Source organism: Balaenoptera ricei, chromosome 15, assembly GCF_028023285.1.
Source record: "Balaenoptera ricei isolate mBalRic1 chromosome 15, mBalRic1.hap2, whole genome shotgun sequence".
In the NCBI taxonomy this organism is placed as follows: domain Eukaryota; kingdom Metazoa; phylum Chordata; class Mammalia; order Artiodactyla; family Balaenopteridae; genus Balaenoptera; species Balaenoptera ricei.
In genome coordinates, this window is record NC_082653.1 from 1,409,237 (window position 1) to 1,477,077 (window position 67,841).

Sequence of the window (67,841 nt, forward strand, 5' to 3'; positions counted from 1 at the left end):
CCTCCCCGGCCCTTGCCCATCCCGTGACCACAGATTGGGATAGTCCCGTGCTCTCCTGGTCTCGCCCACGAGAAGCAGCTTCCCTGAGCGCAAGGGCCTCATCCAGCCCGTTGCCCCGTGTCCGGCGATGAGCCCAGTGCCCGGCCGACACTCAGTGATGGAGGACTGAATGCACGTGTGGACCATGTGCCTGACCCCTGCTGACTCGTAGGGGTGGGCTGACAAGTCACGGCCCCCCACAAAGCCCATCCATCCACCCTGTGGGTGGCGGGCTTCTGACTGTCTCTGTCACCCTTCGGGGCTCTCAGTCCTGCTGAGGATGCCAGGGACAGGGAGAGAGGGGGTGAGGTGGGGTCCCCAGGGGGCCTGGGGGAGGGGGTCCCCAGAAGCACGTCCCCAGAGGAGGATTTGTTGGGGCCAGATCCATGAAGGCCGTGTTCCCAGGCCCGGACAGCCGTGTGCAGGGACCGGGAAAGGAAGGGGCCACTCAGGGTGCCACACGGCCGGCAGGCCTCGCCCCAGAAGGCCTGTGGACACTGGCCAGGCTGCATCAGGCTGGCTTCTGGTTCCCAGAAACTTGGAATTGACTCCAGGCGGGGGAGGTGCAGGAGGCCCCAACGTGCTCCGAGAGCTTCACATCTGACCTCTGAACTAATTACTTCTGAGTTGTGTCTCCTGTGTGTAAAATGGGCCAAGCGGCTCAAGGTTACACAATTTTCAAGTTCAGTTCTGGCATTTCTTTGTTTTTAATATGCAGAGGACCTCAGAACACGGCCATGGACAGGGACCCTTGATCCTGACCTCTGGGAGACCCTGGTGGCAGGAACACCCACCGCAGGCCGCGTGCACAGAGGGGGGCGAGGCTGCCCACCTTTCCGGGGAGAGAAGAATGAGACAGTGAGGGGCAGAATGGAGACAGACACAGAGAGACAGAAGACAAAGTGCGACGTTGACCCCTGACCCCAAGCGCCCTCGGGTCTGGCAGCCACAGCCCCCCTCTCCTGGTGGCCTGTCCTGGGGCATGTGCCCTGGGGCGACACTGGGGGCAGGGAGGCCCAAGGAACACCTGAGCCCTTTTGGCCTGCAGAGGGAGTGGCGGGGAGTGACAGAGCCCCTGCTGCAGGGAAAGAAGGTGAGTTTTCCCAAAGCTTTTGAAGGACATACCCCAAAACCCTTCATGCGGGTCGGCCAGGACTGCTGACCCTGGGCCAGGACCCAGCTGCGTCCCTCACATAGGAGTCCTTCCAGCAAGTCCAAAATGGGCCGGAGGTGGGGGGCTGGTAGCCAAAAGAGTGTGGGAGGGGCCCACAGTGCTGGGCCCGCCAGCCAGGAACCCTCCCACCTCCCCACTGGGGAGCTTCTCTGTTGGGGCACCACCTGACCGCCCCCCACCCCAGGCAAAACTCAGAGGTCACCCAAGGGCACGGGCCAACTTGAGGCCAGCAAAACGTGTCCCACGGGCCCCTGGGGCTGGGCACTGGGCTGGCGTCCCCATGGAGGACGGGCAACGGTCCTCAGCTTGATTGTGGCCCCCACTGGCCCATCTCTCACCCTTGGGGGCACAGGCTCGGGGAAAAGGGACAGAAGAGAGCCTGGGGGTTGGGTGGGCAGGCTGACCCTTGGCTCTGGTCACAGTGGGTGGCATGATTTCCTTAGCCAAGTCCAGAAGTCCGTCCCTGACACGTGGGAACAAAATTAGCTGAGACGAATGGCTTTGGGTGCCTCCCCTCCGTGACCCCCTGCTGGGCTCCAGAAGGATGGGGTGGGGACAGTCGCCCCCCGAGAGCTCCTCTGAGTCCCTCAGTACAGAGTCCAGAGCCCTGAAATCACGGCCCGGTGGTTAGGGAGAGGGTAATGTGTCTCTCTGAAGCTTTTAAACTAAACACAGAAAACCCTTAATACGGCAGCCTCCTTAAATCAACAGCTCTGAGCCAGCGCGTGCCGCCTGCTGACGACCGGGAGGTTCTCCTCGAAGCCGTGCCAGGATTTTCTGGAGAAAGATTTAAGGCCCGCCAGCCCAGCCCCGTGAACCTTCCTAACTAAAATACTGGGCCCATCCGCTTCCGGCCTGCACGTCATTTAGAAGCAGCCACTCCCCAGGTCACGTTCCGAGCGGTTTCCTGCGCTGTGGCCCCGGGACTCTGCGGAGAGCCTGTGAGAGTCCCAGCCACGTGAAGATAAATCTCCCTTGTTTACCTTATGAACGAGAGGGGACATTAAATACTCAAACGAAGTACATCTCTGCACTCCAAGGCCAAGAGACACTTAGAGCGCCAGCCCTTCGCGGGGGCCCTTAGAGCATTCAGAGCCAGGTCCGGAGGGGCGGGGCGGCCCCACAGGGTCTCCGGGCGGCAACAGACCCACCCCTCAGGCCCACAGGGTGGTCTGCAGCTCCCAGGACCGGACAGGCAACCAGACCAGCACTAAGCAGGCTGGCGGAGGGCAGGCCCCGGCTAGGGAATCAGTGGCTGACATGGGCCCCAGCTGTCTGTGAGCAGGGGTGGGGACGGGCTACGGTGCGGGTGGTGTAAGCACTGCTCGGGGCCCAGCTCCCACCCCTGACCCCCACCCCGTCTACAGGGTGACAGCGCGGGGGCCCATCCTCCACACCCTCTCCACACCGTCCAGGGGGTTGCAGGGACCACGCAGCATTACTGCCACCAGACAAAACACAGGCCAAGCCTCACAGCCTTCTCTCCATCTCCCTCACCCACCGCAGGGCTGGTGCTGGCCTGGGTCTGGGGCGGAGAAGGAGCCCCTTCCTGGGTCCTCCCTGTGGGCCCCCAAAGGGAGATGCAGCCCCTAGGGACCCAGGAAGAGAGAGGCTGTTCTCAGACCCTTGGGACACCCCTGGCCTGCTCCATCACCCCCTCACATCCCTCTACACCACTCCCACCCCCTCCCTGACTGTGGGACCCCCCTGCACCCCAGCCTCAGCCCTGCCCAGCCCCTCCCTGAGACTCAGCTACCCCACCAACCCGCCTTCCCCAGAGCCCTCACACAAGTGGTTGCTCCCCTGACAGCGCAGTGGGCTCCCAGCCTCTCGCCCCCTCCCGACTCCCCCAGGTCCCAGCTCCGGGCTGGGCATGCAACAAGTATTCCTTAAAGACCAGTCCTGGGGGCTTCCCGGGTGGCTCAGTGGTTAAGAATCCACCTGCCAATGCAGGGGACTCGGGTTCGAGCCCTGGTCCGGGAAGATCCCACATGCCGTGGAACAACTAAGCCCGTGCACCACAACTACTGAGCCCGTGTGCCACAACCACTGAGCTCATGCACCTAGAGCCCGTGCTCCACAGCAAGAGAAGCCACCGCAACGAGAAGCCCGCGCACCGCAACGAAGAGTAGCCCCCGCTCGCCGCAACTGGAGAAAGCCCGTGTGCAGCAACGAAGACCCAATGCAGCCAAAAAAACACCAGTCCTGGGCAGTGGGCAGGCAAGGGATCAAAGGGGCCCAGGCCCGCCAGTCCTGTGGAGAGGGGGCTGGGCGCCCCTGCCTCCCCCAAGACCCTGACGAATCTCACGCTCCCCCCCCAACCGAGACACATCTAGAAGAACCCTGTCAGGGCTGACAATAGGCTCTAAAAATACCCGATGGCAGACAGGATTTCCCAGGAACATCGTAAGTTCTGTCCAGCGGAAGTTATAAATACTAAATAATGTTAATTCGGAGTCATTAGTCATCCAGGGACAGCCTTGTGCTTTGTGGCGACAAAGGATGTTTTTCCAGATTCATAATTTATTACTCTTTACAGTTAAATCCAGCTACAGGCAAAACAAGGGAAAATGAAAAAAGCAGGGTCTCCCCTGGAGCCACTGGGAGCCGGGGCCAGGCGGTGCCTGGACCACCTCTGTCCTGGCCCCCAGCCTGTGGGCAGCCCCTGCCTTTGCCCTCATCTGCCCCAACCCGTCAGCAGCCCTGACTCGGGCTCCCCCAGGTCTGAGCTGTGCTTGACCTCCCCAAAAGGCCAGTCCTGGTCTGCCTCCTAAGTGAGGCTCTACTTCCTGCACGTGGCTCTGCCCCCCTGGCCGCAGGTGACCTGAAGCCTCCTCCTGCCTTCCTGACCCCCCGACGTCTGTCCCCCCCACACCCAGTCCTCCACGTAAAAGCCCTACGGCTCCCCAGGGCCCAGCAGGATTCACACTCTCCCGCCCTCTAGCCTCTGCCCGGCGCCCCGTCTCCCACCTCCCCGCTCTTATGCTCCCGGCCGGGGCTCTGGGCTGTCCCCTCCTCACACTGTCCCCACTGGGGTCCTATAGCCCCCTGCCGTGGCCACCCCTGCATCCGGGGCCCAGCGCACAATTGGACACCCTCGGTCCCCCAGGGACACGACGGCTAGTGCAGCAGCCCCTCCAGGGGAATTCAGAGGCTGCCTGCCACCACCTGGGGAGACATGGGGGGTGCTGCAGGATCCAGACCACACAGGCCCAGCCCCCCTCCAACACTGGGACAGGCATGGGTCAGTTAAGAGCAGCCAGGTGGGGCTTCCCTGGTGGCGCCGTGGTTGGGAGTCTGCCTGCCAATGCAGGGGACACGGGTTCGAGCCCTGGTCTGGGAAGATCCCACATGCTGCGGAGCAACTGGGCCCGTGAGCCACAATTACTGAGCCTGCGCGTCTGGAGCCTGTGCTCCGCAACAAGAGAGGCCGCGATAGTGAGAGGCCCGCGCACCGCGATGAAGAGCGGCCCCCACTTGCCGCAACTAGAGAAAGCCCTCGCACAGAAACTAAGACCCAACACAGCCAAAAATAAAATAAATAAATAAATAAATAAATAAAATTTTTAAAAAAGAGGAGTGTTTGCAACTTCCTATACATTTAAAGAGCAGCCAGGTGGTCAAGAAAGGGTGGCCCACATCCCAGCGCCCTGGGCGGGGCAGTGGGGGCTAATGGCCCTGGGGACGTGTGCCACATGCGGGGTGCATGGAGATACCAGTGCAAAGGTCCCAGAAAAAGAAAAACAGCCATAAACCAAAGGGCAGCGTTCCACCGAGCAGAGGGTTCAGGCGGCGGCCGGTGCCCAGGGTGGCAGGAGACTGTAGGTGCTGGGACCTCCCAAGGTCACCGGGCTCGGGCAGGCGAGTGCCAGGTGGGGACACCGGGCCAGAGGAGGCAGCAATAACGAAGCAAGGGGGTAACCCAGCCTCTGCGGGGATGCTCACGCCTGTGGTGGCCAGGCAGGACTTCGGGTCAGGGTGATGGCCGTGAGGGGACAAGCCCGGGGCCAGGCAGGGCCGCACATGCACCACTCACGCCAGGGGCTCCCAGGAGAAGCCCACTCAGGTTCGAGGGGAGCAGCAGAGACCCCCTGCTCGTGGGAGGAGGATCCCTGCCCCTGTGCCCAGGGAACGAATTCTGAGTTTCTGCTTCCTCTCTGGGCCCCTTCACAGGGTAGCCCAGGCGCAAGCGATGGGCGTGGGATAAAGGGATGACCCTCCATTTCCCACGAGGGGCCAGAGCCTGTGCGCCGGGAGCAGGTGCAAAAGGCGGACGGGCAGGCACGGCAGGGGGCCGCCCATCTGCCCACCGCTCGGAGCGGTGGCGCCATCAGCTCACAGCCGCACCCCCTCCAGAAAACGGCCCTGGGCAGGGGGAGCCAGGACCTGCCTCACGACGATGCCCATCACGCGGGGGCAGCCATGGCCAGGGACAGATGGACAGGGGCAGGGGGACCACCCCTCATCGGTGGTGGGACTGCCTCTGGGCTTTTCCTGCTCCGGAGGGCCCGCGACCCCCAGGGGATCAGGCTGAGGCTGGTCTCCAAGACCAGCCAGGACCGCCTCCTTGCTTGGCGTCCCCTGCCTCATCCTGCGTCCCGCTGGCCCTTCTCCTGAGAGCCCTCCCAGAGGGTCACCACACAGGGGTCTCATCTCAGGCTCTGCTTCCAGGAAACCCGACCTACCGGGTCCCAGGAGTTGGAATAAAGCCTGTGGGAACCAGGGCTGCGTCCAGGACCAGGTGTCCCGGCACAGGCTCTTCCTGACCCTGGGGATCCCAGCCCCGTTCTCTGCCAGCCACATACACAGGTCATATTCGAGGCCCCCTGCACACAGGGTCCAGAGCTGAGGGCTGCTGAGTCCTCCCACCGCCCCAGGTCATGAGCCGAACTGTCGCCACAAAATTTACATTGAAATCCTAAGCCCTGTATCTCAGAATGTGACCTTATTTGGAAACAGGGTTTGGCCAGGTGGCCAGACGGCATCCTCCCCATCCCACAGGTGAGGAGACTGAGGCCCAGAGCCCAGAGGGCAGGGGTCCCTCACCCAGGCCCGGGTGGGTTGGCAACAGATCCCAGGGCCCCGCCCGCTCTGGTCGAGGGGGCCCAGGCTCCGCTCTGCGGCTGAAACAGCAGCTCCCTGACCCCGGCTCTCAGGGGTCGCCCGTGCGTTTCCGTCAGGCCGGTGCTGCGAGCTGAGACATCCCCGTCTCAAGTCCACTGGCTGCGTGTCTGCCCGCCGTCCAGGCTGGCGCTGTCCAGTGCGACTGCCACTAGAGCCACACGTGTGGTTTCGGTGTGCTAGTGGCCATGTCAGAAAGGAAAGAGAAGGGGCACGATTCATTTCCGTAACACGTTGTAGCCCCGCGATGACACGGTCACACAGAAAGCGCAAATACAATCTTCCGCATCCTTGGGCTCCAGCCGGGCCTCTGTGATCCGTGTGTATCTCACACCGACCACGCAACAGCCACGTGCGGCTCTGGGCCACCGTGCTGGGCCGTGAGGCAGACACAGCTCCAGGGGGCTGGGCCCCTCGCTCCTGTTTCCACCCCCAAACCCAGGACAGAGCGAGCGCACACCATGGACGCTTGGGCGTATTAGCTGAACAAGTGAGTGGCCCGTGGCTGAATGTGCAGCCGCCCAAGCTGGTCTCAAGGCCGGGGTCTGCGCCTGCGTGGGAGGGGGGGGGCAGCCTGGCAGGGTGTGGCTCGGGGAGGGGGGCGCTGCACCAAGCTGCAGACGGGACACGACCTGGGCACAGGGAGCCAGGTGTGGGGGAGGGAGCTGGCCCTGCCCCCCTTTGCTGGAGGTGTGGGAGAGGCAGAGGGGAGGGGGGAGTCGGGGCCCCTGGGTCCCCTCCATGACACTGGGCGTGGCGCGGCTCCATCCCAAACCCCGGCCAGCCGACTGCGTGGTTACTTTCCTCCCCAAAGAGGAAGGCTGAGACAGGGTTTGCAGACAAGCCCTCTGAGGACAGAACCCCCCGGCGCAGCCCCGCCAAAGTGCCCTTGTCAGTGACAGATGGGGTGGATTTTCCACGCAGCCTCCTGGCGGACACCCCAGAGCGGTCCAGCCACCTGGGTGGGGTGGGGGTCGTGCCAGCTCTGCTGCCAGGCCGAGGTGTCTGCTGATGCCCCCAGGGAAGGAAGGGCCTGACGGGGAGCCAGAGGCCAGGCGAGGGGAGACTCACATTTTCCGATGAGAGCTCTACAAGCAGGGCTGCCGGAGGCCCGGCTGATAAGGGGAAGGGGCCCCTTAATCCCCTCCTGCTCTGCCTCTTTGCACGGTGGTCAGTCACAGCCACGGGATGGGGACTCAGGGCCTGCCCAGGGAGGTCCAGGCCAGGAGCCAATGTCACATGTGCCCCCCCAAGGGGGTGGCAGCCTCCCCAGGGCCCTGGTCAGCTCCAGGCTCCAGAAACAGGCCATGGGTTCCTCACCCATTTCTCACCACCCACACGGGGCTGAGCAAGCCGGGTTGCAGAGAGGATGAGGATGAGGGCTGCTTGAAGGGAGGAATGAACGGATGGAGACGCTCGGGGCCCCAGGGGAGCACCTGCTCTGTCCCATGGAGCCAACAGGTCCTGCCGTCCAGGCCCAGCGTGTGCCTCACCAACGGGGCCAGCAGCCACCAGCCCTGGTCCCACGCATCCTCCAAACAACCAGCAGCAAGCCCAGATGCACGATCCCCACCCCTACACGTAACATGTCATCAGGGAGGGGCAGGTGCCGGCTGGTCAGGAGCGAGGACCCAGGCCACAGCATACGGGTCCCTCCCAGCTCTGCACACCCTGGCTGTGCGGCCTTGGGCGAGTCACTTAACCTCTCTGTGCCTCCGAGCAACCCTTCTTGTTACTGCAGAGATCAGAAGCCCTCCCAGGCTTTCAGCGGGGGCTGGACAGAGCACAGGCGGGGGCTGGCCACGTGGGGACATCTCCTGGACACTCCACTTCGTGCAGAACACCAAGCTTCCAAATGAGGTGCTCGTCCAACCGCCTCTTCTCGGGTCCGCGTTCCCGGGGCTGACGCATGGGCGACGTGCTGGAGGGGTGAGGTGAGGGAGGGCTGGTGGCGAGGGCCGATGAGTCCACGTGGTGGCCACGTCACCCACACTGCCCTTTCACCTTCCCAGCAGCCCCATTCCATGCACGAGGGCACGGAGGCCCAAGGCTCGGGCTGACATGCCCGAGGCCCCCAGCACCGGGTGTGGCCCCCCCCTCACTGTCCCCTGGGCTCCAGGTAACGTGTGTGCACACGGCAGGCACATTTGGGAGGCCTGTGGGCGGTCTCACCCCTGGCAGACTCTGGGGCACCGTGGACAGGAGGGGAGCCTTGGGGAGGCCGGGCCCCTCCTAGCAGCCCAGCGCCGCCCTCCTGGCCCCTTCCAGCCAGGCTCTCAGACACATGGGGCCCCCAGCCAGCCAGCAGAGCTGGACACATGGGGCCAGTGATGAGCAGCAGGGCTCCTCCCCACAGTCACAGGAACAGCGGCTGCCAGAAGGCCGAAGAAAGGTCTATTGACTGGAACATTCTCTCTGAAACTCCCGAGCCAGGCCGGGGTTTGTCACTGTCCTGAGGAATCACGAACCCCAGGTGGGAGGGTCCTGGACCCTGGAAATGGGCTGTGCTGGCCCCTCCCCTCCACCCTCACCCCACCTGCCCCTTGGTTCACGTGCCTCAAGTTCAAGGGGAGCAGCAGAGACCCCCGGGGGAGGAGGGCTCAGGTGCTGGGCCGTGTGTCTCGGGAAGGCCTGGCTGCCCCGGGTTAGGGTGGCCCGAGGATTCTGGGGCCCGAGGGAGGCAGTGGGGGTGAGACCTGGCCAGGCCGATGGGGGCAGACAGTCTGTGCCCGAGGTAGCGAGACCCGGGAAGCCCCGGGCCGAGTGGTCAGCTTGGACCCTTGCTGGTAGAGGCTGACATTTCCTCAGTTACTAGTTCAGCCAGAAATATTTACAAGTGCCCGTCACGTGCTGTGTTAGTGTCCTGGGCAGCTGAGGCAAAGGACCACCAACTGGGCAGCTGACAGCTACAAAAATTCACTCTCTCACAGCCTGGAGACCAGAAGTATGAAATCAGGGCCTCGGCAGGACTGCGCCCCCTTCCAGGAGCTGCAGGGGAGGGTCCTCACCCCCTCCCAGCTCCTGGTGCTGCGGGCCGTCCCTGCGTCCCTGGGCTTGTGGCCGCATCACTCCGATCTCCACTCGGTTGGCCCGTGGCTTCTCCCTGTGTCTCTCGTGGATGTCTTCTTTTGAGGACACCGGTCATTGGATCAGGGCCACCCTTGTGACCTCATCTTGACTCCATCACATCTGCAAAGACCCTATTTCCAAAGGAGGTCACGTGCACAGGTTCTGGGGGTCAGGACCCCAACATACCTCCTGGGGACACAGTTCACCCTCAACAGCTGCCAGCCCTGCTGGGTTCTGAGGGGGAGGCCGTGAGGGAGGTGGAACCCCTCCCCTCCTGGAGCCAATACTTGAGTGGGGGCAAGACCGACAAGGTGGGGAACAGCCGCTTGGCAGGTGCAAAGGCCCTGAGGCAGGCACCCGGCTGGCGGGGGGAGAGAGAGGGGAGGGGGCAGGAGAGGAAAACAGAGGGTGAGGGGCCAGTGCCAGCCTCCCGGCTTCTCCTCCAAGTGAAGTGGGAGCTGAGGGGGCGGAGGCGAGGGTCTCAACCTTCCATTACGGGGCCTCTGCTGCGGGGCTGGGCAAAGGCTGCAGCGAGGTGATCTGTGCACAGAGCAGGAGGCGGGGCGGCCCGCGAACCCCGCCCCCTGACCACGGGAACCGGACAGAGAAGGGATTTAAGCGCCACCCGTGGGAGGACTCAGCACAGTTCTCGCCACACACACAGCCATGGGCTAGCGAAGCGTCTCAAGGGCCACCGCAGGTGTGACTGGGACGCCCCACAGACCCACAAGTCACTGGGCCTTGGGGAGAGGGGTCCCCAAAGCTGAGGAGTGGTCAGGGCAGTGGCCTCCCTCATTCGTGCGTTCAGCCCAGCCCTGGGCTACTGGGGCCTGGAGGGTGAGAGGGGTCCGTCCGCGTCTCCCCAGGGCTCACGGGAAAGCAGGTGATACAATGTTGTGTTGCCCCGTAAGGATGGGGGACCCCCACGCACCTGTTCCCCCACACCCCACACGGTCCCCTCAGGCTCCTGGGCTCCAAGCGGCAGGACGCGGCTGCTTCTGCAGGGGCCTCGCTCTGGCCCAGGTCGCCTGGACCTCACCGACAGCTCCCAGCCCCAGGGTGGTGCCAGTGGCGAATGACACCCAGGTGCCACGTAGGAAGACCCAGAGCAGGGTCCGGACGTCCGGAGCCCCACACGGACACAGCACGTCTTCCGAAGGACGTGGTGTACACGCTGGGGCAGCGGGTTGGCCTCCGCCAGTCAGCTCCCTGGCGCCAGCCATGGACCCCGGGGCCGGGCAGCTGGCAAGGCGCCCAGCAGCTCGCTGGCACTCGCTGACCAGCACAGACCCCACCCCGACGGCCCTCCCTAGAAGGAACGGATGGCAGCGGCGAGTCCTAAGAAGCACCTCCAAGCCAAGAACCCGAGGGGGCCTGCGCAACGGGAAGGGGCCCTGCACCCGCGACCGCCCGGCTCCCGCGCTCGCTCGGAAGGCTCTGCCTTCAGCAGCACCGGGATGGGTTCCTCCAAGTCCTCTTTTCCTCTAAAGAGGTCTTTGCTCCTGCCTTTGATCTTCCATAAAGCCCTGCGGCTTCTGCCTCGTGTCGGCCGTGACATTGACAATTGTTTATTAGTTCTAAAATAGCTGAAATTCATGTCAAACATTCCGCATGTTAGAAAAATGTTTATGAAGTGTTATCATGGTTTATGTAACTGTGCGTGTTTGGGAAAGCAACATAGGATGTAAGGACCACACAGGCCTCGGGCCTCAGTCCCAGGCCAGGCCTGCCTGGGCAAGGCAGGGTCCCACTCCCCTCCGGAGGCTCTCACTGCCTCTCAGGGTCAGGGAACTGTCCCCCGGTCCCCCGGCCACCCACCAGTGTCGGGGTCAAGGGAGGGCGGTGTCCACCACCTCCACCTCTAGGGCATTACTTAAGCCTCCAGGGGTCTCTCCCACCTGACGGACCCCCGGCCCCAGTCTAGGGGTGAGGACGCTGACCTGTTTGTCTCCCCAGATTCTGAAGTGTCCACTTCTTAGCCACTGGATGGACCTTTCTTTGGTGGCCGCTCCTGTCTGTTCTGGGACACAGGTGCCAGCACAGGCCACCTGGTCTGGCACTAGACGTCTGGGCTTAGTCACGGGCAAGCTCTGAGTCTGCCGACCACTCAGCCCACAACCCTGGACAGTTCACTTCACATCTCTGAGCTTCAGCTGTCTTACCTTCAAATTGGGATCAATACCCACAAGAATGGCTAAAATTAAAAGGACTGACAGGGACTTCCCTGGCGGTCCAGTGGTTGAGACTCCATGCTCCCAACGCAGGGGGCACGGGCTCGATCCCTGGTCGGGGAACTAAGATTCCGCAGGCCACACCGAGCGGCCAAAAAAAAGGACTGAGTGACAACACTGTGTGGGAAAGATTGGAGCAGCTGGGCTCTCATACCTGCTGGCAGGACCGCCGAACGGGGCAACCGCTGCTGACACAGTGCGGCTGTTTCTTACAGTTAACTACGTGCCATGTGACCCGATGCGTCATCCCTCCACTCCTGGGTGTTTGCCCATAGAAAGGAGAACCTACACTCACGCAAAGCCTGCACAAACAGCAGCTCCATTCACCAAATGTGCATCCACGGGGAGCAGACAAACAAGTGTGGCCCGTCCACTCGAGGGAATTCTGCTCAGCAAGAAGAGTGACCGCTGCGAAGGGGACGGGTCGGGTACATCTCAAACGCGAGACTCCAACCAGAAGAGACTACCCGCGGTGTGGCTGCATTCACCTCCAGTGGCAGAATGTGGCCTGGCAACTTCGTCGGGGGGCAGGAGGGGGTGAGATTCCCCAGAAAGAGGCCAGAGGCAGCCTGCCAGGCTGGGGAAAGCCCTGAGCTGCGATCTGGGGGTCACATGGTTGGACGTGTTCATCAAAACTCATCGAACTGAATGTTTCAGGCTGTGGGATGCCTTCAAAAAAATGCCTGCCAGGAGTTAATGCTCAAGAACAGTAATTCCTGTTCAACAAGACGTCCTTCGACTGGGAAGAAAATGTGTCTCCATCCTGAGCAAAATACCCGAAAGACGGATGATGGGAACCCAGACGCACATGCACGAGCGGTCACAGCGACACTGCTCACGGTACTGCAGGTGGGAGCAGCCCGTGTCCATCAAGGGGTGACGGATAAACTAGATGTGGTCCATCCATACAATGGGCTATCAGCCAGTCATAAAAAGGAATGAAGCACCAACACCCGCTACCTCGTGGATGAACCTCAAAAACATGATGCTGAGTGAGCATGGCCAGACACGAGCCACCGCAGACCGCAGGACCCCACTTACAGGAAGCATCCAGCACAGGCACGCCCATCAAGACAGAAAGCAGACTGGTGGTTGCCAGGGGCTGGCGAAGGAGAACAGGGAGTGACTGCTTAATGGACACAGGGTCTCCTTTTGAAGAGATAAAAATGTTTGGGAACTAGATAGAGGTGAAGGTTGCACATCATTGTGAATGTACTAAATGCCCCTGAATTGTTCGCTTTAAAATGGTTAATTTGAGATCATGAGAATTTCACCTTAATTTTAAGAATTAGAATAAAACCTGATCGGGACTTCCGTAGCGGCACAGTGGTTAAAACTCCACTGCCAATGCAGGGGACACGGGTTCGATCCCTGATCCGGGAAGATCCCACATGCCGCGGAGCAACTAAGCCCGTGTACCACAACTACTGAGCCTGCACTCTAGAACCGCGAGCCACAACCACTGAAGCCCACGTGCCTAGAGCCCGTGCTCCACAACAAGAGAAGCCACCGCAATGAGAAGCCCGCGCACCGCAACGAAGAGTAGCCCCCGCTCACCGCAACTAGAGAAAGCCCGCGTGCAGCAACGAAGACCCAACGCAGCCAAAAATAAATAAATAAATAAATTTATAAAAAAATAAACATAAAACGTGATCAAGGTTTAGAAGAGCCTAACCGTGGGTGTGCAGTGTTCCGGGTACACACGGCCGGCAGAGCTCACACACCCCATCGACCGGCAAACCCCAGGGAGCGGCAGGGGAGCAAAGGCACAGCCGGACAAGAGAAGCAATTCACCCGACAACCCATCACTTGACCTCGTGCGCCCCCAGTGCCCACCCTGGGCAGCTCCCAGTGAACACGAGCCCGTGCGAGGGCTGGGGCACGGCCACCCTGACTCCCCACCATCACAGTACCTTCAGGGGCCCCTAATTTGCTCTTTCGTCCAAGGTCATTCAAGCTGTTCAATCAATAAAATAAAGACTTAAATTCTGCACCCCAGAGAGTTTACCATCTGACAGGGAGCACGAGGTAGCCACAAAAATCCCCTTCTGGAAAGAGCTGGGGAACAAGCAAGTCCTCAGACCATCCCGGCCACACCAGAGCCAGGGGACCTGGGCTTGTTGGAGGCCCAGGTGCGGCTGCTGGGCCCCAGCCCTGAACCTGCAGTGGCCGCCCCCACCGGGCCTGTGAATGTTTGGAAAACCCCTACACCCCTAGCCCTGTCACTGTGCCCTCCAAACCTCCAGAGGATGAGGCTCCTAGCCACCCCAGAGGGGCTGCCGGCGGCTAGTGGCGTGCATTGAGGGCACCTCGCCCCCAGGACCCTGAGACCAGCAGGGATAGAGACCTTGATCGCCGTTCCCATGTCCTCATTATTTAACATTTTTTTAAGGCCCTAACATTCTGACTTTTAATATTTTCAACTCTCGTTTCTCGTAAAACAACAGTATTAGTATTTCTGAAAAGACACATGGCCCATTAATGTATCTTTATGATGTGTGCGGGATCCGTGGTGTGTGGGCCATGGCTTTCCAACCTCACACTCCAGCCCACGAGGCCTCATTACAGCATCTTTGTCGACACAGGCTCCCTCGCGCGCTGCAGGAAGACGCAGCTTTATTGCCCGCGAGGTGCCGGTGGACAGCCGGGCTCAGGGCTGCGATCACTCCCGTCACGGACACCTCCTCGCCTCCGCTCCTCTCCTGGAACCTCGGACCAAGTCATCCCGCCCTACAGCGACTGTATACAGTTCCCACACGCGCTCCTATGAATTCCCGCAGCCCAAGGAAGCCAGGGCCGCTGTTCGCAGACACACAGCGTCCAGGAGCGCTGCCATCGTGGTCCGGGCTGTTTATATCTGGGGACAAGCAAGCAGAAAAACGAGTTTTCAGCTTCCTGGAGGCCCAGAACTGCTGGCCTGGCTCCTCACGGGCGCCACGGCCCTGGTGACCGGGACGCCATGTCCAGGGGCAGAACCGCCTTCGCTGACGGCCTTGCCCCCTAAGCCCGTGGCCTACCTGGCCACAAGGCTGAGGGGTCAGCGCCCTCCTCAGCTGCTGACCCCCAAACGGCCAACAAACAAAGCAATCTCAAGAGTGCACGTTCGGGAGGTCTCAGCGGGCCAGGCAATGCCCAGGCTTCCCAACACGGGCTGTTCTCCCATCGAATGCCCACGCCCGCCAGGAGGCAGACACCCCAGAAGCCACCATTGTCCCCAAAAGGAAGCTGAGGTGGGTGACAGTCCAAGGCACCAGGTTTGGCCCCAGGCCCCTCTGCCCCCCTCCCCAGAGCCTCCACCCTGCGGCCAGCGAAGGCTGTTTCAGGAGGATGTGGGAGATACAGTGAAATCCCAACCAAAATCCCAGAAAGTTATTTTGTGGATATTGACAAACTGATTCTAAAGTTCACATGGAGAAGAGGCAAGAGACCTAGAATGGTCAACACAATATTGAAGGAGAGAACAAGGTCAGAGGACTGACTACCCGACTTCAAGACTTCCTGAAAAGATACAGTAATGAAGACAGTGTGGTATTGGGGAAAGAGTAGACACATAGATCAATGGAACAGAACAGAGAGCCCAGAAATAGACCCACACAAATATAGTCAACTGATCTTGGACAAAGGGCCAAAAGCAATACAATGGAGCAAAGACAGTCCCTTCAACAAATGGTGCTGGAACCACTGGACACCCATCCACAAGCAAAAGATGAATCTAGACACAGACATTACACCCTTCACGGGAATTAACTCGAAATGCATCATAGACCTAAATGTAAAGTGCAAACTGTAAAACTCCAAGAAGATAACATAGGAGAAAACCTAGATGACTTGGGCCTGGTGATGCCTTTTCAGATGCAACACCAAAGGCACGATCCATAAAAGAGAAAACTGATAGGCTGAACTTCACTAAAACGAAAAACATCTGTTCTACAAAAGACACTATCAAGAGAATGAGAAGACAAGCCACAGACTGGGAGAAAATATTTGCAAAAGACACATCTGATAAAGGACTGTTAACCAAACTATACAAAGAACTCTTAAAACTCAGTAAGAAAACAAACAACCCAACTGGAACTGGGCCAAAGACCTAAACAGGTATCTCAGCAAAGAAGATATACAGATGGAAAATAAGCACATGAAAAGATGCTTGCCGTCATACATCACCAGGGAAGTGCAAATTAAAACAATGAGACACCACTATATCACTCTCAGAATGGCCAAAATCCAGAACATTGACATCACCAAATGCTGGTGAGGAAGTGGAGCAACAGGAACTCTCATCACTGCTGGTGGGGATGTGAAATGGTGCAGCCACTTCAGAAGATAGTTTGACAGTTTCTTACAAAACTAAACATACTCTTACCACGTGAACCAGCAATTGTGTTCCTTGGTATTTACCGCAAAAGGATGAAAACTTATGTCTACACAAAAGCCTGCACACAGATGTTTAAAGCAGCTGTATTCATAGTTGCCAAAACTTGGAAGCAACCAAGATGTCCTTCAGCAGGTGACGGATGAATAAACTGTGGTGCATCCAGACAGTGGAATATTATTCGGCACTAAAAAGAAATGAGTTATTAAGCCATGAAAAGACATGGAGGAACCTTAAATGCATTTAACCAAGTGAAAGAAGCCAATCTGAAAAGGCTACATACTGTGTGATTTCAATTCTATGACATTCTGGAAAAAACAAAATTATGTAGACAGTAAAAAGATCAGTGGTCGCCAGGGCTTGAGGAAGACGGATGAAGAGATAAAGCACAGAGGATTTGGGGGGCAGTAAAAATACTCTGTATGACACTGTAGTGGTGGATACAAATGTCCAGACCCATAGAATGTACGTCACCAAGAGTGAGCCCTGATGTAAACTGTGGACCCTGGGCGGTGACGAGGTGTCAGTGCAGGGTCACCGGTTGTAACAAACGCACTAGCTGGTGGAGGGTGTGGATAATGGGGGAGGCCGTGAACGTGGGGGGCAGGGGGTATATTATGGGAAATCTCTGTACCACCCTCTCAATTTTTTTGTAAATTTAAAACTGCTCTAAAAAATAAAATCTTTATGTTAAAACAAACAAACACTATTCAAAGGTGAGCTATATAAGGTACTGAGATTTTTTTTTTCCCTTTTTGCACAATTTTTGAGCACTCTGGGGTTAATGGTTGTCTCTTTTTTTTTTTTTCTCATTCTATATTCTTATCAGTACATAATTCCCAAAGGGATCAGCCATCGTCTACATCTCTTCTCAATCCGGCCGAAGCCCTCTGGGAGGCCTCCTGCCGGGCCACCTGGCTGCACCCCTGACCCTGGCGACCCCGTGGGGACCCCTCTCTAGAGCCCAGCCCCGCACTCCCTTGGCTGACGCCCTGTTTGCTGCAACACAGACCCTGCAGCCTGCCTAGGGAGCCCGCCTCGCCCATAAGAACTCGAGTCCACCTTAATGCCTGGCAACGAGCGCCTAGGTAGATGCTTCCAGGCTTGAAGTCATGGTCTTGGGAACGCAGACTTTGCTCCACCGCCCTCCAGCCTCCAGAGTCACTGAGGAGAATTCTGAAGGCCTGCTGCGTCCTGATCCCTGCCTAGGACCTCTCCTTCCTTTCTGGAAGCTTCCAGGATTGCCTCCTCACACCAGGTGCTTGGAAACGTTGCCCCAAGATGCCCAGATGCGGGGCTTGCCCATCACACAGTTCTGGCCCCTCAAGGTCCTTTCCTTGTGGACACGTGCGTCCTTCCATTTGGGGAAATTTTCTTATATTATTCCTTCAACTGTGGACAGAATCTGCCAGGGTTAGAATCACTTTGGGATCGCCCTGTTCATACATCCGTTTAAGAAATGCGTGTGTATGATCCAGCAATCCCACTCCTGGGCATATATCTGGAGAACTTGAAAAGATACACACACCCCAGTGTTCACTGCAGCATTATTTACAATAGCCAAGACATGGAAGCAACCTAATGTCCACCAACAGATGAACAGATAAAGAAGATGGGGTACCTATATACAATGGAATACTACTCAGACATAAAAAAGAACAAAATAATGCCATTTACAGCAACATGGATGGACCTAGAGATGATCATACTAAGTGAAGTAAGTCAGACAAAGACAAACATCATATGATATCACTTATATGTGGAATCTAAAAAAATGATACAAATGAACTTATTTACAAAACAGAAGCAGACTCACAGACATAGAAAACAAACTTATGGTTACCAAAGAGAAAAGAGAAAAGATAAATTAGGAGTTTGGGATTAGCAGATACACACTACTATATATAAAATTGATAAACAAGAAGTTCCTACTGTATAGCACAGGGAACTACATTCAATATCTTGTAATAAACTATAATGGAAAAGAATCTTAAAAAAAAAAGGAAACGTGTGTGGAGCACCCGCCACGTGCCCAGTGGTGGGACAAGGAGATGGCATTCTGAAGTTACCCGGACCATCAATAGGCCACTGAGACCTGCACCGTGTGAGCCTGTGAGAGAAGGGCCTGACCCAATCTGCAGTCCAGGAGGGCTGCCCTGAGGAGGTGGTGCTTGGGCCAAGACCTCAAGGATGCCCAGGAGTTGGCTAGATGGAGGGGGAGAGCTGGCCACAGAGGATTCCCGCCAGGTGGGCATCAGTGGGCCCGTCCAGGAGGGATCAGACCTCAAGGCTCTGAGGAGGCTTCTGGCTGGCTGGGCTGAAGAAGCAGGAGTTTGGCCCAGGGAGCCATTAGCAGCAGGCGGAGAAGAGGAAGGGTCCCACGGAGGGGACAGCCCACCCTGGCCGGCCCTGGGCTGTGTGCCTAAGCTACCCCATGCTTAGAACAATCTGGCTAGGCAGAGTGGGCCAGCCCCTCTGCAGATTAGCAAAGGGCTCACTGCCCCGAGGCGCCTGCAGCAGATTCCACCCTGAGTCCGTACAACCCTGAGAGCAGGCACCTCCCTCCCCTCACCCTTGTCCTGTCTTTATTTCAAATGTTGATAATTTGTTCATCATGGGATTTTTTTCCTATGAATTTTGATCTTTTAAAATAGTGTATCAAAATATTATTGACCATTTCTTTAAAAACTAAACATGCAACTGCTCTACGAACCAGCCATTGCATCTTGGGCTTATATCCCAGAGCAATGACAACTTGTGTTCAGGACTTCCCTGGTGGCACAGTGGTTAAGAATCCGTCTGCCAATGCAGAGGACACGGGTTCGATCCCCGGTCCAGGAAGATGCCACATGCCGCGTAGCAACTAAGCCCGTACGCCACAACTACTGAGCCTGCGCTCTAGAGCCCACGAGCCACAACTACTGAAGCCCGTGTGCCTAGAGCCCCTGCTCCGCAACAAGAGAAGCCAAAGCAATGAGAAGACCGTGCACCTCAACGAAGAGTAGCCCCCGCTCGCCACAACTAGAGAAAGCCCACGCACGGCAACGAAGACCCGACACAGCCAAAAATAAATAAATAAATAAATAAAAGAAAACTTGTGTTCACAGATACTTAGGTGTGGTCACCCACACAGGGCCCAGATGTCCTTCAAGGGGGAATAAATGGACACGTGCGGCCCGTCCACACTGCAGAGCTATATCACGCAGTGATAAAGAGAAAGAAGCTGCTGTACAAATGCCAGTGACTCGGGAGGAGCTCAGGGCGTTTTGCTGTGTGCAAAAGCTAGTCCCAGAAGGTCACACACACTGTGATCCCATTTATAGAGTATTTTTGGAATAACAGATTCTAGAAATGGAGAACAGATTAGAGGCTGCCAGGGTTTAGGGACAGGGGCCAGAGGGAGGGGGTGTGTTTATAAAAGGACAAGCGTAAGGTCACAACGGGTGCTGGGAATGTTCTCTGTCTCAGCTTTGGTGGTGGGTCCAGGAAACTACAGAGGAGATGAAACCATGTAGAATTTAAGACACACACCAGTGCAGGTAACGTATCACCAAGGAAGGCAGCCATGCCTTCCATGTAAAGGGCACACAGGACCTCTCTGCATTATTTCTTACAGCTGCATGTGACTCCACAACCATCTTGATAAAAATTTCATTAAAGCAAAACTCAGAAATGTAAGTTACGTCTGTTGTTTGCTGAGCTTTTGGTGTGCCTTAAGTTTTGCACCCTCTCCTCACCCAGATCCAGCCCTGGTGGGACCCTCTGACCGCACGGACCCCCCTCCTCTCCTCCTGACCCAGACCTCTGCAGGCCCAGCTGGGTCCTTCGCCAGGTCTCCTGCGCAGCCCAGCTCAGAGCCGGGGCGCAGCCCTCCAGCACGGAGCACGTGGGCGTGGAGCCCCCTCCACAAGCCCACTTCTCATCTTCCTGCAAGAATCAGTTGCACCCAGACTCAGGGAAGATGGCGCTCCAGCACTTTGCCGCAGTTGAAAAATAAAACGTATCTCAGAAATGGAAGCAACGTGAAAGTCTATGAGCAGAAATGGCTAAATTCAGTGAGGTCACTCATAGGGAGGGACGCCCTGGAGCTGCTAGGATGGAATGAGGGAGATCGGGCTTCTAAGACTAGCCTGATCCTACAAACTGCCTGAGAGCTTGCTAAAACTAGATTCCCCGGTTTCACCTCTGACCTGCTGGCTCCGAGTCTCCATACCAGCCTGGACATCGATCCATCCATCCATCCGTCTATCCATCCACTTATCTGTCCATCTATCTCTCTATCCGTCTATTCATCCATCCGTCTATCCATCCATCTCTGTATCCATCTACGTCTCAATCCATCTATCCACAGATGCATCTATGTCGCCGTCACTCTGTCTACCTGTCTCCGTCTGTCTACCATCTACCATCTCTTGACCTTCCTTCCATGCACTACAATAGACACAGAAAAATTTGTTTTCAATAAGGACCCCAGATGACTCCAACATCAGGGTGTGCAAAACATGCTGTGCTAAAGACTGTGTGTGCTTCTCATTAGCTGCTCAATTAAATCACCTTCAGGTATGTTAAAATCCTGAATCCTTTGGCTGCTCCCCAAAAAGTTAAACAGAGAGTCACCATGTGACCCTTCACTTCCACTCCTAGGTATCTACCCAAGAGAACTGAAAACAGGTGTTCAATCAAAAAATGTCCATGAATGTTCATAGCAGCACTGTTCACTGCAGCCAAAAAGTGGGAAAAAACAAATGTCCATCGACAAATAAATGGATAAATAAAATATCTATTCATACAATGGAATATCATTCAGCCCCAAAAAGGAATATTGACACATGCTACAATATAGATGAACCTTGGAAACATTATGCTCAGTGAAAAAAGCCAGACACCATAGAACAGATAGTGTGATTCAACTTATATGAAATGCCCAGAACAGGCAGATCCATAGAGACAGAAAGCAGGTTAGGTGTTGCCAGGGGAGTGATAGCTAATAGGTACGAGGTTTGCTTTTGGGGTGATGAAAATGTTCTGAAATTAGTGGTGATGGTTGCACAAATTTAGGAATGTACTAAATGTACACTTTTAAGACAGTTAAAATGCACAGGTAAGTGGTTACACAGAGAAAGATCTGGCAAGAAACAGTCAGCCCAAGCAGAGGTTACCCTGGGAAGGGGACAAGGGGTGACAATAAAAAGAGACTTTGGCCTTGTTTGTAGTGTTTTACTGCTTTGCAAGGTGGGTCATCCTTACCGTTCTTGTGTTATCAAAAGGAATTTTAAAAATAGGGTGCTGAGCGTTGAGGCCAAGCGGAGGGAGGGCTGGGGGTGCCTCACCCTCTCCCTCCCCCAGGAAATCCCAGGCCCCCTTCACCCTCCCAACTGCCCAGGCCAGGCCTACCGCCGGCCGCCCCTCCCCCAGCCAGGTCATCCAGAGCCTGTCTGCAGTGAGGGTGGGGACCGCAGCCCCAGACATCACAGAAGCCCCACCACCACAGGGCCATGCTAATAGGTGACCCATTTATCTGGGGGCCAGTGCCCCCCACATCACCCTCCCACCCCATCCATCAATCCAGTAACCCAAACAGCAGGCAGAACAGGTCCGGCTTTTGAAGGTACATTTGCAAAAGCCTTTGAAGCCTTATCTCCGACCCCTCCCAGCACAGGGATAAAAGCCCAGGAGAACGCCTCACCTCTGGGCCAGCATTTTGCCTCCAGCTGTCTGCTGGGGAAGCTGGGCCAGGGGCCCGGGAGCCCTGGTTCACAGCTCCAGCCCCCAGGTGTGAGAGGGGCTGGCTTCTGGGAGCTGCTCCTGACTCCCTGCTCCCCTGGCAGGGATGGCCCTACCTGCTCCGGCCTCGATCTGAAGCTGAAGACTGGGTGGGGGGGGCCATGGAGCAGCCCCCAAGCTCCGACGCCTGGCGGCAGTCTCCTGGACAACATGCCCTCCGAGGGGCGGGTGACGCTGGTTAGATCCTCCCATCCCCCCCCCCCCCCCCCCCCCCCGCTCCTAGCTCCCTAGGGCTTCAACTTTGAATGAATGCATGCATGATGGCAGGATACAATCCCACCTAATCCTCACATCCACCTGCAAAGTGGGCATCTCTGTCTCTGGGTTACAGATGAGTAAACTGAGGCTCAGAGAGCGCTTCTGGGCTCCCGATTCTGGCAGCCAAAAGTCTCCTAAGCAGGAGGGAAGTGTTAGCATCAGGGTCACGACCATGTGTGCCCAGAGCCCAGGACAGAGCTCTGTAGATGGTGAGATGAAGAAATGAGTGAATGAGTGAACAAACGACTGGGCAGGAGCTGAGTACCTGCCCCCACCCCCACACCCTCTTCCCAAACCCTCCCCCAGTCCCCCACTCCAGACCCTCCCCACAGACCTCACCCCCCAGATCTCCCCCAGACCCTCCCCCAGACCTCCCCCCAGACCCTCCCCCCAGATGCCCCTCCTCAGGCTGGGCGGTGCCCCCAGCTGCCCTTGCTCTTCCTTCCCCCTCCTCCGCCCACGGCCCCAGAGGCAGAGAAGCTTTGCCCGCTGCTCCTGGAAGCTGCTGGCCTACCCAGTGGCGCCTGTGCCTGAGCCCTGGCCAGCTGCGGCTCTCCCAATGGCCCCTCAGTCGCGGCACAGTGGGAGGGGCACCCCAGACCTCACAGGGCGTTTTCCTGGACTTTCGTGTCCACCGAGCTGATCCAGCCTTCCCAGGCAGGGCCTTGACGGCGGCTGGTCAAATGAATGGAGAAACTGGGGCCTGAACCAGGGTCCCACAAGCTGCCGGGCTTGGGAAGGGACCACACCACCCCTCCCTGACCCCGTGGACCCCGCCACCCCACGGGCACTCTCCAGCCACTCAGCCTCGCCCCCCTGTTCCCATCCTACGTCACCCTTCAGCCCTCTCCTCCCTCAGGTCTCAGCGGAAGCCTCCTGCTCTGCACCCGATCTCAGGGTGCCCTCACCCTGTCGCAAACAGGCCTTTGCTTCCTCTTCCCCACGGCACCGGCACCGGCACCGGCACCAGCTCCAGCTCACGTGACCAGGGCGATCATGTATCACCAGGGCCACACTCAGCGGGGCTCTGGAAAGCGGTGCCGCCCTCCTGTCACAGCCGGGACCTAAGGCTGCTGCGTCTCCCCAGCTCACCTGCACCAGGCTGGCCCCACCGCTCCCAACCCATGGGGCCTGTATTAACACAGGAACGAACGTCATATGTTCAGTGTCCGCACACGTCTGGGGCGGAGGGGGTGGGCCTGAATGAAGCTGTGCCCCCCCCATCTCCCCTGCCCCTGGGGATTACTGGTCCCTGCACAGTGGCGGCAGCAAGGGCAGGAGGTGTCACCTGGGAGTGTCAGGCTGATGTGGCCGTTGGCCTGGCTGGACAGTGGAGCTTTATTATCTTCGGGTCTGGGTGCGGGGCAGGTGTAGGGCTGGGAGAAGAGCCAGCCCACCTGCCCCGGCAGGGTTTCTCAGGGGGCACGCACTGGGGCCCTGTGTGTTCTCCCCCACGCCCGCAGACTCTGGGCCCTGACAGGTCCTCAGGTCAAGGCCGCTTCCCCAGAACCGCCAGGCCCGTGTCTGCAGGGCATGGGCTCCTGGTCTCCCAGGGGCAGTGGGGACCGTCCCAGACTCCAGGATCAGCCCCATGCCCGCTGCCCCCTTCCCGGGCTCACTGGCTGCCAGCCCTCTGCGGCTCCCTGTGGGCTACGCCCCGTCCATGGCGGACACTGTCAGTATCTCCATCTTCAAGGTTGGGGTGGGCCACCCGGGAAGGGGTGGGAGTGACTCCTGACTGCGCAGCCCAACCCTCCCCTGAGACTGGGGCTCCCCGAGCCCCCCACTATGTGGCCAGAAGAAGACAGACATGCTTCTTCCCCTCAGGGCTGCAGCATCCTGGGGGAGCAGGGCCTGTCACCTCTGACCTGCAGACAGGGTGCCTGGTGGTGGGTGCCGGGGTTGCCGTGGAGGCATAGGGGGGCTCGTCCTGGCAAGGCATCCAGGAGGGGCTCACCTGGGCATCTGAGCCAGGCTGTAGCACTAGGAACCTTATCAACAAAAAAGCAACGTTTATGGCGCACCAACTGCATACCTGACTTGTGTGAGTGCTGGCGCTGACCAGGTCTCCATCTGGGGGTTCAGTCTAGGAGGGACTGAGCCCTGAAGGGGGGTATGGATCCCCAGAGGGGACAGGTGGTCTGATGGGACCAGCAGAGCTTCCCAGTGTCACAGCCAGACGCCTCCCAGACTCCCTTAGAAACAAGCACACCCACTGTCTCACCCACTTCAGAGGGTCTCAGACCCTCCGCCCCTACCTTGCAGCCCATCATGGGCCCCAGGCCAGGAGTCCCCAGGCCAGACATGAACACACAGAGGTGGGGGGAGAGTTTGAGAAAGAAGCTCGTGGGGGGGTGTACGAGGCGGGTGGGTGCAGCCTGGGACCCCACCCGGGGGAGGCCCGCCCCGCAGGGCCTGACTCCCCACGTGCACAGAGGGGCTGCATCGTGGCGGGAAGGCTGAGGTGCCGCTCTCAGACACACCTGGGTTCAGGTCCTTCAGCAGGTGATGCCCTGTGCTGGGCACCTCACCTCCCTGGCCTCGGTTTCCCCCCGAGAAGAGAGGGCAAAGGTGCTGCTACAGGAAAGCCCTTGGCCTCTGGCCCACATTCAAGGACAGCTGTTGTGATTCCAGCAGGACGGGGGGAAGAGGGGGCCCTGGCTGCAAAGCGGGAAGACACCTATTCGTCCTCCAGCCCGCACCCGCCGTGCAAACAGGTCGGCCAGAGGGAGGGGACAGGACGCCCTCAGGGATGTCAGGTGCAGCTGCTCGCTTCCCCAAGACGGGGTGGGAGCAGTGGCCTCTCCGCAGCCCAGCGGCCGCACCAGAACCCAGACAAGGCCCGAAAGAAATCAGGGCACACAGCAAATGAGGCCAGAGGCCAGAGCCCAACGCCGGTGTCCTGCCCCAAGGCCAGGCTGGGGCTGGGGCTGACCGGCAGACAGGGCAGGAGCCGAGGGCTGGAGCTGCTGGGCAGAGCGTGGGCAGTGGGTGGTCACACCCGGCCCCCGGCCCTAGAGAGCATTTCAGCTTTTTAAAAATCAACTTCATTCTTACAAAACTAAACATGCTCTTACCATACCATCTAGCAATCATGCTCCTTCACACTTACCCAGAGGATTTGAAAATTATGTCCACACCAAAACCTGCACGTGGATGTTTATAACAGCTTTATTCATAACTGCCACAACTTGGTTGCAATCAAGATGTCCTTCAGCAGGTGAATGGATAAATAAACTGTGATACACCCAGACAGCGGAGTATTGAATAATATTCAACTGAATAGCACTAGAAAGAAATGAGCTATCAAGCCATGGAAAGATACAGAGGAAACGTAAATGCATTTTACTAGTGAAAGAAGCCAATCTGAGAAAGCTACAGACTGCGTGATTCCACCCTATGCCATTCTGGAAAAGGCAGAACTATGGAGACAGTAAAAAGAGCAGGGGTTGCCAGGGGTTAATGGGGAGGGAGGGATGAACCGGTGGAGCACAGAGGGTTTTTAGGGCAGTGAAACTACTCCGTATGATACTGTAAAGCTGGATACATGCCCTTATACATTTGTCCAAACCCGTAGAATGTACGTCACCAAGAGTGAGCCCTGATGTAAACCGTGGACCCTGAGCGGTGACGAGGTGTCAGTGCAGGTTCACCGGTTGTAACAAACGCACCGTCTGGTGGGGGGTGTGGATAACGGGGCAGGCTGTGAACATGGGGGGCAGGGCGCATACGGGAAATCACTGTGTCTCCTTCTCATTTTGCTGTGAACCTAAAACTACTCTAGTAAATAAAGTGTATTAATTCTAAAAAAACTTTATTGGGGTATCATTTGTATAAAACAAAAGTCACACTTTTTAAGTGTAAGGTGATGAGTTTTGCCAAACAGGCGCTCCCCTGTAATAACCGCCACCACAATAAGATACAGAACTAGCCATCAGAACTGGGAAGTTTCTGCTGCCCTTTGCTCCCCCCGACCCTGGACCCTGGCAGCCTCCCACCGCCTCTGGCTGTTGCCTCCTGGGCTCTTGTCAGCGGAGTCAGAGTCAGTCAGACGGCATCCCCCTTGGCATCCCCCTTCGGAGCAGCGCCCTGCCCCGGCGGGATGCCTGACATTCACCGCATCGCTGGTGTGTCAGAGGTGTGCTAATCCCGAGCCACAGTGCGGATGGCCCGAGGGTCGCTCGCCCACGCGCCCGCTGAGGCACGGTTGCATAGTTACGGATACGGCGCTGTGAGCACCTCAGGTGCCTGGGTTGTGGCGTAGCTGTGAGCTTGTCTTTAGGAGACCAGAGCTTTTGCTCAACTACTAACATGGTCCAGGCGGAGCCCCTGCCCCATCCACTGACCAACATGGTGAGCACCTCCTGGGGTGGTCCCTGGCCCAGCCGCCATCGTGAAGCCGATGGCTTCATTTTCATGAGGCCGTGGCTCAGGGCGTTTGGGTAACTGGCCCAAGGTGGCCCAGCTCTCAAGGGGCAGAGTCAGGATTCAAACCTGGCTGAGGTGGGGGGAGGGGAACAGGGCTCAGTTAGGCTGACCCTGGCTGGTCTGAAGGTCAGTCCTGACCCTGCCTCTGCCCTCCCCACGGGGACACCCAGACACACACACATGCAAAGCGACACAGCCCACACTCACGTCCACAACCCCTACCTTGCCCGTGGTACACCAGCCACACGACAGGAACACACCAAACACATGAACACACAAGCCAAGGGGTGAGCACACACATGCACACGGCCCCACGTGCGCAAACACCCCTCAGCATGCAGACACCCCTCCCGAGGGCCCAGCCAGGCGGCATCAGCAAAGCTCCAGGGCCCAGCTGGCCTGCGGGGTGCCCGGCTGACCGCTGCTCCCCTGAGAGCCCAGGGCCGGCCAGCAGTGGCCAGCAGAGCCCTCACCGGGGAGCAGGAAGTGCCTCTGGGACCTCACCAGGGCGGCTGGCCTGGAGCCTGGGTCCTCCCCCACTGAGCCCTGAGCACTCCCTGGGGTTCCCTCAGGCGCCCTTGGGGGAGGGCTCCTGCGCAGAGCTGGAGATGGGGGGGAGGGGAGCACAGGGCGGGGGCTGGCGGAGGGAGCAGGGGAGTGGGGGAGGGCTGTGGGCGAGCGGGGGAGGGGTGGTCAGCGGCTGCGGCCCTCGGAGCCCAGCTCTTTTCGGCATGAGTGCGGCCACAGTGTCGCCGAGCGGAGGACAAACACGGAAAACCGCAACGCCCGGCTCCTCCTGCGCTCACCGCCCCACAGGGCACCCCAGGCTGCCCTGAGACCCAGAGGTGCCCACCCGCCTGGGCCACCTGCTTGCTCTCCTCTGGGGTGGGAGTGCGGAGGGGGCAGTGCAGGGCAGGGGCCTCCAACCCGGCACGGCCGCTGCCAGCCCCACTTCCGGATGTCCATCTACAGAGCTCTGATAGGGACAGGCCTGCCGTCATTATCCCCAGTTTACAGACAAGGAAACTGAGGCCAGAAAGGTCAGCCCACGGGAGCCAGGGGGAGAGGCCGGAGGCACCGCTGCCGCCCCGCTCTGCCCCAAGGTGACGACTGCTCCCTCCTGCCTGCCCTCGCTGCCCTGCCTCTCGCGTCCGTGCCCAGGCCCTGGATTCTCCTTGCTGCCTGGCCCACTCCGGCCAGAGGCACGGGCCAGGCGGTAATTATGGGAAAACAATCCCATCTCTATGAGGGTTCAGACCCGACCCGTTTTGCCACTTTCTGTGCAACGGCAGAACCAGTTGGGCAGCTTTGGGCAGCCTCTGCCTCCTTTCTGCTCCTGGCCGGGGGAATCGAAAACCTGTCAAGCGGGTTTGGCCAAAATTGTGTCTTGTTCTCAAGCAAGTTCACAGTGCTGGCTTCCATCTCTCGGGCGGGACATTCCGGATCGCAGTGGAGGTCCACAGAGGTCGATGCGGACGGGGGGCCCTGTGAGTACCTTCAGCAGTTGGGGGCAAGGGAAGGGGGCGCATGAGCTGGGGTCACTGTCGGGGTGCCTGCCACGAAGGTGGAGGCCCAGCCCCTGCTTGCTGGGCAGGAGGTGGGGCCGGCAGCGGGGCTGGCCTAGGGGGCACAGCCACCTGCTCCGGGGCACCTGGTCCAGGGGACCGATTGGGGGCAGGGGCCTCAGTGGGCTTCCTGGGCAGAGGGGCTGGGTGAGCCAAGGCTGGGCCTGGCACTGCCCGTCGTCGGGTGAGGGTCTGGGGACACCAGCAAGGGGCCGGTAGCCTGCCACTTCATCCAGGACCTGCCCCACTGCCTAGACCCCCCCGGGTCAGAAGGGGTGCAGCCGAGGAGTGAGGGGTGGTGCGTGGCGCAGCCAGCCCCAGCTCAGAGCCGGGCACGGTGGGACACTTGGCTGCCCTCAGCTTGCTGTCCCCTGGGAGGCAGCGACAAATGCCTCCCGGGGGCCTCGGGTCCTGCTCAGCTCCCCCAGCCAGGCCTCTGGAAGGCAGCCCACGAAGGCACAGCAGCCGTGGGGCCGGCCCATCCTTTTTTTTAAAAAAATATTTATTTATTTACTTATTTGGTTGCACCAGATCCTCGTTGTGGCATGCGAACTCTTAGTTGCAGCATGTGGGATCTAGTTCCCTGACCAGGGATCAAACTTGGGCCCCCTGCATTGGGAGCACAGAGTCTTAACCACTGGACCACCAGGGAAGTCCCCCGGCCCATCCTCGAGGAGTCGGGTTGCAGGGCCCGCTGTTACCTGAGCCACCCAGCAAGCGCGCACCTGCCTTGAGCCTCTGTGCATGTGTGCACACGCACGTGCAACACACGAGTATGTGCACGCACGTGCAGGCAGCTCTCCCTGTGCCCGTGCAGTGCTGTGTGTGCAGCGGGGGAGGTGGCTGAGGGCGGCACCCACGTGCTTGGCGTTTCTCTGGTGTGCGCACGCATGTTGGGATACTGTTGTGTCTGTATGTGTGGGTGTGGGCGTCACACATGTGTGCACGTGTGCCATGGGTCTATGTGTCTGGTGATGTCAGAAACCATCCCGGCAGTGGCACCTCTGTGGACTCAGCCTGCCATCTGAGCTTGCCCAGGAGGTCGCCAGGAGGCTGCACTGGCCATGTCCCTTGCAAGCTGGTGACTGTGGGCAGGTGACATCACTCTGAGCTGCAGGTTCCTCATCTGGGAAGTGGGGGCTGACGGGGCCACTCCATGGGCAACATGAGCCCCGTGACTCACTGCACGTGACACTCGTGCCGGGCACCTGGATGTGGGGGCTGGCAGGCGGGCCCCTGACCACCTGCGGTCGATGGGCACTGGATGCCCACCACATCAAGGAGACCCGACAGCCCATGGTGGTGGCGCAGACTCCCTCCGGCCTCCAGGAGCTGGGCCAGGGCACCCCACCGTCTGTTCTGTGGCCCAGGACACTGAGGCACAGCCGCGGCAGTGACTTGGCTAACGTTGCCGGGGGAGGGGCTTCGCCCATCACCACGGAGGCCACAGAGACACCAGAGCCTCTTACCTGCTTTGAGCCTCAGTGCCTGAATCTGTAGAATGGCACAGTCAGAGCCTTCTCAGAAGGCCGGGCGAGCTCCAGTCACACGTGTGGGCCGAGCCTGGGTCCACAGCGGGTGCTGCATAAATGCTCGTGCCAAGAACATTCAAAGGGCTTGGATGGTGTGCCTGGCCCTGCGTGGTCCCTTGGTGACAGGCAGGCTGAGTGTCCCTGGGATCACTCCGCTTCTTCAGAGGAGCTCTGGGACGTTGCAGGGCCCCTGCAGTAGACGCCACACAGCGTGTAGAGCCCCAGCCCAGTGCTTGGCTGACTGGACGCTCGGGAAACCGAGGCCACCGCTATTGTTACTGCTGTGTCATTGTCCTTGTGTTACGGGTAGGTGGGTAGACAGATCACTGGCAGAGAAGGGGCATAATCGGGGACTAGGTGCTCCTGCACCCGAGGGACCTGCTGGAGAAGAGGCTCCAACAAGGGAAGGCAGCCAGGGAGTGAGGAGCCTGGGGCCCCGCGGACCCAGCAAGGCAAGAGCCTCTACCGTGGGCTTCGCTGCTCAACCAGGCAGAGCCCGGCCCAGGCCCACAGCTGGGGCTTCGGTGCCTCCTCTGTGCAGGGGGTCCAGGGGGCACCTCCCCCAGACATGGCCACCAAGACCCAGTGGACCCCGTGAGTGTCCACTCAGTGAGTGAGTGTGTGCCATCACTGCTGGAACCTGAGACCTCGGCCCTGAACTCAGGGTGGGTGAGGGGGGCGTCCTTGACCTCCTGCAAAGGGCGTTTGTGGCAACGGCACTTGAACTTGTCCGAGGGAGAAGGGGCTCCTGTAAGCTGCACCGCTGGACTCCTGGGGCCGCCTGTGGGGCAGGTCCTGGTGGGGGGACTGCACGGGGTGGACACAGGGTCTCCACCCGCAGTTAACTGAGCACCTGCCAGGCCCTGGGCTGAGTACACGTCACCCAGACACATGTCACCTGGACACACGTTACTCGTGTGTAACTCGTGTACAACAACCTGATATGGGGGTGGAATTACCCCCCAGATGGGGAAACTGAGGCTCAGAGAGGTAAAACGCTTGTCCCGGTCACGCAGTGGGTAAAGGCAGGGCCCGGACCTGTGGGCTTGGAGGTCCCCTGCCCTGGCTGACTCTGCCCTGGGTGAGTGGCAGGTGGGCAGGGTCACTGGCGTAGCTGACCCTTGGCCCTTCCCTCCCATCTGCTCCTTCCGGGGCTCCTCCCGGCCTGAGCATCCAGGGTAGGAGGGGCTGGGATCCCCGCGGGACCCTGAGGAGCAGCTCTCAGGCCTCTGACCCCAGGCTCACCCCCACCCCGCCGGCAACTCGGGCCACCCTCCCCTGTAGGCAGGCCCCGCCGGCCCGGAGGCAGCAGCCCGGACCCCTAGCCCACAGGCCTGCGGCCTCGTCCCAGCACCACTGCAGCCCCACCCCACGCCCGGGGGACAGCCCTCCTGCCTGGAGTTCCCTGAACCCCCAGCGCCCCGCCCGGCGGCTCTGCACACCTGGCAAACACAGCGCCGCCACCGCCACCGGGGAGGGCTGGACCCCCGCCCCTGGCAGCAGACCCTTTGCACCTCCACAGCGGGGATTCTTCCTACTCACAACCACCACATTCACCTCGGGTGCGGACCCGCCTCCCTCCTCCTCCTGCCGCTTCCTTGGACCCTCCCCACACCGAGGGTGGGGCTGGGACAGGGGCTGCCCCAGGAGACTGTCTACTTCACGGGCCAAACGCCCTTCTGTCACCTGCCTGCCCAGGGAAGTCACACCACCCCCATGGCACTGTCACCAGGGCTGGATGGCCCTGGTCCTCCCTGGGAAACGCGGGGCTCCCAGCAGGACGCATCCCTTCCAGCTGTGCCCGCAGCCGCTTGCGCATCCTGCCCAGGACCCATGTCCATGCTGCTTCCCTGCCCACCATGCGGGAGGGTGTCTCCCCCTGCCCATCAGAGACCCCGAGAGGGGCAGCCAGGCGGGGCCCTGGGTGGTTTGGGATGGTTGGATACAGAGAGGAGCCAGGGTATGGGGAACAGAGGGTGCCCTGGTCCTTTACCAACGGGGCCTCCACACCACAGCATGGGCATAGGGAACGGTGCTGGTCTCTCACTCAGACCTGGTGTCCACAGAGCCTCTCCCAGCCCCAGGGGCACTGCAGGCTCCCTGGGGCGGCTCCTTTACGAGCATTGGCCCAGCCCACATGCCGCAGCAGGCTCCAGGCTCTGGCTGTGATGGGGAAGAGCAGCCTGACAGACGGGTCTGGGTGGAATTTCAGGCACAGTGGCTCGGCCCCTCCCTGGCCAACCTCCCCCAGCCTTCAGGGAGCCCGAGCCCACGGGGTGGGGGTGGCCCTCACAGTCTTATCTCCCAGAAGCCCCACCGCAAAATAAAGAAGTGCAGAGCCAGCACAGCAGGGCCACCTGGAGTGCGTACCTGGTCCACGGCGGTGAGGGCACATCCTCAGCGCCAGAGTGAATTCAAGCCCCGACCCCCGCTTCCCACTGGGTGGCCAGGGAGCGTGACTTGATCTCTCTGGGCCTCAGTTTCCCCATCTGGAAAGTGGGCTCCTTGCAACGTGATCAGGGTTAGATGGGTTCAGGAAGTGGGGCCGGGATTATCACATACACCCCGCTCGAGCCCTGGTCTCCCCCAGCCTCTGCAATTCAGCATCTTTTCCCCTAACCTGCCAGGACATCCCTCTGGCTCCCGGCCTCGAGGAGGGGGACCCTCCCAAGCTCCCCTTGTTCGCAGAGCTCTCACCCACCTGACACAGAGCCGTCATGCAACGCCCCCACTCCCCTGGCCATCGCTCAGGAGTGTCCCAGAAGCCAGGCAGGTCTAAAATGAGTTTGGGGAGCTCTACCTTCCTGCCGCTCAACCCCCCAGCACACCCCATTTGGCCCTGCCCGCCAGCTCCCGTGGCCACCACAGGACGCAGGACTGCACTCTGCCTTCTTGCTGGTCCCAGCCTCACATCTGGAAGTCGAGGCTTCCCCGGTACTCTGACCTTGACCTGGGGTTCGAGGACCCAGTTGAAAGCCAGGCTCCACTGTCAAGTCTCCCCTCAGGCAGCTCGCCCCGGCCCCTGGCTTCTCGTGGGATCACAGGGCCTGCTCCCCTCAGTTAATGATCCCACCCCCCGGGGTGCCCACCACCCCAACTTCTGAGAGCCCAGAGCAGTTGTGCCTCTTCTGCACTCCCGGTGAGTGAATCCCACAGCGGGCTGGCTTTCGGGTCTGGCCCCCCACTCTGCAATGGCATGGGACGTCACCGCTCCTGCCACCGCAGGACATTCGCCAGCAGGCATTTGAGGGTTTCCAGTTTGGGGACTGTTGCTGCAAACACTCCAGTCTTGGGGCAAACTTTGAAATGCAAGCGAGACCACGCCCCTCCTTCAGTGTGCCCTGGGGGGAATCAGGCATGGCCTCCCGCAGGGAGCTTTGAGCAGAGGTCCCCAGGGCTTGTGCAGAAAGTGCCTCCTGGGGAGAGGCATGGAAGGGGGGCGGCCAATGCAGAGCTGGCAGTGCACCAGCAGTGGGGTGGTGGCTTGGGCCAGGCGGGTGCTATGAAAGAAAGAAAGGTGAGGCTCTGGGGGAGGTTCCGGGAGCGTACAGAAGGCAAACCAAGAGCTGCGGCTGACAGATCAGGGTAGGATGCCGGCAGACGAGTCGGGAGTGCCAGGACCCCAGACGCTCATTTTCAGGGTCAGCTGACCCCCAGGGCTCCTCAGGCTGAGGACAAGGAGGGAACAGAGGGGCTGTCACCACCTGGCCTGGAGACAGCGATGGCGGGGGTCTTTGCTGGTGGCATCTGCGCTGATCTGGCTCTGTGAGCTGTGCGTCTGACTCCCAGCTCTGTGACAGATGGTGACACAGAGCTGGACAGTGGCGGGCAGTGGTGGCCTCAGTACCCACTACCAGAGGTCTGCCACAAGGACTGAGGGGCTCTCGCCTGGTGGAGGGTGGTGCCTGGCACCATGGTGAGGAAGCTGTCGCTGGGCTGAGCCCCGGCCTCACACCCAGCTCCGAGGAGATGGACCCCATGGGACCCCGCGGGATACTCACCGGTGCCCACTAGACAGGCACCGTGGCCACTGCCAGAAGGAAGAAAGCGCGGCTCAGAGGGGCCAGAGCTCACGGTGGTCACACTGCGGGCAAAGTTTGTCCAGCTCCCAGCTTAGGCTCTCAACCCCACACTCTTAATTTTTAGCAAACACTTCACGGAGGTGAAACACAAGCAGGAAAAAGGGCCCAGGCCACAAGGGGCGGCTGGGTAGACTTCCACCTATGCACGGTCACCAGCTCCTGCAGGGGAAACAACCAGCCAGCCCCCAAAGCCCCCCGCCATGGCCCCACGGGGCCATCCATGCCACTGCGGGCACCTGGACCCCACTGAGTGGGCTCTCCCATTGGATGAACGCGCCCTGGCTGACTGGCCCGCTGGCTGGGGGCGGGCACGGGCATCTCCAGTCTGGGGCCTCGTCAACACGCATCGCATGCACCGTTGTGGTCCCAGCACCAAGCGGGAACTGGTGCCTTCAGGCATCTGCTTTGTTGCGAGGACTGGCTTAGGGAGTTGAGATTAAGTGAGAATGCCCCATCCCTCTATGTGCCCCTCAGGTGTGGACATGACCCAGTGGGTGGTCACAAGACAGGACTCCCACACCCACCGGGACCGGCCCCCACCTCCTCTCCAGGCTACTGCCGGACCCTACATCCCACAGGCCCTTCCTGAGCTAATGTGACCGTCTCCGCACTTTCCGCTCCATAGGCTGGAAACGGAGGGGCAGTAGAGGCCAAGGGGCCACCCCTACACCTGGAGCACAGAGGGGCCTGGGCCAGGGCCAGGGCCTCGGGAAGCCATGGAGAGCTTCATGGAGTCGCTGAACAGGCTGAAGGACGTCCATGAGAATGAGATCACGGGTGAGCGTCTTGGGATGGACAAACCCTCACCCGGACGGCAGTCTAAGGGCCAAAGCCAGGCCGGGGGGCTCCCACACATCACCTCCAAATCTCGCCAAACCTGGGGACCTCGCCTTCCAGGCCCAGAAGGGGAGTCGTGACCCAGAGCCCAGAGCTGCAAGTGGTCAGGCGCCCAGCCTCAGACCAGCACCCCCGACCGCAGCCCTGGAGGGGTGGGCCCTGAATGAGCAGCTAGCATCAGAGCCAAAATAAGAAGCCAGCCTGGTCACAGAGAGCCGAGAAGCTCTGGCCACGACCGGCCCCTTTCCCAAGGTGGGGACCTCAGTGTCCCCCAAAAGGGAGGTCACCTACTTCCCTACTCGCAATGGGATCTCGAGGCTCCAGAGGCCTGTCTAGAGCTTTCCAGGGCACTGAGCTGAAACCCCTCTGCTCCCCTCCAGGACACCCAGGCTGAGGTCTGCCCGGCCGACACATCTGTCCGATTCTCCCGCCGGCAACAGGGCCGCAGCCACACCACCCCCTTCACTCCAGTGCCCGGGCCAGACCCTCCCGAGACCTTTCTGAGACTCACACACACCCTGAAGCCCAAAAGGGCCTGGGTCACCTCTCCCAGAGACCCAGAGGGGCAGGGGCTGCTTGGGCTAGCCTAGGGCCCAAGCCAGACCACAATGAGGTGAGGAAGAGGGGGTCTGCTGGGGTCTTCCCCAAGGGCCCATTTTATTTCAACTCTGGCAGCATCCAAAAAACATTCCTCTTGGGACTTGGCCAGGTAGCTGGTCACTCCCAGCATCAGGGTCCCTCCCCATCTCCAGTCAGACACCAGAGCCAGAGACCCCAGGGAGGGGAGAGGCTGGGCCCGGACCGGGTCCCAGGCAGCCAGGAGAGGGGGCGGAAGCTGTCAGCAGGTGCAGACTGGGAGCCCGCCGAGGGGGCGACCTCCGGGAGTCAGTGAGGGGACCCAGGCAGGCGGCAGGCGTCTGGAGAGGGCCTTGCCAGACAACCGGGGACAGGAAATGCCCCAGCTCTGCGGCAGGGGTGGCAGCACAGCTGGGCCTGACCCTCTGCTCCTTTCCTCGCTCCTCCAGGCCTGCAGAACAAGCTTCTGGAACTGAACTCAGAGAGGTGCCGGTGAGTGAGGACAGGCCTTGGGCCAGCAGGTGGGAAGGGCAGCGGCTCCCCAGCCGCTCACGCGCACGCCCGCAGCCCCAGGGCCCCGGAACTGCCACCAGCTGTGATGCGGAAGCGGACACTGAGGCTCGGCGTGGGGGGTGGGGGAGTCTCCGGTCCAAGGTCCAAGCCCCTCCCCCAGTGAACAGGGACCCTCCAGGGGGCTGGGCAAGCCGCGTCCATGCAGGGCGCCTCCGGGACCAATCATTATCAACAGGAGGACTCGTCGTGAGTCCGGGAGACCCGCGGGCCGGCTCCCCGAGTCCCCCTTGCACAGAGGAGGCTGCAGGTGGCACATGGATGAGACAGGGTCCCCAGGGAGGCCGCGAACACTCTCGCTTGGGCGTGCTGGCATTGCCCTTGCGAGGCCCCACTTCTCAAGGCAGTCCCAGGCCACGGGAGAGGCTGGCGGGGCAGCGCGGGGGGCCCCCGGCAGAGCAGCACGCGCACGGCGGCCCGTCCCCCGCAGGGACGCCCAGAGGGCGGAGGAGCTCTGTGCCAAGAACCGTCAGCTCAGGGAGCAGCAGAGGGCGCTGAAGGAGAACCTGCGGGCACTGGAGAACAGGTGGGGCGCCTGATGCCGCGCGCACGCTGGGGGCGGGGCTCACGGGAAGCCGCGGAGGGCTGTGCGGAGAACGAGTCCAGGAAGCTCCGGCATAAACGAAACCACCGCAGGACATCTCAGAGCCTTAAATAAACTGCATTTTCAAGGTTCCTTCCCCAACTCAAGGGCACATGGAACGCTTAGCCCCCAGGGTAGGGGTGAGGCGGGCTTCCACGGAACACAGTTTGGGAAAGGCAGGGCTCGTCCAGGGAGGGGGGCAGCGCGGGTCCCAGCCTCCCTGCTCAGAGCGGCCTCCCGTCTCCTCGCCCCCGCAGGCTGCGGGCCGGCCTGTGCGACCGCTGCATGGTCACCCAGGAGCTGGCGAGGAAGAAGCAGCAGGAGTTCGAGAGCTCCCTGCTCCAGAGCCTGCAGCATGTCTTCCTTCTCAGTGAGCCCGCCCCCGGGCGTCCCTCCCGTGGGGGCCCGCGACCCCCCCAGGGCCTGCTCAGCCCGACCAGGGGTCCCGGGGAAAGGGGAAGAGGCAGTCTGGGCCGTGCCATCGGTGGGGGGGGGGGGGGGACACCCACACCCCCACTCACAGACAAATGGTGCAAAGCCCCCCGCTGGCGCCTACATGCCCCCCACTGGTCAGTTACCCAGGCAGGGGGCGTCCCTGCCCTCTCAGGGCCTCAGTTCCCACCTTCCCATGATGAGGAGGGTCCTGCGGAGCCCTGAGGTCTCACAGGGCCTGCCAGTGAGGACACGCCCCTTTCCCTCGGCGGGGGGGTCCCTGGGGGCTGGGGCCAGGACAGGAGGGGCTCCTGGGGGCTGTGAGGGCCCCACCCCGCCCTGCTTCCCCTCCCACAGTCCCTCCTAATCAGCGCCTTCTGCAGCGACCGAGCTGACCCGGCTGCAGGAGGAAAACGATGCCTTGAAGGAGGAGGTGAAGCAGCTCCGGGGCCCAGGGTGAGTCAGGGGGGCCACCAGGGCCCAGCAACACTTACCCCGCACACCTCAGCCACAGCAGGCGCCCAGCACGTCCACGGGCCTGGGCACGCGGCGCAGAGGGGAGGGGCCCCCGCAGGCCAGCTGCCCAGAGCAGATGCCGCCTCCCCTGGTCTGCAAGCACAGGTCCTAGAAGCGGAGCTGGGCCCCAGCACCCGCGGCAGCTCTGACGCCTGGGCTCCACGGGGACATCGGTGTGAGCCGACGATGGTGGTCTTTCCTGGTCACCTGGGTCCCCAGGAGGGCGCCCTGGCCTTTCTGATCGCCTCTGGGGCACTGCCCTCCCTTACCCACACTGTGCTTGCCTCCCCTCTCGAGACAGGCCCAAGCCCCAGCCCAGGGAGGGCGCCCCAGACCCCCCGTCACCCCTGCTGCTCCCCTCCCTGGGCACCTGGAAGGCCGTCACTGAGAAGCCACTGGGAGGCCGTGAGGAGACGGAGGACAACCACGCAGGTGCGGGTCCACGGGGAGGAGGGGCTGCTGGGGGGCGGGGGAGGCCGGGAGGCTGGAGCCCCGGGACCGGGGAGCCCTGTGCGCTGAGCTGGCCCCTCTGAGCACCTCCCAGCCAACCTGCCCTCTGCTTCTCCTCCCACAGAAAGGCCGGTGGGGTACGGGACGTCTCCAGTAGCCAAAATCTCCCCGGGTGCCAGCCTGCCTGAGCCCCGGGCCCCGGACATGGTGAGGGAGAGGGACCCAGAGCCCACTCCTTCCTCTCCCCGGGCAGCCCAAGGCAGGAGGCTGGCAGCCGCCAGCCCTGCTATGTGCCACGCACATGGCCCGTGCCAAGCAGGGACCCCTGAGCTCCATGTGACGTGGGTGGAGGCGAGGCTCAGAGCGGGTGGGTGACCTGCCCAAGGTCACACAGAGGAAAGGGCAGAGGGCAGCAGCCAACCCCACCCAGGCTGACCCATACACCCCGTGCAGAGCCCCCAGCACATCTCCAACCAGCTACACGGGACCATCGCCGTGGTGCGGCCAGGGTCCCGGGCCTGCTCCGCCAACCGGGGCTCCGTCAACGGGACGTCCCCACTGCCGCCCCCCAGGAGCAGCCCCCCAAGCCCGCCTGGAGAGCACAGCCTCCCTCTGGACAGGTGAGGCCCAGCCCGCCGCCACCACCAGGAGCAGCCTCAGTCGGGCACCCAGTCTCCTACTCTGGTCCCACCTTTGGGGAAGGGGCCAGCAGCCCCGGGAAGTCCCTCCCATTATCCCTCCAGGAGCCCCACCCTTCCCTGGCTTGGCTTTCCCAGCTACCCTGCCCAGAGCACAGTTCCCACGTGGCCATCTCTTGAAAGGCCAGAGCGGGACGGGGGGACACGGAGGTTGGAGATGGGGACCGAGAAGCCCCTCAGAAGAGCCCACGCAAAGGCTCTCACCGTGGTCTGAGACCACTCTCAGCGTCTGAGAGGAGACTGGGGGCGGGGCTGCAGTGGGCCCACGGGTGGGCTGGGCGCTCCAGGGGACCGGGCAGGCAGCCGATGCCCAGAAGAGGGCGAGGCCTTGGTGGCCAGGTCCCTCGTCAGAGCCCCTAGGCCCCAGGTCAACTCTTCCCCGGGGGCCCGGGCGGTCCCCTCCCCACTACCCACCGTGTGACCCGGGCGCTCGCCTCGCCTCCCTGGGCCCCTGGTCCTCCCTGTGAAACGGGGGCGACCGTGGGCCGTGGTCAGCGGGCTCCTCCTCGCCCACAGCTTCCTGCAGGCCTCTCTGCCCTCTGCCAAGCCCTGCGAGTCCCCGAAGCGCTCCCTCCAGGCCGACCGCCTCTGCCACCCGAACCGCCACCTGGCCCTGCCCCGTGGGAGCCCTCACAGAGGCCCCCAGGCCCCCGCCGCAGCCCCCAGCGGCCCCCAGCCCCAGGGCCTCAAGGCCGGGGAGGCGGAGGCCGGGGAGGAGCCCACGGGTCTGCTGGGCCTAACAGGCGCCCTGGCGGGCGGGCGGGACCCGCGGCTGGAGGGAGCGCTGCACCTGCTCCTGGCCCGGCAGCTGTGGGCCCGGGGGCGGGCGGGCGGTGCCGGGCTGAGGGGCCCACCGGTGCCGGGGAAGACGCCACCCTCCCCGCCAGCCGGCTCCCACTCGGAGGGTCCCGGGGGCGGGGCGGCCGGGGCAGCCCTGCCCAGAGGGCAGCACCCACAGCCCACAGGCCCAGGCAGTCCCGGGACAAAGGAGGCCACGGCCACACAGGACTATGTCCCGGACAAGCCTCTGGACCTCTCCGAGTGGGGCCGGGGCCGGGACGGCGCCCCCAAGCCTGCCAGCCTGCCAGGATCACTCAGCCCCCCAGGTGCCCACACGCCCAGCCCCAGGCCACCCCAGGGAGTGGAGCCCTCTGCACAGTCTGGGGTCCAGGGACTCAGCGACGGCACCAAGGGGGCCAAAGAGCCAGAGGCGGAAGAGCCTCCACCTTCCACGGTAAGGGACCAAGCCCTGCTCCTGGCCTCCACGCGCCCCGCCCAGAGCACCCAGCGGCCCTGGGCTGCTCTCGTCCCTCTGTTCCACCAGCCGGCCGCCTGAGTCACACCACACGGGAGACGGCTGACCCTCCAGCCTCAGCCAGGGTCCCGCAGGCTGTGCCCAAAGCCGGGCGAGGGCAGGGAAGTTGCCTCACGTGAACTCAAGTCACTTACTTGCTTCCCCCCAGGAACCCTCACATTCTCTCCCAGGCCCCAGCCTGCCCTCTCCAAGTGGACCAGGAGATGAGGACAGAGGGAGGCCAAAACTGCCTCTCTGCGCGCAAAGGCCTGATGGAGACAGCCACCCGGGTGAGGATGAGTACTGGCGTCACGAGAACACAGGAAGTGGCACCACAGCAGGGAGGGAGGTGCAGTGGTCAGCGTCAGCTAGGGGCACCTATCCCAGGACCTGGCTCAGCCCCCTGGGCCTGACCGACCAAACCCTGGGTCTCGGACTTGGTTTCCCCCACCTACAGACCCAGAAAGCAGTTGGGGGCTCAGGGAGGGCACGTTTCTGACCACAGGCAGTGAAGGGAGAGCATCTTAACAATTAGGGCTTCCGGGCAGGTAGTGAGTTCCCCGTCACCCAGCAACCAAGCCAGGGGACACCCCAGCCGGTGGGGTCATTGTACGGGTGCTGGAGACACTGGGCCTGGATTCGACCCCAGGGCAGGTTCTTCGGTCCCTCTGTGCCTCAGTTTCCTCATCTGAAGAGTTGTTGCCACTGGTCCTAGTACGGCAGGTTAGAGGCCTGTGCTTCCGCTAGACTCCCAGGCCACCAGCCTGGCCTGACCCACACCCTGCGTCCTGCAGAGCTCAGCAAAGCCCAAGGACAGCGGCCGGAGTCGGATGAGCTAGATAAGCCAGACACCTCGGACAGCGAGGTGGGTGCCCGGCCACACAGCGGGGTGAGGCGGGGGCACCAGGGCTGCCCCAGGCTTCGGGGAGGGTCCTCAGCATGACCACACCCCCACCCCATCAGGTGGGCCTGAGCACCGAGGCGGGGGCCACGCGGAGCTCGCCAGCCGAGGGACCCAGGGGTTTCTGCGCCAAGGAGCGTGGGCGGGGCCCACAGAAGAGGAAGCGGGCCTCAGACCAGTGGAGCAAAGGTGGGAGGCCAGGGCTGGGCGGGGCGGCCACAGCACTGATGCCCCCACCCCACCTTTCTGGCTACTTGGAGCCCAGCAGCCAGCCCTGGAGCCTCTCCCAGAGCAGCCCCGTAACAGAGACCCGGGTCAGGCCTGCGTGAACCCTGACTCCACTTCCTCCTCCTCGCGGGCTGGCCCTTTCACCCCCAGTCTGTTTCCCTCTGGAAAGGGGGCGATACCAGGGCTAGCGTGAGATTCCAGGGACACAGCCGAGGATGGTCGTATCGTCTTCGTTGTCACAGGGGAGAAGGGGCGTCCTGGGCCACGAGCAGCCCCCAGGCCTGGCGGTCCTGAGCCCCTCCCCCTCTCCCAGTGCCACCGGGATGGGTGGGCACTCCTGGACCCTCTTGTGCACCTTCCAAGAGAAGCAGCAGCAGAGGGTGCTGCCCCAGGGTGTGGGTGTGTTTGTTCCCCTGGGGGTTTGGGGGCCGCTCACGTGCTCGCCAAGGTGGGTACCTGTGGGCTTCCCCCAGCCCCCGCTCCAGCCTCGGGTATCAGGACATCCTCCCACTTCCCGCTCCGGCCACGGTGGCAGCTCAGGCCAGGCCTCCGGGCGCCCACGAGAGCCTTAGAACGCCTGAGCTAGCTGATACTGCATGCCGCCTGGTGTTTGTCCAAGCAGGCCTGCGTCGCAGGCTGGGCTGTGGCCGCCACAGTGCGCCATTGTTGCCGGGAAGGTGACCGCAGCCTGTGTTTGCCGGGTGAGCAGTGGAGGAGGCCAGCACGCCTGTGTGATCTCGTGGCACATCCTGCTGGGCATTTTTGGAAGCTGTCCTGGTGGGCGCGGTCCGAAGGGGTGCGCCGTGTCCGCCCCCACCCTCCACACTGAGTCAAGCCCACTCCCACCCTCACCCGCCCACCCGGGCCAGGGCAGGGCCTCCCCAGCGGGCACCCACGCCCCCCAACACCCACAGGGGTGATCAGTGAGAACAGGCCCCTTGCCCAGCTTGTGCCACATGGCTCGGCGCCAGGGGCAGTGCCCTTGTATCTTGTGCCCGTGGAGCGGTTCAAGACAGCGTCCAGTCGTTACTGCCTTTGGGCCTCATGACCCAGCCCAGTGATGAATCATCACTGTTTCACAGATGGGGAAACTGAGGCTCAGAGATGGGGTAACTTGCCCAGGGTTACGGAGCCGGTACATGGGGTCAGGATTCCAACCTGATCTGTCTGACCTAGAACCTAGGGCTTGTTCTGCATGAGAGACGGGCCTGAAGCCCAGCATCTCGGCAGGTCCCACCTGTAAGGGTCTCAAGGACCAGATGCCCCTTCCCTGTGGCCGCAGAGGCAGGCCCATGGAAGCACCTAGCCCGTGTCTTGGGGATTCTGAGAGCATTTCCCCGTGAGCTCGGCCTATCCAGAATGTCCCAGACCCTCTGCAAGGTGGCAAGGGAGGCACCGGGGCCAGGCCAATTCTAGGATCACACACCTGGGGAGAGGGTCTGTGCTTCCACCAAATTCCCAAGGCTCACCCTTCGATCGGGCCACCCTGCTCCGGTGTCCGTTGCTGTCGGGAACAAGTGTGGGCTCTTGAGTTCTCAGAAACTGCCCACGAGGCCCTGGGTGAGAGCCCAGTGTTGCTGCAAAAGAGGACACACAAGGCCACTACAGCGCCTCCTGGTCTAACCTTGGTCTACTTCCCACAGCCTCGAAGAAGCCGTCCTGAGGAATAAGGAACCCAGGGGAGCCAGGAGCCCGAGGGACCCCGAGGACAGCAGCCCCTCACCCAGCACCAGCAGCTGGGAAGAGAGCCAGGGGCACCCCAGCCTGCCCAGCCGTGCTCCCCACCCGACTGCCCGCGGCCAGGACAGCCCACGCCGTCAGCCAGCAGACGGTCCCAGCAGCAGCATAGTGAACTGGGTCCTGGCCCACATCCAGAGGGGTTGGGAAGGCCAAGAGGGCTGGTCTTCTGAACCCCTCCATCTCAGAAATGGTCTTGCCCGCCACCCTCAGCCCAGCATCTGCTCCCTTGCAGGGAGTAGGGGCCTGGGAGGCCAGGGTGGCTCAAGCTCCAGCCCAGCCCCACCCCCCACCCCTGCTGTGCACAGGCAGCCCTTCCTGGACAGTGCCCCCTCCTCCCACCAACTCCACTAGCATCCTGGACCCAAGGGGCTACGAGCCTGGCCACCTATTCCTGACGGGGCATGGAGCTCTGAGCGGTGGTCTCGGGCGCCCCCTCGTGGAGTCCCACAAACAGGTGCTGGGCAGTGAGGGCACAGGAAGGCTGACGGCAGCACCTGGGGAGGGGGGGGGGGGGTCCCAGGGCATCCAGAGAATAAAGTGTAATGAAGGATGGCGTGTGCAGCTGGCAGGGTCGGGGGTCATCTGGGCTTCCACCTGCCTGGGCAGGTGACGCAAGAGGCTCTTGAATGTGCCCAGGGATGGGAAGTCACTCCCTTTCTGAAGGGCAGGATCAAAACCAGCCCCGTCTGCAGAGCATTACAGGGACCAGGGCAGCCTCTGGGGAGGGCTGTGGGAACACAACAGGGAATGTCTGCCAGGCCCCACACAGAGCCCCTCCACACTCTGGGTCCCTGGTCCACTGGCCTGTGAGCCATCTGCACCACCACAGGGCACACAGGGCAGCTCACCCAGGCTTCCACCCGACCCAGAACCTGGAAGAAGACCACACCCACTCCCCCCGCCCCCACCCACCCCGTCCCTGCGGCACCACCAAAGTTCAACATAATGCCAGTTGGCAGAGGAGGCAAGTCTGCAGGGCCCAGCTCCATTATCGGGCAGCAGACAGCATGGTTTTGGAGCTGAGGGCCAATAACCAAATGACAGCCCTCCACCGCTTCATCCTCCCACCGCCCCTTTTCATTTCCCTCATCTGACATCCGCTTAACTATTAGCTACCAGTTTGGCAGCCCGTCCCCGCCCCAACCTGCCAGGGTCCTCCTACTGGTAACAGCTGGCCAGCAGGGCCAGGCCCTGGGGCCCTGATCCATGATGCTGCTGCTGGCCTCCCGCTCGCTAAGAGGCGCTCTGCAGGCCAGGGCTGTGTCGGCCCCGCCCCCCAACACCTGCACGGAGGAGAGAAATGCGTGTGGCGTGTATGGTTCCATGCAGGAGCAGTCACAGCTGCGTGGGCAAACCACATGGCAAGTGCCGGTCTCCAGCCGCCGGGAAGACCCAGTGCTGGTGACAGCCCCGGGCTGAGCCCACTGAACCCTGACCACACCCTGAGGTGGAAATCAGTGTCCCCACCTGAAGGATAAGTAAGCCCACAGGCACACAGCTGGACAGAGCAGGCCAGTGGCACAGAGGTGGCTGCAGGACCCTGCCCCCCAAGACACAGGTGGGCTCCTGGGGGCTCCAGAAGCCAGCACCTGAGCATGAAGCCACCGGCTCTGAAGTTGGGGGTCCTGGTACCCCCCAGACTCAAGGTCGCTTTGCTGCTGACGACCGTGCAGGACTCTGTCTGGGGCTGAAGGCCCAGCACCGCCCGCCTGCCTGCCACCCCAGGCAGGTGCCTTCTCCCCTCGGACTCTTGGTGTCGTCTTCAGTCACTGGGGGAGGCCAGGGGGCACCGCTGGCCATTCCTGGGGCTCCCGGCGGGTGGTACAGCTCCAGCGCCCGCACGTCAGACCCCCGCCCCCGCAAAGACACACACACCAAGAGGGGAGGTGCCTGGAGCCTAAAGACGAGGCTTTAAGAACGCTGACCACGAACGCCACAGCCCAGCAAGTGGAACAGAGCACTGGCGCCCAGGGGCCGCGACTTCCGATCAGGGACTCGAACCCGCGGCTCCTGCACCGGCTCGCCCAGAGCCAGGCCTCGCGAGCCCAGCCGGCGGGCAGACGCACTTCCCCCGGCTCCCCACTGGCCGCCTCGGAACCCGCTCTAGGACCCAAGGGAGCCGCTCCCCCCTCCGCCCCCGGCGGCGCCGCGCTGGCCAATGGGCGGGCGTAACGGCCATATATTTGCATACGGGTGCGCCCTGGCCAATGGGCGGCGGGCGCGGGCGCATGCGCGAGCGGGAGGGCGGTGGCGGGCGCGCGGCGGGCTCAGTCGGAGGATGGCCGCGGCCGCGGCGGGTGGGTCTCCGGGCCAGTCCCCCGGCCCCGCCGCCGCTCGGGCCGCGCCGCAGGTGCTGCGGCGGCGAGGGGATTCGCGGCGCCGCCAGGCCGCGCTCTTCTTCCTCAACAACATCTCCCTGGACGGGCGGCCCCCGAGCCTGGGCCCGGGCGGCGAGAAGCCCCCGCCGCCGCCGCCGCCCGCCGAGGCCCGCGAGCCGCCCGCGCCGCCGCCGCCACCGCCGCCGCCGCCGCCCGCGCCCCCCGCCGGCCTGCCCCTGCCCGGACCCGCGGGCAGGGCCTCGGCGCCCCAAGGCCTGCTCAGCCCCGCGCCCGCGCCCGCCGGCTTGGGCCTCGGCCTGAGCCTGGGTCTGGACGGGCAGCGCCAGAGGTGAGTGTGGCCCGGGTCACCTGGGGCCTGGGGGGCGGCGGGATGGCCTGGGGCTGGGTCAGCGCGGGGGCTGGGGTCACCTGGCGGAGTCACCCAGGGCTCAGGGTTGGGGGCAGTGGAGTGGCCCAGGCAGGGGTTGAGGTGGCCTGGGGGCCATCAACACAGTGAGCAGGGTGGCAAGGTGGCCCTGGGCTGGCTCAGCTCATAATGTGGGGTTGAGGTGACCTACGGAAGATGAGGATCAGCTCGTGACACAGGGTCTGAGTGACACGTCAGCATAGGACTTGGAGATCGGGAGGTGACCCTGATCCCCTGTGAGCCCCAGACACAAGTTGGGGTGTCCTGGGCCCTGTCAGTGAGGGACACAGGGTTGGGGTGTCCTGCGCCTTGCCAGCCCCAGAAGGGAGTCTTGACTGGGCCCACCATCCTAAGATGTCAGAGTCAAGAGTCATCTGCGAGCTGTCAACTCCCTGGACACGGATCTTAGGGTTTCCTCGGGCCCCGTGAGTCCCCAGACTTATGGGTCATGGTCTCCTTAATTCTGCCACCCCTGAATACGGGGTCAGGGTCCTCTCAATCTTGTCAATGCCCTGAACATGGGTCTGGGGTTCCCTCAGCCCTTATCAGCCCCTAGACACAGCCCTGTCAGCTCCAGACACACCCCCCTCCCCAGCCCACTGTTACCGGTCCCGCTGACACAGGGACTCACAAACACCCCCTCTATGTTCCCCTTCGTTCTCTAAGCTGGGTGACCCCCTCCATGTGGGCCAGGGATCTTCCCTGTACTGTGACATCTAGCCCCAGAGTCTCCCACACCAGGCCAGACCTCCCAGCCCCCCATCCCACAGCTACTGGTCACTGGAGGCCCCCCATTACCCCTGCCTCCTTTGTCCCCTCTGAGCTCAGGGCCCCTGGGCCTGTCACATCCCAGATCGCAGGCACTCCCCCTGCCCTGATCTCATTTCTAGGAACGCCTCAGCCCATCTCAGGGCCACCCCCACCCCTGAGCTCTGCCCCTCTAGTCTGTGCCCCCTGCCCCAAAGGCTGCTTTCCTCAGCCGGCAGACTCTCCCACGAAGTGGTCCTGTCTCCTGGCAGCCGTCAGCCCGAGGAAGGACAGTCCCCCCTTCACGCCAGGTCCCATTCGAGTCACTCCCGACACTCCAGGGCAGAGCAGCAGGGACGTCCACTGCGTGAGGCCTCGTGGGTCCCACTCACCTACAGCCAGGCCTGCGCTGTGCCCTCCTCTCCCGGTCCCGCAGCCCTGTGTGTGGTGCTGGGCAGGCCGTGTGTCATTCAGCAAACAGTTCAGGCGGCCCGTTTGGGGGCCAGGCCCTCCCTGTGAACCAGACAGGCCGGCAGCCTGGCCCACGAAGCTGATCGAACGGGAGGATGCGGTGAAGCGCCTGTAACCAGGAGCCCTGCGTGGCGATGGCGCTTGATGGCGCTTGCGCTGCTTCTGAAGAGCGTGTGAGGGGCCCACGCTCTGGAGGACACAGAACAGGCTGGGATGTGGCGCAAGTCAGGTGCCCTTCGCTGTTCCCGCTGCACCCTCCACGGTCCCGGTGTCCCTCCTCCCCTGGCCTGGCCCGTGCAGGGAGCCCCCTCCTGCCCCTCCCTCCCACTTGGCCTTCCAATCCCCGTTCAGATGTCGCAGGGCCGCACCTGCCCACCCAGACTCTGTCCCTCCTCGGCTTCTGCTGCCGAGCACAGGGCTCAGCCCTTGGGTCTGAGGGTCACTGACCCTCCCCTGACAGATGGCAGGCTCCTGGGGTGGGTGCCAGCTATAGGCTGTGGACTTCGAGGGTAAGTTGTTCTGGGGAATGGAGAGAATCCGGAGGGTCTTTTCCCGAAGTCTGTGTCACGAGCGTGGTGGTCTGACCCAGGCTTTGGGAACAGACCTGGTTGGAATTCCAGCTCCACCTCTCAGGAGCTCTGTGACTCAGAGCAGGTGGCACAGCCTCTCTGAGCCTCAGTTTGCTTCTCTGTGAGATGGGTTTGTGTTAGGCACTACCTGCCGGAGGGGCTGTTGTGAGGTCTGCTGGATGGCCAGGGCTCAGCGAGGGTGGCAGTGGCCCGGCCCGGGGAGTGAGGACTCGCGTTACATCCCGGTTGCCCAGGGTGTGCTCACAGCTCAGCCCACGGTGGGGAGTTTGTGTTTCATGCTCAGGGCACAGTCTGGTGTGGCTGTTTCTGCTAAGCCAGTGAGTGAATCATCAGAATCCTTATCTGCCTCCCTAGAACTTTGTTTTCGTTTCAACACCGTGGTCACCTAGCACTTACCCGGTTTCTGGGCTTCTCCGGCTGGGTCAGACACAGGCTTGCAGGTCCTCTGCCTGCCCCACGAGACCGCTGTGCCCTCCTCCGTCCTGTTGGCCCTCCTCTCTCCTGGGGGAGGCCTGGAGGCTTCAGACAGCAGCAGGGTTCCCTCTCGCAGTCCTGGAAGTCACAAGCCTGAGTCAGGGTGTGGGCAGGGCCTTGCTCCTGGGAGGGCCCCGGGGTAAGGGTCCCCCAGGTGTCCTGGGCTTGTGGCCACAACCCTGCAGTCTCTGACTCCGTCCTCACACAGCTTCCCCTTGGTGTCTCTGTCCTCACCTGGCGTTTCTCTCTGCGTATAAGGACACCCTGATCCAGCCGGTCATTGGATCAGGGCCCAGCCTAATGGCTTCATCTTAACTTGACCACACCTGTGAAGACCCTATTGCAGATGTGGTCGTAGTCACAGCTGACAGGGGTGAGGACTTCAGCACATATTTTGGGGACACCGTTCAACCCCCAGCAGTCGTCATTAGTGTCCAGGGCACTAACAAGGGGGAAGGTGAGCCGGGGGCGTGGCCGGGTTAGCTGGGAGCAGAAACCCTTGCGATTCTGAAGGGTTTGCGCAGGATTGGCTCCGAGAAAGGGCCTGGGATTTTAGCTGCCGTCTTGGCCAGGAGCCGCCTAGCGCTCTGGAGGCTGCCGAGTGCCTGTCCAAATTAAAGCGATTCGGTGGAGTGTCTGGCAGTCTGTTCACATCACTGATTTGGGGGTTTCTTGCTCTCCAGCTGGAAAACGGCTGGAGGTGGTCACCGAGGTTGGAGCCTAGAGGGGGTCCAGAGGCCCTGCTGAGATGGAGGCCGGCCCAGGACCGCACGTGGGTCCTGTCACCCGGGGAAGCTGGCAGGGACTTGGGGAGACAGGGTACCCAGGACGACCCACTCACTCAACAAGGATGCGCGACGGCCTGTGATGTGCCAGGCCCCGTGCGCGGGCCGGGGTGGAGTGGTGGGCCGGCCGGACGAGACCCCTGCCCACGCTCTCCTGGCAGGGGCGGGTTCAGCGTCGTCGTGCTGGCCCCTGTCAGCGGCCTGCCCGTTCTCAGACCGTCTGAGCCCACGTACAGCAGCCCCTGCACGTGGCCCCTGGCTCGGCCTGACGGGTCTCCCAACTAGGCAGGAGCCCTTCTCTTCTCAGCTGGGCCGTTTTTTCAGTTACAAGTGAAGGAGTTTATCAGGCAGTGGAAACAACGTCTAAAAAGTGGCGATGTCTCTTCCTGCCTGTCTCTGGGGGAAGGCGGGTATGGGTCGCCGGTTCGTAAAGGGGCAGCCGTGAACGTGAGCCAGTGGGGTGGTCGCCTGTGCCATCTTGACAGCCTCCCCTGTGCCCCCGACCCCGTCCTCCCTACAGAGTCCAGCGCAGGCGGCCTCGGGCCAGTCGCCGCCATGTGGGGGACACCATCCCGTGTGCCTTGGACGGCTTAGCCGCGAGGGCCTCCTGGCTCCCTGGGACTTGCATTTGCCCAGACGTCAGGGAGTGGGAGGGTGTTAGCTGAGGTGGCAGGAGCCCAGACTTTGTTCTTTGTAGTTTGTTTGTAGCAGTTTTTAAACAGAGGTGTAACGGGCATACAGGGAGAGGCGCACACATCGTGACCACCGACCACCAGGACTCAGGGCGCGGCACCGCCTGTCCCCCCGCAGGTTCTCAGCCAGGCCCTGCACACACCGCTTCCAGGGGCCTACTCCCAATGGGGTCCACGGCGGGATTGCTCCCAGTGGGGGTCATTCCGGGTAGAGCTGCTGGAACGTTCGTGTCGTGCCTGCAGGCCCGGGCCGGCATGTGGTCAGCGTTGGGATTCTGAGCCGTTTCCAGAGCGACGAGTGCTTAGGGGTGCCGTCTCCCCAGGGCCACGTGGGAGACCGTGGAGGTCCCACCTCGGGACTCCTGAGAGGCTGCCTCTGAGGTCGACCGGCCAGTGGTGGGTTTGGAAAGGGCCGCCGCCTAAGGAAGGGGCCGGGCGCCAGTCCCCGTCCTGGGACGAGCGAGCCCGCAGCTGCCTGGCAGCCCCCGGAGGGTCCCCATCCCAGCGGGGCTCTCGGCCTCCCTTGGGCCGCAGGGCCTGCTCCTCGGGGGTGGCAGGTGGGAAGGGGGGGCTCGAAAGCAACGGCCCCTCACTTGGCCAGCCTGGTCTGTGCTCAGAGTTCAGGGTGCCATCGTCAGCGTTGTCCCTGCCTCTGGACCCAAACCCAATAGCATCAGGCGGACACAGGCCGAGTTCAGGAAAGGAGCCCTGAGAGCACGGAGCAGGCTTGATTCCAGCTCCCCCGACGCGGTCAGGAGGGCGGCACGGGGATGGGTGGCAGAATCCAGGGGCGGAGGCAGCGCCGGGGCGCAGGGCGCAGCTCCCAGCCCCTAACCCCCGCCAGCTCTGTGCCTCAGTTTCACCACCTGTACGCTGAGGGCTGTGAGGATTGAGTTTACGTGTAGAATGCTTACAGAGAAGGAAACGTAGAAGAAAACCACAAAGACGGAGATGAGCGAAGGCAGCTGGGACCAGGTGTTGAAGCTTGGTGGGATGAGAGGCGGCTCCCAGAGCGAGCTGGGCCAGAGGTCAGGCCGCCGGGGGCTGGGGGTGCTGACCGTGCCCCGGGGCTGGCCCCCGAGGGCCCATGGCTGCCTCCGTGGAGACTGCCGCTGGCCTCTGGGCCCTGTAAACGAGGCCGCGGGTGTGCAGGAGCCGTCGGGCCTCACCTGGGAAATCACCTGAGGAGGCGAGCCTGAGAGAGCCACGCGGGACTGCTGCCCGGGGCCTCTGAGCCCAGCCCCGCGGGGCAGGACACGCACACCTGTCTGGGGCGTCCCCGTCTCCACCAGGCCGGCTTCGCTTCCCGGCACGGGTCCTGCACGTCCACCTGCAGTGGGGCACCCTCTCAGGGCAGGGCCTGCCTCATCGCCCACCGTGGGGCCGGTGCTCACCGGCCCCTACCCCAGGCCTCCTTGGTTGCTGGGTGTCTGCCTGACGCGCCCCTCCTGCTGCCCCCTTCCCACCTGGCCTCAACTGGGAGAGATGGCCTGGCCGTGCCAGGCCTCGTCTGGACGCCAGGGGTCCTGCTGGGGGGAGGGTCCCGTGAGACGCTGCAAGGAAGGTGGCGTCTGGGCAGGCTGCAGCTTCCGGGAGCGGCTCAGCAGCAAGCCCTCCTCTCTCTCTCCCTCCCTAGGAGCCCACACGCGGCTCAGGCTCTTAGGAAATGGCCGCTGTTGACACCTGGGCCCTGGGCACCTGCCCAGCCCAGGCTGAGTGTGAGACCCGTGTTCCTCCATCTCGTAAACCACGGCGACCTGAGCTCCAGGAGCTTGGCTTTGTCCTGAGCGGTCCCTGCTGGTGGCCTTGGTGGCAAGAACCTGGGTGTGTGATCTTGAGCTGAGGGTGCAGCCTGTGCAGGGCTTCTGGGCCCCGTGCCCGGTGGGAGGCTGCCCTCCCGAGCTCCCTGTGTGCTGGGTGCTGGTAAGGCTCCCTCCTGGGATGGTTGTAAACCAGATCAAACCCCGGTTTGTCTCTGGGACAACCCCAGCGCTGTCAGCACCTCAGAGGGCTGGGGGGAGCCCCCGACTGTCATCGGGCGGCCGGTCTTTGGTTCCCTTTTGTGGTCACCGACACTCCTCCCCGACCCCCCAGCACGTCTGGGGTCTCTGGGCTTCAGCCTCAGGCCTGACCTAAGGCCATTTGTGTCCCCTCCCGAGGAGTCGCTGAGGCCATCTCCCCAGCCCAGGGGGCCTCCTGACCACGCAGCCACGCATCTGGGTTCAGACTCCCCTCTGTGTGGGTCTGATAGAAGCACTTTCCTCCCTGTCCCTGGGCAGGGCCTTGCTCCGGGAAGAATTCTGGCCGCCAGGCCTGGACGGTGCTGAGGAGGGGCTGCGGGTTGATGGGTTTCTGCCTCCTTTATGCTCCCAGGCGTGGGCTGAGAGGCAGGAGGCGAGGGCGGGGGAGCACCGCGAGCTCAGAACGCCCACTGTGCTTCCCGCCAGGCGACAGCCCCAAGCAGACACCTCCCTGACATGCATTCCAGGACTGTGCTGCCTGGGGAGGGGGAGGGCCACGTGAGCTGAGCCTCAAGTCAAGGGGGACGCAGCGTGGGAAGATCTGGAGAAAGAAGGTTCCAGACCGAGAGAACCGCCCCTGCGAGTGCCCTGAGGCCGGGGGTGGGGGCTGGTGCAGGGAGGGCGGCCCAGCCGAGGGGGAGAGGCTTCTGGGTGTCCTGGGCCGGGGGCAGCACTTGCGGCGGCTCCACACGCTGAGGTGGGCGGGAGAGGGTTGGCAGGACGTGTGCTTGTCTGACGTCCAGCCCTGCAGAGCCACCGCTGGACCCTGTCCAGCCCCACCATGCCCCCTTCCCGGGACCCCTGGCTGAGCTCCGAGAGGCAGTGGGCAGACCAGGGCCCGGCCAGCCATCCCTCCCGGTGCCATGTCCCCCTCAGGTTCTTCTGGCCTTGGGTGGCCCTGCGCAACACTCAGACCTCACCGCAGACCTGCTTCTGGCCCGTGGCCTGGGGGCCCCATCGGGGCCTGAGAAGCAGGCTGGGCCTCTGGGAGGAGGGCCCACGAGGCAGCCTCTGGACAGTACCCTGAGGCCCTGCCGTGTCCTCTTTACAGAAGGCGCGTAGGCTCGCAGCGCTGCTCCCTCGAGTGTCTGGAAGACGCGGTGGGATGCGCCTCGGTTCAAAGGTAAGGAGCCCCGCCTGCCACTTGCACCCCCGTCCTTTCTCCTGGGGCCAGAGAGGCTCCCAGGAAGGGAAGAGTGACCTGCTTTTCACCTGCAGAACCAAACATACGTCTGGATCCCCAAGACACAAAGGCCTGAAGAAGACGCACTTCATCAAGAACATGAGGCAGTACGACACCAAGAACAGCAGGTGCCAGCGTGCGCCAGCCCAGCCCCAGCCCTGGGGCTGCCCACCATGTCCTCCCTCGAGCCTGGTGGGATCCGGGGTCCTGCCCTTGTCAGCAGCCCTTTCTTCCTTCAGTGCGCTAAGGAAGTGCTCGCCCACACGGCCCAGCCCATGTCCCTTCGGAAGTGGACCTTCCTCCCCATCCCACCCTCTTCCCTCTGTATTCACCAAACGCTGGGCAAGGAGCCGCCCGGCCACCCCAGCCTTGAGTAGAAGTCTAAAACACAGGGATATAGGAAACACAGTGGGAACAGGCAGAGTGGTGGGCTGTGTCTGGGAGAGAAGGGAACACAGAGGGCATCTGGCTTCCCTGAGCCGGGCTGCAGAGTGACAGCCAGTGCCCAGCACAGCCCTCCGAGGCCCTACATCTGTAGAAGCCCCGTCCCTCGTGCCCCGTGTCCCTCACGCTCTGGCCTTGAGGCCATCGTCCTGACCCAAAGCGTCTCCAGACCGTTCCCCTTCCTGCTGGAGGCCGTGCCCAGGCACCTACCAGGCAGCCCTGGTCGGGCAGTGCTGCGTCTTCCCTGCGCTGGCTGTAGCTCGGACAGTCCTGGGTCCCCCAGCGTGGTCCCCAGCATGACGGGCTTGGCCCAGGAGCAGGCCCCAGCAGACTGAGCCCCAGGCTGGCTTCAGTGGGCCCTGGGTGCCCGGGGTCCCAGCCAGGGAAGGGGGTCTTCCACCATCGTCCTCCCTGCTGAACTGGGGCCGGGCTGGGCAGAGCCATGCCCAGAGGAGGGAACGGCCGTCCTCCCTGCTGTGCGCCCCACACAGCGGCCCCTCTCGGGCCACTTTGTCTCGGCACATGGAACTGGGCGCTTTCTGATGCCATTAGGCTCCTACCCCGCTGGGATGCCTGAGGATGGGCTTCCTCAACCAACCGTCCTCGGGCATGTGCCTCTGCCTCTGGTGTCTGCACAGCCTGGCCTCTCTTGTATGAACCGCCAGCCCGGGCATCCCCTGATGCCTGGGGCAGTTCCCATCTGAGTCTAGGCAGGAAGGGAAACGCCTGCCGCCCTGCCCTGACCCCGTCCTTCCCGCAGGATCGTGCTCATCTGCGCCAAGCGGTCCCTGTGTGCGGCCTTCTCGGTCCTGCCCTATGGAGAAGGCCTGCGCGTCAGGTGAGCGGCTGGTCCCCACCGGCTGGGGCCTCCACACCATCACAGACTCACACGGGGCCAGCAGACCAGCTTCTGCCGAAGCTGCTTGAGAGCTCTGAAGGCCATCTGGGTCCTGGTTCTCTGGGAGGGGCGCGTCCGCACTGTTATCTCCTTTGAGCTGCTAAACGGCAGTGCCTGGGACGTTCCTCCTGGCGGGACACCGCTGTGCCTCCCGTGACCAGTCCAGGCAGCTGTGCCCAGCGCGTAGCCCCGGGAAGAGGGAGATGGCCGTCAGGGTGGGGACGGCGCGGCGGGACCTGTGTGCCCGAGGGTGTGGCTGCAGGTGTAGGGCGCACCCCTGGGAAGCGACTTGGGGTGAAGCCGAGGTCGGCCCACCACCAGGGAGATTGAACAGGAAGGAGCTGAGACAGAGACAGCTCTCCCAGCGGGAGTCCTCGTGACCCCTGGTGAGGCTGCTACAGAGGGAGGGCGGGTCTCGAGGGTGCGGAGCTGGGGCGCTGCGGACCCCTGGGGCTCGGCTCCCCGCCTGCGCGAGGTCGGGGGCGGGGCCGGCAGCTCTGTCCCGTCCCGTGCGTTGCAGTGACCTGAGGGTGGAGAGCCAGAAGCAGAGGCATCCGTCCGGCGGCGTTTCCGTGTCTTCCGAGATGCTTTTCCAGTTGGAAGGCGTCGAGCTGGGGGCGGATGGAAAGGTAGGAGCAGACGCCGGGTGGGGGCGGGGGCCTTACGTGTGTCCGTCGAGGAAGTCGACTCAAAGTTGTGTTTCACTTGAGTCCTCGAAAACGTAAGGTCCAGCGGGAGGCAGCCACGCAGCCTGTGCAAAGAGGCCGGTCACCTCGTGGGGGCTTGGTGACGACGGGAGGTCGGGGCCCCCGAGGCAGGGAGGAGCTCCGGCTGCAGACCCCAGATGCGGGGTGGGGCGTTCTGGAACCTGCAAGGGGGGAGCAGCGTCAGCCCTGGGCGGCAGGCGGCGGGAGCTGCAGCCATCAGGAGGGACCTGGCTGGACCTCTGGTCCTGGACGGGGCAGCGGGGCTAAGCCCGATGCACTGCTTGCCAGGTCGTGTCTTACGCCAAGTTCCTGTACCCCACCAACGCCCTGGTCACGCTCAAGCCGGACAGCCACGGCCCGCCGCCTCAGCCCCGGCCCAGTGCCCCCCGTGCTCTGCTGGGGCCCAGATGCAAACCCGTCCCGCCCAGGGCGGCGCCAGCTGGCTCGGAACTAGGTAGCCCAAGGGCCCTGACCGGGGGCAGGGCAGGTGGCCCAGTGCACCCCATCCGAGCCCACAGTCCTCAGCCCAAGCCTGGGGAGCGGGTCCGCCGCAGCCTCTCAGGAGGGAGGCCCCCAGAGCGCACGCCCTGTGCTGCGCCTGAGCCCAGCCGTGGAGAACCTGCACCCACCGATGGCTCCGGGCGGGGGCCCCTCCTCATCAGGACGTCCTCCCCGACCCCGGCCCCCGAGGAGGGGGACCACGCCTAGAGCCCCCGACCCCGCTCTCCTTGCCCCACGATGACGCCCTCAGCACAGCTGCTGCCTGGCACTAGGCCGGGGTTGGCCAAGCCGCTCACCGGGGCTCGCGGTGGGTCAGGGCTGCGCTCTGCTCGCAGGGGCCGACGCGGGGGATGCCCTGGAGTACAACCCCGACCTCCTGGATGACCCTCAGTGGCCCTGCGGCAAGCACAAGCGCGTCCTCATCTTCGCGTCCTACATGGTAGGGGCGCCGCCCAGGGCTGGGCTGTGGGCCGGCACCGGGGGCGGGGGCAGCTACGCGCCCTGGGCCCAGCCTCACCCGCGTCTCGGCACCGTTCTCGCGGGCCCAGGTGGCATGCAGACGCCCCTTCTCCGTTGCAGACCACAGTGATAGAGTACGTGAAGCCCTCCGACCTCAAGAAGGACATGAACGAGACCTTCCGGGAGAAGTTCCCACACATCAAGCTGACGCTGAGCAAAATTAGGAGGTGAGGAGGGCTGAGGCGGGCGTCCTCGAGCCCGCTGCCCGACAGGGCCTTCCGCAAGCTGCTGCCAGGCCGGGTCCGCGTAGATTCCTGAGCTTGATAAAGGGACGCGCCCCTCCTAAGCCCCCTCCCGCCGTGAAGCCAGGCCAGTACCAGCAGCTCCCCTGCCGCCTCCTTGGTCAGGTGCCCTCGGTGCTTCTCATACCTGCCCACACCTGCAGGGCTCCTCCTCACTGGCACCCACAGCCCCTGAGCCGGGCCCTGTGACCGTCCCCGCTCGATAAGAGGAGGAGGTTGAGGCCCCACAGCCAGAGGTCCAGACTCTGCCTCAGCACGGCTGCACCTCAGGGCCTTTGCACTGCCCTTCCTTCCCCACACGGCCCCCTCACTGCCACAGGAGCACGGGGACGCTGTCCTCCGGGGGGGTCCCCTTGAGGACAGTTGGGTGCCGCGCGCCCAGCTGAGGGCTGAGTGGAGACCGAGACCAGCCTGCTGCCCGCCCACCAAACCGTGGGCCCTAGCGCCGGGCCACAGCCTCTGGGAGGAAATGGCGCTTTTCTAGTGGCCCAAAGGCACACCCCTCAAGCAGGGACGTAGCCGCCTCCTGGCCCCAAAGCCCTTGGCTTCCGTGTAAACCCACAGTTTGAAACGAGAGATGCGGAACCTGTCTGAGGAGTGTGATCTGGAGCCCGTGACAGTGTCCATGGCCTACGTGTACTTCGAGAAGCTGGTCCTGCAGGGCAAGCTCAACAAGCAGAACCGCAAGCTGTGTGCGGGCGCCTGCGTGCTGCTGGCCGCCAAGATCAGCAGCGACCTCCGCAAGAACGACGTGAAGCAGCTCATTGATGTGAGTATGCATGTCCCTGTCCCAGCCCTCCCGGCTGCGGGAGTGGGGATCACCGCCCACGCCCAGACCCGGCCACCTGGCCGCCTGGACGGGAACCGGAGGAGGGGCCGCAGCCCAACCCCTCTCTTCTTCAACACAGAAGTTAGAAGAAAAGTTTCGGTTCAACAGACGGGATCTAATTGGGTTTGAGTTCACGGTGCTGGTGGCCCTGGAACTTGCTCTCTACCTTCCCGAGAACCAGGTGTTACCTCATTACAGACGCCTCACGCAGCAGTTCTAGCCTGGCCCGGCCCTGCGGGCGCGTTTCCAGGCACTGGGTGTGGACGCGCGGCCCTCGAAGGCTGGTGCCACTCCCCCTCCACGCCCCTGCTTCCCTGGAGGGACACCACACCACCGCGGTATTTCGGAGAGCCCTGCTGCATTCCTCCGTGAACAAAATGTGGGGCTCTGTTGTTGTTTCTTTTTTTCCTGTGCCTGGTCTGGCACCAGGACTTTGATTTATGACGTGCGGTGGTGAATCCTGACTTCACAGCGTTTCTCCTGTTTGCGTCACCCAGCCTTCTGCTACCGTCGTAGCCACCGCGCTAGCATCTCGTGGAGATCTGGGTTTCCAGACCTCACCGCACGCGCTGGATTGCTAGCGTTAACCTGTTGGGGCATTAATCTCGGCTGTTCGGGGTTTTCGGACGTGGAGACCGCACTGTGGAATCCCCACTCCCCCCCCTCGGCCCGACTCCTTCCCAGCCCAGCACGGCCCCCTCGGGGGGTGTGCACCCACCTCCCCGCATCCACACACACAGCTCTGGCGTCAGCCTAAGCCAAGGAGAACAGACCCCTGGTTGGTTTGGGTCTCATTTTTTTACTCTCGGACTTCTGTCCTTCCAAGGATCACATCACTGTGAAGTCCTGATGCCCTGTTGGGGGTCACACACCCCAACAGGCCTCTGGGCACAGAACTGGCCCACCCCACGCAGGGATCCATCTCACCGGGAAGACCCCCCTTGCCCACGATACTTGGGACCTTCAGGATGACTGGATTGCTGGCTCTTGATCTTCCTAAGCAATATTGTGGAGAAACCGTGTTTACTGTCGTGTAGGATTTGGTTCGGTGGGTCTATTTTTCCTGAGGGAACAGAAATTTGTTAAACGGCGTCTGCTGAAGTTGTGACTTGAACCACACTTGACCCTCCAGCGGGGAGGAGACCCCTTCACAGCCTTGCCTCCCCGCCAGGGTCTGGTCAGCCTTCTTCCTCCCGGCAGGAAGTGGGAGCCGCCTTGGCCGGAGGAGTCGCCACACCAAGCAGACCCCAAGGGCTGGTCGTTGTCCTGGGCAGGTGTGTGCCCGGCTCGCCAGCTTCTCTACGCTCCACGTGGCCCAGTTCTTCCACTTGCTGCCGCACCAGAAACACTGAAGACCGCCGGCTGGAGCTTCTCCTTCACGGGTCAGCTGCTCTCAGAAAGGACCATGTTGGCTGGGCCATTAAGCTGCTTCCCTACTGCTGTCCCATAAACCAGTCACTGGAGGGGCTCCGGGACAGCCCCACCCTGCATCCTACGCGTGTGCACTGGTGCTTTTGCAGAACGGAGAGGCCAGCCCTCATCAAGAGTGCTCAACCACCAGCAACTTGAGACCCCAGCAGGGGTGCAGGACGGCAGCTCCCGCCCTGCTGGCTGCTGTTCCTTCTGCCTCAGTCAGTCGCTTGGGCTGAGGGAGGAGAGGGGGACGAGTGCAGGATCCAGCGCGAAGCCCAAGTCTGTATTCCGACCTTATTTATCAAGGAGTGCCTCTTCCCTGTCTTCCCCAAGACGGCTCCCAAACCTGATGTGCACCAAGGAGGGCTTGAAGGATGAAGCTGCTAGGCCCCAGGCAACTCTTCTGCAAAGTGACCTGTCCAGCCAACACAGCGTCTCAAGGACACTCCTGTTACAGGCACTGCAGGGGACCAACTTACAAAACATACGTCCTGGTTTACAATTAGCCTTGAGGAACGTATCTTCCTGGAAATTTCTATACAGATGTTAGAGTGGCTGATACAGTAACTTTACAGTAAGTTTGCCTGTTTACGTAGTGAGAATTAGTCATTCACCAAACCCGTCTGTAACCTTCCCTTTAGTGCATTGCGTCCTTTTTAATGTCAACAGCTGCCACTGTGTGGTACTCAAGTGAAGCCAGTATTTAAGGCATTAAACTTCAGCCTAAAATGTCACCCCCTAGAACCAGCCCAGACATCTGTATCCAAGGGCCTGGGGCCACTCCCTCAGTTCCTAGGAGGCGCTGTGGACTTAAATGAGCGCGTAAGTGGCCCTCTGACCTCATTGTCTAGTCAAGTGTCATGGATCTGTTTGCAAAAAGTAATTGTGCTTTAAGTAAAATTTGGTTTTGCAACATGTGTCACAGGCTGCCCTTCAGCCGGCCAGCCCCTTCCAATCACAGCAAAACGCCAGTCCCGACCCTCCAGAGCCCAGAGGAACCCCACACACACACACCAAAGGACAGAAGCGAAACAACAGATAGGTTTTCACTCTTTATTTATGACACACGTTCCACATCCAGGATCCTCTCCAGTCAGAAGTTCCTGGAACAAAAGGAAGAACTTTAAAACCTGGTCTCCAAAGACATCCTGGGCCTCTGTGCCCAGACCCCAGTCCTCTTACTTTGAGACAATGCCGTCAGCCTTGGCCAGTCGGAGAATGGAGTCATCTGACTCGCCCTAGGGGAGAACGCACATTGGGACCAGGCGCCCTGCTGGCCAGAGGTCCAGCCACGCTGCCGTCCCAACCGAACAAGGGGAGACACGCTAGCATCAGGCAGACCCCTGATGGTGCAGGGGTCAGACCCCTGGGACCTGAGGGAGCTGTGATACCTGGGAAGCTCCGAGGTCGTCACCTGCCTGTTTTCTCAGGGTGGGCCCTTTCTTGGGCCCCCGAGCACCCTTTTCCACCCCCAGGAACAGGCTGGCAGCCAGCACAGTCCAGTGCACCAGGCTCCAGTCTATTCTGCCAACAAACCTGCTCAGGTTGGGAACAGGGAGGGAGATGCCACTCCGGCTCAAAGACCCGCTGAGCAAGGCCAGGGAACACTCACCATCCTGCGAATGGCCCCGCAGATGGCGTAGGTTTTAAACTGGCCGTTGAACCTGCCTGTCACCTTGTCAACCTATGGATCGAGACTGGGGGTCACAAAGAGGTGCACCCAAACGCCTTCGGGTCTAAACCTGGGCTTTGGGAATCGACGTGAGGCCCGCCCAGACCTCGCCCCCTCCCCAGGGGACAAGCTGTCCCGCCGCCCGGCTCACCTCGGCCACGTTCATCTGGATGGACGCGTGGTCCTTGGCGCCTATGATGCGGTTGCTGGCAGAGCTACGGGGGGAGCGCAGTGAGCGGGGACGGGGCTCGGCGGGCGAGGGGCAGGGAGAGGGCTCGGCGGCCGGTGGCGGCGGCGGGGGGATGCAAGAACGGGGCGGAAGATGCTTACCATTTCCGCGGCACGTACAGGTCCACGAACTCGCCGGCGTCGTTCTGCATGTTGAGGGAGCGTCTGCGGAGCCCCCCGCAGCGCCGTAAGGACGGGCCGTGTCCGCGCGCTCGGGTCCGTCCCCGCCCCGCACCGACCCCGGGCCCCGGGTCCCGGGCCGCCCCCCCCCCCGCCCAGGCCCCGACCCCCGCACGCCCGAGTCCGTCCCCGCCCCGCACCGACCCAGGCCCCCGCGCCACCACCCAGCCCGGGCCCCGGCCCCGACCCCGATCGCGGCCGCGAGAGTTACCTGGCGCCACCACAACGAGCGCGAGCGCAGAAAGGAAGGGCCTTCTCCCCCGGCAGTGCTATTAGCGGGCGGGGCGGGGCCTTGGCGAGTACTTCCGGGTCCCACACGCCGCCGCGACTCTACGCAGAGAGCAAGGCCGGCCACTCTGACGCACTTCTGCTTCCGGCGGGTGAGAGCCTCCTGACGTTCGGCCGGCGCAGGGTGGCTGCGGCCGAGCCTCGAGAGCGAGTCGCAGTGCTGGGCGGGTGGCCGGCGCGGACTCGCGAGGGCGCCCGCGGGCGGGTCCCCGCAGCGGTGGGCTGCGCCCAGGGCGGGCGCTTCCCGCCGCCGGGACCGCCCGGTGCCCACGGCCGCTCAGTCAGGACCTGCGGACCCGGGGGGCGACGGCGGGGGCCCTGGAACGGGCCGCGCTCGTCAGCACGTGAGAGCTGCGGACCGGAGCGCTTACCCCGGAGACAAGCCCGGCATCACGAACGTGGACGCAGGAGGGCCGCTGTTGGTTCTAAGAGCGAAGAGTGGAGAGAGCCCCTGGGGTCTTGAGGGAGGAGCGGCAGGGCTGGGGTGGGGGGCGCCCTCCCAGGATGTGGAAGACAAACCCTCGGGAAACCAGTGCCTGAGCAGGGAAGGAGCTCGGCCAAGCCTCGTGGCAGAACCAGGTCGAAACCCCCCCCCCCCCAGCCCTTCCCTCGCCCTGCACCATCCGGCCCCTGCCCAGGACCCCTCCTCCCACATCACGCCCGCTCCATCCTCCACGGAGCAGTCTCTCCTGGTGCCAAGGGTCCGTTAAGGAAGGAAATAGAAAAACTCTTGATGACCAGGCCTAGCTGGGCTGACCCACACACTGACAGGCCAGCTGTGCAGACCCCCAACTGAGACAGGCTGGCACCTGGGACCCTTTGCTGCAAGGCTTGCACCTGGACAGATGTCTCCTTGAGCTACAATACACTGTACAAAATAACTGTATGGGATGAAAAATCAGCTGCAGAGCTGACTTCCCGGGGTCCCCCGCCCTGCGTTCCTGGGAGCGTGCCCTGCAGACTCAACTAAAGCCTCCCCCTGGGCTTCCTCTCGCGGAGGAGAGGGAAGGCCCCTCGGGGGTGGACTCCAGACCCTGCGCCCTTGGCCTCCGCCTGCTGCCCGGGCTGAGCCTGGCCGTGGAGTCTCCGAAGTCCAAATGCCCCTTTGCTTGGCACGCTCTCCCCATCCTCCCAGTGTGGGCTCCCAGCTCACTTCCCAGGGCTGTGTCTGCTCACCCTGTGGTGACGTGCAAATGCTCCCCATCAGCTTGGCCACACGGTGCCCCATTTGAGTCACTGCCAACTTCTGTGCGGCTCTGGGAGGGTTTAACATCTGGGCCTGGTGGAGGGCTGAGGCCACCAGTTCCCTCGTACCCGGAAACCAGTGTTCGTGCGGGCAGTGTGTCTGCTGTTGCTTCCACTGGGCGCCAGCAGCTGGGCATCAGGAGTGAGGTCACCGAGGCCAGCGCCCTGTAGGAAGGTCACACTCCACGTTCATGCCAACCCTGAGAGGTGTGTGCTTTTTCCAGGACCCCCAGCACGTGCACAGACATGACGTGTTTATGTTTGTGGTTGTGATACCGACCAGGGTTCTTGGTCTTCCCCAATCAATAGAAATTGATAAAAAGCCAGACAAATTCAGGCAAGGCTTTATCGGGGCTGCTGCTGCAGCAGGGGGGAGCGGAAACAAGTAACGGGTTCCCTTGCTAGCTCCCCAGGGGAGTCGAGCTGGTTCCTTATATGGGGTGAGGATAGGGGCAGGTCCAGGGCTCGGGCCAGAGGGGTGGCTTAGGTGGTCTGCCCACCCCTCTGGTGGTGGGGTGTGCAGGGCGCATGCGCAGGACCCTGCTTTTGCTCCCTGTACCCTGTTTTTGCTCCCAGCTCTTTAAAAGTGGCAGCTGGGATTTTGGTCTTTTTGTATCTTTCTGTCCATAATTTGCCTCCGCTGTGCATGTATGCTGCTATTTTTCATCCCATACAGTTATTTTGTACAATGTATTGTAGCTCAAGGAGACATCTGTCCAGGTGCAAGCCTTGCAGCAAAGGGTCCCAGGTGCCAGCCTGTCTCAGTTGGGGGTCTGCACAGCTGGCCTGCCTGTCAGTGTGTGGGTCAGCCCAGCTAGGCCTGGTCATCAAGAGATTGCCTCTGTAGCTGAGAGGCAGGAGACGGAGACAGCTAGAGCCCCGGAGCACCAGAAAGGAGAGAGGCAGAGCGAGGTCTGCGAGAGTCCTATCCATCAGAGTAGAGTGCCCAGAAATAAACCCTCACACATGCACACATATGGTCAAATGATTTTTGACGAGAACCGTTTAAGAAGGAAAGGACTGTCTTTTCAACAAGTGTGCTGGGAAAACTGGGTCTGCACATGCAAAAGAATGAAGCTGGACCCTTACCTCACACCAGTTGCAAAAATTAACTCAAAATGGATCAAGTACATAGACACAAAACGTGAAACTATAAAACTCTTAGAAGAAAACATAGGACACAACCTTCATGACATTGGGTTTGGCAATGATTTCTTACATGTGAGACCAAAGGCACAGGCAACAGCAACAACAACCAAAAAAAATTGGACTTCATGAAAAATTAAATTTGTGCAGCAAAGAGACACCATTGGGGGACTTCCCTGGTGGCTCAGTGGTTAAGAATCTGCCTGCCGGGGCTTCCCTGGTGGCGCAGTGGTTGAGAGCCTGCCTGCCAATGCAGGGGACACGGGGTCAAGCCCTGGTCTGGGGGGATCCCACATGCCGCGGAGCAACTGGGCCCATGAGCCACAATTGCTGAGCCTGCGCCTCTGGAGCCTGTGCTCCGCAGCAGGAGAGGCCGCAATGGTGAGAGGCCCGCGCACCGCGATGAAGAGTGGCCCCCACTTGCCATGACTGGAGAAAGCCCTCGCACAGAAATGAAGACCCAACACAGCCATAAATAAATAAATAAATAAATAAAACTCAAAGTTAAAAAAAAAAAAAAAAAGAATCTGCCTGCCAATGCAGGGGACACGGGTTCGAGCCCTGGTCCAGGAAGATTCCCACGTGCCACAGAGCAGCTAAGCCCGTGAGCCGCAACTACTGAAGCCCGTGTGCCTAGAGCCCACGCTCCTCAACAAGAGAAGCCACCGCAGTGAAAAGCCCGCGCACCACAACGAAGAGTAGACCCTGTTCGCCGCAGCTAGAGAAAAGCCTGTGCGCAGCAACAAAGACCCAATGCGGCCAAAAATAACTAAATAAATAAATAAGAAAAAGAGACACCATCAGGACTTAACTGGCGGTCCAGTGGTTAACACTCTGCACTTCCAATGCAGGGGGTGCAAGTTTGGGGAACTAAGATCCCACGTGCCTCGTGGCGTGGCCCCCCCAAATTTTTTTAAATAAAATTTTCTTTAAAAGACACCATCAACAGAGTAAAAAGGCAACCCAAAGAATGGGAGAAAATATTTGCAAATCATACATCTGATAAGGGAATAATATTCAGAATGTAGAGAGAACTCCTAAAACTAATCAACAACAACAACAACAAAAACCTAATTCAAAAATGGGCAAAGGACTCCGAAAGACATTTCACCAGAGAAGGTATACAAATGGCCAATAGGAACATTTAAACAAGTGCAGCATCCACTAATCAGGGAAATGCCAGTCAAAACTACAACGAGACACCACTCAAACCCACTATAAAATATAATATAAAAAGTAAATATTATAAAAATAAAAATGTTGACAAGGATATAGAGAAATTGGAACCCTTGTGCATTGTTGGTAGGAATGTAAAATAGTACAGCTGCTGTGGGAAACAGTATGGTGGTTCCTCAAAAACTTAAAAATAGAACTACCATGTGATCCAGCAATTCCACTTCTGGGTCATTTACCCAAAAGAACGGAAAACAGTGTCTTGAAGAGATATTTGCACACCCATGTTCACAGCAGCATTATTCACCATAGCCAAGAGGTGGAAGTAACCCAAGTGTCTATGGGTGGATGAACAGATAAGCAAAATGTGGGCTATGCATACAGTGGAATATTATTCATCCTTAAAAAGGAAGGAAATTGTGACACGTGTACAGACGAACCTTGGAGATGTTGTGCGAATTAAAATAAGCCAGTCATAAAAAGACAAATACTGTGTAATTCCACTTATACAAGGTACCTAGAGGAGTCAAATTTAGATGGAGAGTGGAATGGTGGGTGCCAGGGGCTGGAAGATGGGAATGGGGTATTAGTGTCTAATGGGTATAGAGTTCCATTTTACAAGATGAGAAAGTTCTGGAGATGGATGGTGGTGACGGCTGCACAACATTATGTATGTGTTTAATACCGCTGAACTGCACACTTAAAAATGATCAAGGTGGTAAGTTCTATGTTATAATGTATTTTATCACAATCCAAAAAAAAAAAAACATTTAAGACTATAGGTCACGCACGCATGCACACACATGGGCATACACACAAGACATCACAGTCTCATCTTCCCCGAGGTGGGATCCCAAGGCCAAGATCTTCAAAAGGAAGCCCTGTGACCCCACCCTCGGGCCTGTGAAATCTGGATGAGCACCCCCCCCCCACCTTTAAGAAACCCTGCTGTCTGAAGTCTCAGGTCCCACAGACAGAGGAGCCAGTGGTCCCTGAAGGGAGCCTACATGGGCCTTCCATCAGCAGGGCCTCCTGGCATCTGAAGTGGCGGGGGGCAGCTGCTCAGGCTGGAGGCTGCCAGAGGTCAGGAACCTGGGGAGAGGTGTCCCCACATCCCACTTGTACTCTCCCCAGCAGCCACTACGGGGCGCCCAAGAGCTGCACCTGGCCCTGCAGGCAGCCCTGCGAGGGGCCCAAGGGCAGAGGCTCACCTGTCCACTCTCTGCCCACTTTCCTGCCAGCTGAAGGGGGCTGGCCACCTCCCTCAGGCCCCTGGCCCCTCGCCCCTTGCCCAAGGGGTGACTTGTTTACTGAGCTTCCTGTGGGGTCTCCAGGTTGGAAAAGGACCAGAGGCTGGGTGGGATGAAGGGATTGGGGACGGGAGGACCTGGCACTTGAAGACACTGTCCTGAGCCCTTTTTGCAGCTCCCGGGGCAGCTCCCAGGGGCTCAGAGCGGCAGCTCTTCAGCAGGATGGTCCCCATCAGGATCCCCGAGCACTTCCAGGTCTACAGAGCATACACCTGTTCCTGCCCCCTGCACCCCCAAGTGCTCTAGATCACCCTGACTTCCAGTATGCCATCAGGATGGCAGGCTGACTTTGCACCCTCCCTCTGCCTCGTAGCTGTATGACAGTTCACTTAGCTGTCTCCTCCTCCTCCCGGCTCTAAAGTAGGGACAGCTGTAAGAGCACCACCCGGGAGGGGTAACACATATGCGGTGCTCAGAGTGGACGTGGCGTTCAGGAGGCCCTCAGCATCCCCATCGTCACGATCAACATCACTGCCACCTTCGTCATCCCTGCGATCACCATCACTATTATGCTGAGACCCCAGGTCCCACCGCTATAGACTTGAACCCTGGGCTGACGACTCCAGAAGCTGCACTATCACCACCCCAGTCTCACACGGGTCCTCATTCAGGCTGCCCAGCTGGGTGACAGCGGCCAGTGGTGTTGGATGGTGTCTGTGTGCGGCATCCGCTGCCCACTCCCCAGCACCGTCCTGGGGGCCCACCTCACAGACAGGTAAGCGAGGCTCTCAGCCTTCCTGGGGCGCCTCCCTCCTCCTCCCAGAGTGGCTGCTTCTGGGCCGGGTGGGGCCGGGTCAGCCCGAAATGTATTGTGTGTGGAAGGGAACCAGCCCCTAAACCAGGAAACCCTCCTTCCGGGCCTGGGCGCGGGCCAGGGTGAGCTGCAGCTCAGGGCCAAGGGACAGGCTTCTCCCTGTGCAGAGCCGGCCAGGAGCTGCGGCCACTGGCCCTTCCTGCCTGCCCTGCTCTCTCGGGAGAAGGCCCAGCTCACGACAGAGTTCCTCTCTCAGAGGGGCTCCCAGGGGCCGAGGGGCGTGCAGGCTCCCACGGAGCAGGTCCTGGTGCCACCGCCCCCAGCCGTGATTCCAGACCATCCTCTGGTCTCAGGGAGATAGGCAGACGCCGGCCCTCCGCAGTCTCCGTGAGGCTCAAGGGAGGTCACAGCCGGCGTGCAGCCCCAGCACGTGGGTCCAGCCTCAGTGACCTGGGCTGTGGGGCCCTGGGCGTCGTTACTCACAGGCTGTCAGAGCCGGGGGCGCCTGAGAGTGTCTGGCCGGCGTCATGTTCTCTTCTATTTTACTTTATTTTGTCATTTTATTTTATTTATTTTACCATATGATGTTTTTTCATTGAGATATAAGCTACACGTGGTAAGGAACACAAACCCTAAGCTCCCACCCCCTGGGTTTTTACATCCGTGTTCACCCAGGCAGGCAGGGTGCGCTGCTGACTGACTGCGCTGGCATTGGGGCAGGTCTGGGTGGCTCCTCGGAGGCCCTCGCGGGCCCCTTCCCCAGTTACAGGCGCAGGCACTCTGGAGGCGGAGTGGGGGGCTGGGCCGGGCACGCGGACCCCGGCTGACACCCAGCGGAGAGGACTCTGAGGTCAGAGACACCCAAGAACGTCCATCTTCTGGCCCCATCCCTCCGGTGGGGCCAGGCTACAAGGACTGAGCCAAGGACAGGAAAGGAGGCACTTCTGCCCCAGGCACGCACACAGCGTCCAGCTGGCTCATCCTAGTGGACATGCTGCGGGCCACAGGCCAAGATGTTCCAGCCAAACCAGTGGAGTTTCAGGTTCAAAGCAAGAAGGCTGCAGAGAGCAGGCGGCAAGGCCCACCTTTACCCCCCGGGTCTGGCTCCAGGCTGACCTCTGTCCCACGCCCCGCCATCCTGAAGGGGCAGCACAGTAATTAAGGCAAAGACCTGGGAACCGGGCAGGCCTGTTTTCTAGTGCTGACTCCCCGGCCCCGGCCCCTCTCCTTTCTTTTTTTTTTTTAAAGATTTTTTGATGTGGACCATTTTTAAAGTATTTATTGAATTTGTTACAATATTGCTTCTGTTTTATGGTTTGGTTTTTTGGCCGTGAGACATGTGGGATCTTAGGTCCCTGACCAGGGATCGAACCTGCACCCCTTGCATTGGAAGGTGAAGTCTTAACCACTGGACCGCCAGGGAAGTCCCCCCTCTCCTTTCTGAGCCTCAGTTTCCCCATCAGAAGGTCGAAACTGTTCTCCCTTCCCCCATGGGTGGAGGTGAGGGTTCAACAGGACCCGGCAGCTGGGGGCCTTGTACACCTGCGGGCGGGCACAGACCTAGGGAGGGAAAGACCACTCTTCCGCCCACCCCTTTGCTGCTGTTCTCTTCAGTGGAAACGGGTACTGCGGTCTATCTGTCTGTCTGTCTGGGAGGTGACCTTGGACCGGCTCTTCCTGCCCTGGGAGGAACCGGCAGCATGTACAGCGCAGGAATCTGAGGCCAAGGGAGAGGAAGTGGCTCCCCCAGAGTCACGGAGCCAGGAGGCAGGGCAGGGCTTGAACCCAGCCTTGGGCTCTGGGGGTGGACGGGTGGGACACAGCGCAGCCGGGGCGGGCCCTTGTGCCGGCGGAGAGGACCCCCACGTGACCCCCCCCGCCCCAAGCTGAGCCCTACGGAGGGTTAATGATGGGCTTTCAGGCACAGTGCACTCAGAGGCGGCAGTTTGGAGGCCCTTCACCTCCCTGCTCTGCCCCGGGGACGCCCAGCAGGGGGCCCGGGTGGACAGGGGTGCGTGTGGGGCCCGGCCCAGCCTCTGAGCACCAGGCAGCCGAGCGTGTCAGCCGCTGCAGAAACACGCCCAGGGACAGAGGTTTGCTGGGC

The 67,841-nt window shown here is 61.5% G+C and overlaps 3 protein-coding genes across 9 annotated transcripts; 2 read left to right on the forward strand and 1 right to left on the reverse strand.

The window, feature by feature from the left end:
* Nucleotides 1–27,839: 27,839 nt before the first annotated feature.
* On the forward strand, nt 27,840–43,013 carry RBBP8NL (RBBP8 N-terminal like). 7 transcript variants are annotated; one of them, XM_059897325.1, is made up of 15 exons: nt 27,846–27,963; nt 34,281–34,432; nt 34,873–35,105; nt 35,518–35,560; nt 36,069–36,164; nt 36,479–36,591; nt 37,037–37,109; nt 37,471–37,601; nt 37,744–37,826; nt 38,073–38,239; nt 38,834–39,551; nt 39,781–39,901; nt 40,406–40,476; nt 40,575–40,701; nt 42,384–43,012. In XM_059897325.1, the coding sequence occupies exons 6-15, from the start codon at nt 36,507–36,509 to the stop codon at nt 42,401–42,403; spliced, it is 1,596 nt and encodes a 531-aa protein (XP_059753308.1). In that variant the 5' UTR covers nt 27,846–27,963; nt 34,281–34,432; nt 34,873–35,105; nt 35,518–35,560; nt 36,069–36,164; nt 36,479–36,506; the 3' UTR covers nt 42,404–43,012. The 7 variants fall into 7 exon arrangements, 6 of the variants coding, with proteins under 6 accessions (XP_059753304.1, XP_059753307.1, XP_059753305.1 ...); XM_059897322.1 differs by lacking the exon at nt 34,873–35,105 and having other exon boundaries at nt 27,842–27,963; nt 38,834–39,423; nt 39,803–39,901; nt 42,384–43,013; XM_059897320.1 differs by lacking the exon at nt 34,873–35,105 and having other exon boundaries at nt 27,845–27,963.
* Nucleotides 43,014–44,743: 1,730 nt separating this feature from the next.
* CABLES2 (Cdk5 and Abl enzyme substrate 2) lies at nt 44,744–58,654 on the forward strand. Its single transcript, XM_059897802.1, has 10 exons — nt 44,744–45,147; nt 52,057–52,128; nt 52,224–52,316; nt 53,393–53,470; nt 54,051–54,159; nt 54,526–54,691; nt 55,074–55,177; nt 55,318–55,424; nt 56,064–56,268; nt 56,408–58,654. Exons 1-10 carry the CDS (start codon nt 44,759–44,761, stop codon nt 56,546–56,548), a joined length of 1,464 nt encoding a protein of 487 aa, XP_059753785.1. The 5' UTR covers nt 44,744–44,758; the 3' UTR covers nt 56,549–58,654.
* Nucleotides 58,655–58,780: 126 nt separating this feature from the next.
* Nucleotides 58,781–60,119, reverse strand: RPS21 (ribosomal protein S21). Its single transcript, XM_059898545.1, has 6 exons — nt 60,033–60,119; nt 59,744–59,806; nt 59,565–59,628; nt 59,354–59,425; nt 58,924–58,979; nt 58,781–58,844 (listed from the first exon to the last, which is right to left on the reverse strand). The coding sequence occupies exons 2-6, from the start codon at nt 59,791–59,793 to the stop codon at nt 58,835–58,837; spliced, it is 252 nt and encodes an 83-aa protein (XP_059754528.1). The 5' UTR covers nt 59,794–59,806; nt 60,033–60,119; the 3' UTR covers nt 58,781–58,834.
* Between the last annotated feature and the right edge of the window lie 7,722 nt (nt 60,120–67,841).

Coding starts and splice junctions, on each gene's coding strand:
- CABLES2 (XM_059897802.1), top strand. CDS start 44,759: ATGGCCGCGGCCGCGGCGGGTGGGTCTCCGGGCCAGTCCCCCGGCCCC. Junction 54,692..55,073: donor GCCAGCTGGCTCGGAACTAG/GTAGCCCAAGGG, acceptor CTCTGCTCGCAG/GGGCCGACGCGGGGGATGCC. Junction 55,425..56,063: donor ACGCTGAGCAAAATTAGGAG/GTGAGGAGGGCT, acceptor GTAAACCCACAG/TTTGAAACGAGAGATGCGGA.
- RBBP8NL (XM_059897320.1), top strand. CDS start 34,372: ATGGAGAGCTTCATGGAGTCGCTGAACAGGCTGAAGGACGTCCATGAG. Junction 36,592..37,036: donor GCAGCATGTCTTCCTTCTCA/GTGAGCCCGCCC, acceptor CGCCTTCTGCAG/CGACCGAGCTGACCCGGCTG. Junction 38,240..38,833: donor CACAGCCTCCCTCTGGACAG/GTGAGGCCCAGC, acceptor CCTCGCCCACAG/CTTCCTGCAGGCCTCTCTGC.
- RPS21 (XM_059898545.1), bottom strand. CDS start 59,793: ATGCAGAACGACGCCGGCGAGTTCGTGGACCTGTACGTGCCGCGGAAA. Junction 59,426..59,564: donor TCCAGATGAACGTGGCCGAG/GTGAGCCGGGCG, acceptor CTCGATCCATAG/GTTGACAAGGTGACAGGCAG. Junction 58,980..59,353: donor GCGGGGCCATTCGCAGGATG/GTGAGTGTTCCC, acceptor GTTCTCCCCTAG/GGCGAGTCAGATGACTCCAT.